This window comes from Saccostrea echinata, unplaced genomic scaffold (genome assembly GCF_033153115.1).
Source record: "Saccostrea echinata isolate AGI-Se365-2 ecotype Australia unplaced genomic scaffold, CSIRO_AGI_Sech_v1 ptg000002l, whole genome shotgun sequence".
NCBI classification, from domain to species: Eukaryota; Metazoa; Mollusca; class Bivalvia; order Ostreida; family Ostreidae; genus Saccostrea; species Saccostrea echinata.
The window spans coordinates 31,257,253-31,329,341 of record NW_026889751.1 but is presented as its reverse complement, the minus strand read 5'-3'; the positions used below and the strand labels follow the sequence as shown (position 1 = coordinate 31,329,341).

The following is a 72,089-nucleotide window of genomic DNA, read 5'->3' as shown; positions in this document are numbered from 1 at the left end:
GGGTACATACAAGTTTGAAAAGTTAACACCTAACAGCTTAAGGACCAGTATGTTATCGACATAATACTTTGATTTCAAACCCGTATCTTATCTTCATTTTACTCTGTAGGTGGTGTAAAGTAAAATAGTTGACTTGCAAACTCCATAGTCATGCTCTAAGATGTTCATGATCAGATACGTTTATTTTTACTTTCAGTTTAAAATAAACCGATCTTTCTGATTGTTTTAATTTCATTTAATTTACCAATGTAATAATGTTTGATTAAACTGGTGAAAAGAAACTGGAGCACGGAGTCCAAAGCACATTATATCAAGGAATCTGTGTCCCAATCCTCCACCGTCAGTGCAGTCATAGTACCACATGCTTATATATGTATCTGCCATTCTTTCTGGTTTGTTCGATATTACTTTCACTTTCAATGTAAACACACTTTATCACTGTTTAGGGTGAGTGGTTGATAAAAATAAATATCGTCATTTATTGATTCATACAAAATGAAAAGGACACTTTGCAGTGATTATTTTGTAAGGGTAAATACATCCACCCATCTAAAGATATATCATAGGAGGACAACCACCCATACAAATTTAATTGATCTAGCCCCCACTTCCGATAAAAGCATAGGTAATCAGAGAATACAGAGCTCACCTCAACGAATGTTGTCTTTAGGTAAGGCAAAGTCCCAAACTAATAATCTAGTAGTGTGCATTCCTAGATGTAACATTTATGCAATTTTGGTCCGATAAGACTTGCAGTTATTTGGGAATTGACTTATTTAAAAACTTTAAACTAGCCACTCAGCCAGAAAATGTAAGTCATATCCAACATCTAACGGGAAAATGTGGGTCAGATCAAGCATCCGAAGTGTGCATCCTTTGATGTATCATCCATGCAAGTTTCGTCAACATAGGGCTTATATTTAATGCAAATGAGACCTGCTCCAAAAACCTTAACCTGCTCCAAAAACCTTAATCTGCTCCAAAACATTAATCTGGTCATTCTTCAGCTAGAATTGCAGCATCTGAATCCTTGACTGCTACAAAGAAACATACTAGAAGCATCCTCCATGCATCTCTGATAAATATTACACATCATGGAGTATCTGAAATTTATTTCCCATAAGGATTTTTCGGTGATACAGAAAATATACAGGGTGTTATTATCCCCTAATAACCAAGTTAAAGGGGATAAAGTAACGCATGTGTGTGGGTGAGTGAATACTTGCTTATAACGGAGAATGATGTTTTTTTTTTTAATATCGGGATCAATGTGCTCTTTTGCAAGGGAATGCCCCGTTTTGCGCGAGGTGCTCTTCTTTGAGTTGGATCTCTCCTTTCTCTATGGAGCATCTGTGTAGTTTTTTATGTTTTAATGTTACAAGTGCTTTATGTATTTTATTAATTGAGCTAGAGTGTTAAATAAAAAAAGAATACCTTGTGTGTAATTGAACATGTATTATTTTCCGACTGAATATAAACCATTCCTAGATCCTGCGTAGAAACACCCCCTCTTTTTACGAAATTACTGGATCTGCTCTAAAATAGTATGAACTAAGGCGACTTTTCTTACGAATAATTACATACTAGTTGCTTGGAAGAAAAATCAAATATATTCTCAAATTTATATGTGTCAAAACGATTAAAACTATTTAAATAATTTTAAGAATGTTTGGAAACTGAATTTGACGCACGCAACGCCATTACAGTTCAGTGAGTAACGTCAACGTTGTTTTGAATCCCCCTACTAAAATGCTCATAAAATACTGATAAAGTGAGATATTTTTAATAGATATGTATATTTGCATTCAGAAAGAGTCAGGCTATCAAAATTTATCAAAAAGTAAATTTGTGAAAATCTGACCAATAATTTGTCATTGAAGTATTTCTACTCTAACAAGTTTCCTTGCAAAAATTACCAGTCTTTTGTGGAAGGTAAAGGAGGATGGTGTTTCCTATATAATCCTTTTGGAAATGAGTTGAATTGCTTATGTCACAATGTTTTAGTCTTTATTTTTAAAACATATTTTAAAAACAGTTTAGAAATAGCTAAATTACAAAGAGACAAAATGCAGATATTTGAGGAACATGTCGTCTGACCTTAAGGGTCCTTTTCCCATGTCGGCAGTCATTTGTTTAACTCTATAAAGCTTTATTGCAAGGTTGTATGTTGGTATTACATGTAATTTCTTACATTTTTTTTAGGTTGGCCAAATCCATTGGCGCTTGGAGCATCGTTCTAGGTATAATGTAGATAAACGGTACACGATATACCGGTGTACATGTGACAGTGAGCAGATATAGTCTGCAGATATTTAAATGCCCTAATCTTGCAGGTGAGGATAAATAAACACCAAACATATAACCAGGGTATGTGCGTCCCCTGATCAAAGTACAGACTGTCGCCATTACTGAAAACAGGTAAGAAATTGAATTATTTCAGAAATTTGATTCAATACAAATTTTTTATTCATATTTTTAGCCTGACATTTTCTAACAATAACTTTGAATTGTCTATTTGACAGAATATTTACTTCTTTTATTGTATGGCTATATCAGTATTCCTCTTCACCTTTCGGTTTGCAAAGTTAAGTCAAACAGGGTTTTCTAACGGTTCCAAATCCCCTTGTGATGGACATATTGTCGATCTTGTTGTTGTCGGCGGCAGTGTGTACCCTCACTTCATCATATTAATTGATACTGTCCATCAATGAATATTATCGCTGGCAACTCTTACTGCATATATTGTAACCCCCCCCCCCTTTAATGAAAGGTGTTTTTTTTTTTTGTTAAATAAAACATAATTGTCGCCCACAAAGGTGTTGGGGGTCATACCCCAAAGTTTCTTCGACTTGCATTAATTAAATATTTTTTCTATGACAAATTTACAAAAGTATTATGACTAAATTTCGAATGACCTAAACCAAACCTGTTATCAAAATTCACACTCACTGATACTAGTGTCTTTGGACGGATTCATATCTGCTATGCAGAACAATGTCTTTTTTGCAAAACAAAAAGAACAATTTTTTATTTGAAAAAGCCAGCTTTCAATCAATCGTAAACTGGTGTATTTCCTATACTTCAGGGCAATATTTCCTGAAAACATGGATCCCCATACAAGTGCCCAAGATTTGATGCGATGTGACCTGTGTGAGACCGCTGTGGTACAGATGCATTGTGATACATGTCTTGTCAACCTGTGTAAGGCATGTGTGGGAGAACACATGATATCTGATGAATCCAAGGACCACAAGGTCGTAAAATTTCAGGCCAGGAAATCAACTCCCCTCTACCCTAGATGTAAAATTCACGCCAATACCAGCTGTGAGTTGTATTGTAAAGATTGCAATATTCCGGTTTGTTCTGCTTGTATTGCCTCCAAAAAACACAAAGAACATGACATTCACTTGCTAAAAGACATTTTTGCCAGGAAGAAGGCAGTAATCCAGAAAGAAATCAATTCATTAGAGGAATCCATCCATCCAACCTACATGGACATAGCAGCAGATGTACAAAACACACTGAGTCAACTTGAAACGGAATATGAAGAACTCCCAACAGCCATAACGAAACATGGAGAAGACTTGCACAGAGAAATTGACAAACTTGTCCAGAAACTTAAGGCTGAAGTTAATGAGATGAAAAACAACCATAAGCAAACTCTGAAAAAACATTTATTAGATATAAATATTTGCATCTCTAACATAAATTATGATATTGAATATTTGCAGAAATTAATGGATTCTAGTGATTTTCTCAAACTGTTAAACTTCCAATTAGACTCTGCGAAGTATAGAATATTACCATCTAAACTTAATGCATGCACAGCACAATTCTCACCACTTGCTATACCAGAACAGATCTCCAAAATGTTTGGAAAAATAAAATCAACAACAATAACAGCTGATGAACATGGTTATAGTTTGAAAAATCGCCAGGAATCATTAGAAGCTGTATCCTCCCCCTTGAAAGAGAACTTACAAGAAACTGGATCCTATCCCCCCCTCAGTCAATGGCTTGGTAAACCAAAAAGTGTAAGAAAATTTACAACAGGGTATACAGGAGAGCAAATGGACACAGAGTATAAAGAGCAACGGGGCTTAGAGTATAAAGAGCAATGGGATACCGAGTATAAAGAGCAATGGGATACCGAGTATAAAGAGCAATGGGACATGGTGTACATGTATAAAGAGCAAAACAGCTCTGATCATAAAGAAAAAAAATTGGACACTAATTATAAAGGAAAAGAGTGTGACACTGATTATAAAGGAAAAGTGTGTGACACTGATTATAAAAGAAAGGAGTGTGGCACTGATTATAAAACAAAGGAGTGTGGCACTGATTATAAAAGAGAGAAGTGTGGCACTGATTATAAAAGAAAGGAGAGAGATAGTGATTATAAAACAAAGGAGTTTGGCACTGATTATAAAATAAAAGAGTGCGTCACTGATTATAAAACAAAGGAGTGTGGCACTGATTATAAAAGAAAGGAGAGCGACAGTGATTGTAAAACAAAGGAGTGTGGCACTGATTATAAAACAAAGAAGTGTGGCACTGATTATAAAACAAAGGAGTGCGGCACTGATTATAAAACAAATGAGTGTGGCACTGATTATAAAACAAATGAGTGCGGCACTGATTATAAAACAAAGGAGTGCGGCACTGATTATAAAACAAAGGAGTGCGGCACTGATTATAAAACAAAGGAGTGTGGCACTGATTATAAAACAAAGGAGTGTGGCACTGATTATAAAACAAAGAAGTGTGGCACTGATTATAAAACAAAGGAGTGCGGCACTGATTATAAAACAAAGGAGTGTGGCACTGATTATAAAACAAATGAGTGTGGCACTGATTATAAAATAAATGAGTGCGGCACTGATTATAAAACGTCAAATGAGTGCGGCACTGATTATAAAAGAAAGGAGTGTGACACTGATTATAAAAGAAAGGAGAGAGACAGTGACTGTAAAACAAAGGAGTGTGGCACTGAGTATAAAAGAAAGGAGTGCGGCACTGATTATAAAAGAAAGGAGAGAGACAGTGACTGTAAAACAAAGGAGTGTGGCACTGAGTATAAAAGAAAGGAGTGTGGCACTGATTATAAAAGAAAGGAGAGAGACAGTGACTGTAAAACAAAAGAGTGTGGCACTGAGTATAAAAGAAAGGAGTGCGGCACTGATTATAAAAGAAAGGAGAGAGACAGTGACTGTAAAACAAAGGAGTGTGACACTGATTATAAAATAAAGGAGTGTGACACTGATTATAAAACAAAGGAGAGATACACTGATTATAAAAGAAAGGAGTGTGGCACTGTTTATAAAAGAGTGGAGAGAGACAGTGATTGTAAAACAAAGGAGTGTGACACTGATTATAAAACAAAGGAGTGTGACACTGATTATAAAACAAAGGAGACATACAGTGATTATAAAAGAAAGGAGTGTGGCACTGATTATAAAAGAAAGGAGTGTGGCACTGATTATAAAAGAAAGGAGTGTGGCACTGATTATAGAACAAAGGGGTGTGACACTGATTATAAAACAAAGAAGTGTGACACTGATTATAAAAGAAAGGAGAGATACAGTGATTATAAAATAAAGGAGTGTGGCACTGATTATAAAAGAGTGGAGAGAGACAGTGATTGTAAAACAAAGGAGTGTGACACTGATTATAAAACAAAGGAGTGTGACACTGATTATAAAACAAAGGAGTGTGACACTGATTATAAAAGAAAGGAGTGTGGCACTGATTATAGAACAAAGGAGTGTGACACTGATTATAAAACAAAGGAGTGTGACACTGATTATAAAACAAAGGAGTGTGACACTGATTATAAAAGAAAGGAGTGTGGGACTGATTATAGAACAAAGGAGTGTGACACTGATTATAAAACAAAGGAGTGTGACACTGATTATAAAACAAAGGAGTCTGACACTGATTATAAAACAAAGGAGTCTGACACTGATTATAAAAGGTTATAATTGTTTTCCTATCAATTTCATTTTCAGATTAAAGACTAAAAGGTATATCACATGTAAGTTTATGTATTTTTGCAAGTTAACATGTCTAAAAAAAACAAGCTAATTTAGAGAATCTGTGTCCCACGCTTAAGGAAAAAAGAAGAGCATGCGCGGATTTAGAGGGGGTCAAAGGGGGGATTGGGGGGAACCACTTTGAGAAGGGTGGGCAGGGCCATAGTAAGTTATGGTATAAAATTTCAAAGCAAAAACTCGAAAGCTTCTCAAGATCCTGGAAATGAAAGTTTTACACACTGAAAGGAAAGTTTTATCCCTCGGATAATCCTCAGGGATATTAAACATATGTCATATATACAGTCTTCAGATTCCAAGATTTGGTTTAAAACAAATAACTCATACAGAAAATTGAAAGAATATAAGGTTTCTATTAGAGATGTATTTGAAGATTCCTTTTCCGATCCCATGTCTTCTATTTCAAAATGTTCTGCGAAAAACTGTAAAACCTGTGACATTTTGATAACTAACACTTCTTTCACCAGTAATCTTACTGGACAGAGCTTCTGTATCTCCGGTAACCGTGCCCGCCTTTGCCGAGATTTCCCCCTGCCGGCCGACATGACAAGTACTCTGAAGTTGACATTAAAAAGATGCTTGAGTTTCTGATTGACAATATCTATGTAGTTTTTGGAGACCAGGTCTTCCAACAATCTATTGGAATTCCCATGGGTACCAATTACGCCCCGTTATTAGCATACCTTTTTTTTATTCATATAAAGCAGAATGTGTTCAAAATCTTGTACGTGCAACGTGAAAAGAAGAAAACACTTGCTTTGGCCTTCAACTCGACATTTAGATAAATCGACGACGTATTGTCAATAAACAATGGCTATTTCCATTCTTATGTCGATATGATATATCCCGGTGAGCTTGAGATAAAAGATACCACAGATACCACAGAGTCTGACGCATCTGTTTCATATTTGGATATACATCACCTGCATACGGGGTATATATCTCTTAGTTGATTCGATACGCAAGAGCATGCTCTACGTATGTACAATTTCTAAAACGAGGTAAATAATTGACAAACAAGTTGATGAAACAAAAATATCAGCTGTCTCGTTTAAAGTCATCATTTCGTAAGTTCTCTGGTCGATACAATGACCTTGTCAGCAAATACAATTTATCATTGAGTCAAATGCTGACTGACGATTTTCATACTAATTGTTAGGCCATTATTTACACACTGAATTGTCGACGGATTTTTCCGTTATTTCCCGATCATGACAAGGAGCACACGGCGGGTGTGGACGGTCGGCAGGGGATGCTCACTCCTCCATGGCACCTGATCCCACCTCTGATGTTTTGGATGTCCGTGTTTGCTCTGCTCCTATTTTGTATTGTTTAATGGACTTTTGAGCTTGAATACTGTTTGTTATCTCCATATATTTTACACAGACAGAATGTATGAATTGTCAACCTTGACCTTTGACCTTTTGACTTCAAAATCAAAAGGGGTCTTCTTTAGGCCATAGAAAATTTTTATGTAAAATTTCATTGTAAAAGCTCCATGGGTTCTCAAGATATCGCGCGGAAACGAAAGTGTTACAGACAGACAGAAATACAAACGGACGGACAGACAGACCAAAAAAATATCCCCCACTTTAATGAAAATGGGGACAAAAAATCCTCAGAAAAGGGGTGGGAGGATGTTACACCATCAATACATCAAGTACCTGCTAATAACTTGAAAGATCTTAATAGGAATTTATATTTGTAAAGTGAAAAACGTGGAGACCGGTCCTTCGGATGAGACTGTATAAACCGAGGTCGCGTGTCGCAGTAGGTGCTGGCAAGAAAAAGATCCCTCACTGCTTAATGGCCATGAGTGCCGAGTATAGGTCAAAATTTGCAGCTCTCCACCGGCAAGTGGTGGCGTCTCCATATGAGTAAAAAATTCTCGAGAGGGACGTTAAACAACAATAAACAAACAATCTATTGGCTATTTTGCTTTCCGAAGGCAATCTGTGTATAAAACTTAAGAGTATCAAAGGGTTCTCAAAATATTGGAAGGTAACTATTGCTTCAGTGACCTTTATGTATCAACCATTTAAGTGACCAAAGCAAAAAACCTTACTCTAACATTTACTGTAACATTTATCTACTTAACATGACCAAACTGTGTATACTAATGATTTAAAAATGAAAGGTTTCAACATGTTGGTCAGAAATCATTTTCTTACTATTACATGCAACTTATCAGCCTAAACATATTGTATTTTTGTCCAGGAATGTGATCACTCACAACAAGCAGTATATGAAAAAAAATTATGAAACAGCCTCCATTTTTAACGGGACAATTTTTAGTTCATCTCAATGAAGTCAGGATGAGTTTATGCTATATCTGGTGATAGCTTCCCAGTTTAAAATTTAAGAGCAAGTCCATGTAATTTTAAACCCTACCTGGACCAAACTTGCATGGATGATGCATCTACGGATGGATACTACCAGACTTGCTTTCAATGCTAAATCTGACCTATATTTTCTGGATGAGTGAACAGGATAAAGGTTTTGGAGTTGGTCAATTCCCAAGTATACTCAGTAACAACAAGTTCTACTTAAACCAAACTTCCCCGGATATTGATCTCAGGATGATCACTAACTAGAAAAATAAATTGATTAACTATGTTTTTAATCTCTTTGAATACACATTCAATTACTATCATTCCAAAAACAGTATGTTACTTTGTTTGATGGAGCATGCTAAAGTTTCAAGTGTTGATCACCATATTTCTCATCGATTGGATGTTTGATTTCAATTAAATGAATACTACTTTGCCTATAAAACGGAGAACACAGCAATACATGGATAATACTGATCAATCACATCGAATGACTGTTTACGAGTTGTACACCTATAGGGTTTAAAAAGGACATTTTATTTGAACATTTAAAACTTGGAATGTATTCATATCATGATCAATTTTGATATTTATAGTGAATTTATTAGTGAGTAAAACAAAACTAGATGCTGTCATAAGACAGTAATACCCGCACTATGTTGTTTGCCTCTCAATGCGCTCTCCTTCAAATTCTGTTAACCAGGGAAGAAGCACACATTTAAATCAAGCATAAATTGCTCTGGTGAACATGCAGCCCATATGGGCCTCTTATGTAAATTTTTCATTATCACTCAGATATTACATAATTTAATAATGTAAATTTTGTTAAAGAGAGAATTTTTTTTAAAGATCTGTGTTAAAAAAAGGGGGGGGGGGGATTTTGGCCCATAATTGGAACCTGTTGAATTTATTGTCAAAACAACTTAATATTATTTAATTTAGTGCATAGTTCTTTTGATGAACTTAAAAAAAATAGATGCCAAAATAACAACTTGTGCAAATTTTTATCAGTATTCTGGTAGGACTCGGAGAACCCCTTTCCAAACCTTGACTCGATCAACTTTTTCAAAATCAATCCCCACCCATGATTTATCTGTTTTCCTGTCATATTTGGAATAGAAAACACAAACTTATGTAAAAATAAAACATTGTATTTAAGGTATTCAATGTATAACGACCATATTTTGTATCTAATAAATGAACGGTCCTATATTTGTAATTATGGTATCATTTTGAAGGTGTTATGAAATAAAATACTCCACCAAAGAAAATTACAAAAAAATGATTATTGTCAAATTAATTGCACATTGAATTTTACATTGAAGTCTATGGACAATGCATGTGTTATTAAGATATTGTAAAAAGTAATTTGAATTTCATAAAAAGCTCTTGGTGAAAATATGCATACACTCTCTCTTTATTAAAATATGAAATAAAATTAATCAATTACCGCAGATATTTTGACGAAATTAAACTTTTCTTCTTTGCATCAAGGGCAGATAACTCTTCAAAAACTTTTAAAGTGCAAAATGACCAGTTTCTTTTATGTTATCAGTCATGTAAATTTGGTTTATTTCACTTTCATTGTTATCTAGCAGTGCATTTTTAATTAGTTTAAAATGATTCAAAATTGTTCAAAATCCCTTAATTATACATTGAATACCTTAATTATTATATAAATTTTACAAATGTACATTTTTTTGGAAAATTTGTAGACCTGCTCATTCCCTTGGAAGTACGTCACACTATGAGCACTACTTTTACCTTTTTGCATTATTGGAAAACACATGGTGTATGTATATCATTATTTCCAGTGGGGATATTAAAAGTTTGTTTTTTAAATGGATGTTTTACTCTATGAAGTTAACAGTAATTACAACAGACGGTTAGTCGCCCGCGTGGCGCAGTGGTTAGAGCGTCTGCTCTAGAGTCGCGGAGTAAGGAGTTGATCCTTAAATCGCGGATTTGAATCCCACTGTGGGACGTGGACACTGGTCCTTTGGATAAGACCGTATAAACCGTGGTCCCGTGTCGCAGTGGGTGCTGGCACGAAAAAGATCCCTCATTGCTCAATGGCCGTAAGTGCCGAGTATAGGACAAAATTTGCAGCTCTCCACCGGCAAGTGGTGGCGTCTCCATATGAGTGAAAACTTCTCGAGAGGGACGTTAAACAACATGCAAACAAACATACAAAACAACAGACGGTTAAGTACATTATGAATATATTATTTTAAAAATTTAGCATAGAACGGGGTAAAATAATCAGAAATTAAAATGATTAGGGGCCTTTAGTTTGAAGAGGGTCAAATATCATTGGAATGCCATATGCAAATTATACACTGAGACAAGTCCCTGGGGTCATTCCGACTCTTCGGAACTGGAAACAAAATGGCTTTCATTAAAGCAAAAGCCCCTTAGACATCTTTGTATTATGACACACTAAATAGGATATATGGGGTCATGACCCCCCGGAAGTCATTCCCAACCAAAAACTTCAAATGATCATATATCTTGAAAAATTAATATTGTCCCTTGAATCATTACGCATTTAATGGTATAAAGGTTATGACCCTCTTGAAGTCATCCTCACCCTAGAACTGGAAATTATCAAAATATGACCTGCTTCAAAAGTGTATCAGTGATAATCTGCTTGACATTCTATTCATGACCCCCTAGGATCAGTCCACCCTCCTAGAATCAAAAAATGATAATCATTCAGAGACCCGCCATTAAACTTTTTGTACATGTACATTTTTTGTATTATTCACAATTTGTTTTATATCAAAACACGTTATAAATAATTTGTATACCTAAATTACCGCGGGGGCTGGGAAAGGGGAAAAGGGGAAGGAGTTATGTTTGCATGGTCTTAGATGTTGAAAACTCCTAAAATTTGTGAATATTAACCTGGCTGTTTCTAACTTGTCATCATTATGTACTGATCTTCTCACAAAATACAAGTTTATTAAGTCAGTAGATCCTGGACTTTTTGGTCATATGCTTAGCTGTTCCTTGAATCAGGAATGGTGATACATGTAAATATTTTAAGAATGATTAAGAATTAAAACAGGTCTTGCACAATCTCTTAAAATTCCTTAAGCTCTGTAGGTGAATTAATTATATACTGTATGGGATAGCTTGAGTTTGCTATTCAAAACACTGATTTAGCTATTTAATCATACATTTTTTTTTATAAATGTATATTTTTATCAATATGGATAAAAGTTGCACTATGTTGACATGGGTATAAATTTTGAATTTTCAGCTTTGAGTTTTCTGAAAACAATGCATGAAAGAAAATTGCCTTTCAAATATTTTGTCTCCTGAGCATTTGCTATCACAAGCTTATAAAGTTTTGCATGGCGCTATATACCTGAGGTAATCTCTCTCTCTCTTTCTAACATCTACTTGCATGGGCGAAAAAATTAAAATGAAATTATAAGACAAGTTTATTCTAAATTGATGACTTTTTAAGATTTTACACTAATTCATCACTGTTCATACTGCAGCGAGAATGAAATGTAAAAAATAAGTTAACTCACTATCTTGTCTTTGATCTATATCTATTATTACAAAAGGACACAGCCAGAAGTCTTTTGTTGTGGTTTGTTTCAAATTTAACATGGAACTCCAGTATTTTCAGCAGGCAGAAATGAACTCGATCAATTATGCTTGAAAAGTACTCACTGTGAACAATCACCTGACTTGTTGAAGACAAGTAACCATACCCCTCAGGGTATAATTATCATACATAGGCCTGTACAAAATTGAACAGCCAGGATTAAATCATCATTATCTTAGTTAAAATAACAAGAAACACTCTAGAGGTGTGAATGAAATATTTAGAAACACAAAGAGTTTTATTTTTCATGTAAAATATTCTTTCCTGTGTAAAACAATTGTTCAAATGAAGGGTCAAACCTTCTTTTAAGGGGAAATTATAAGAATGAGTGAAAATTTAATGGTATTTCAAAAATCTTCTTCTCAAGAACCACTGGGCCAGAAAAGTTTAAACTTATGTGAAACTTCATTACTTATTAGTGTATATTCAACTTTGTCCAAATCGTGTCCTTCAGGGGTAGGGTGGGGTCACAATATGAGATCAAAGTTTTGTAAACATGGGAAGGTACAGTAAAACACGCTTATAATGCCTGGGACAGATGATTTTGCTTCGTTATAAGCATAATTGCTTATATCCATTAAGTTTACAATATACTTTAAAGTCATGGGGAATGTACCGGTAAAATCGCTTCGCTGTAAGCGTCAATTCATTATAAGCATGTTCGCTATATGCGTGCTTTACTTGGCAAGAAAAGTTAAATCTTATGTGAAAGTTTCATTACATAATGTAGCAACAAATTCGTTCTTTCAAAACTCTACTCCTCCTTCAAGTTTGATGCGACAAGTAGACTATACTAGTCTACATATTGATTTTGTTAGTTTTCTTTTTCAATCAAATTTTTCCTAAACCTTAACTTGACAACCCTTTGACATTAAGACTTCATACTTAGAACATGAAGAGGTGGTATAGAGGTGGGGTTGAGACCACCAAACTTTTTTAACCTTGACCTTTTGATAAGGTCAAGGTCAATCTTTACATCAAAATATAGTCCAGGCTATAACCTGAAAACCCTTTGACATTAGGATTTCAAACTTGTAATATAGAAAGCAGACATTTACACAAGACGCACTGCACCAAAATTTTGACCTTGACTCCTTTCTTCACTCTAGGCCATATTGAGAAAAACACTTCCAAACCATAACTTAAGAACCCTTTGACATTAAAACTTCAATCTTGAAAAATGGTGGTATGGAAAAAGGGTGCATGACAACAAAATTTTTTACCTTGACCCATTTATAAAGTCAAGGTCAGTCTTTTACATGAAAATATAATTCAAGGCATAATCTGAAAACACTTTGACATTATGAATTCAAACATGAAACATGGATAGAAGACATTGACACAAGATTTGCTGCATCATTTATTTTTACCTTGATCCTTTCTTCATTCAAGCTCAAATTAAAAAAAGACAACCAGACCATAACTCATGAAATCTTTGACATTAAGACATTAAACGTTATTGTTTGCCCCCATTTGACCCCCAGGGTGAAAATTCCGAAACCTTATTGCACATCAATAGGACACCACCAATCATCTTCCAAAAGAAGATTAGGTTACTGCATAAAATGTAAGACGAGTTCTGGGAACCAGGATCTTTTTGTATAAAAAAAAAAATCATTTTTCGACCCTCATTTGACCCCCAGGGTGAAAATAAAAATTGCAAAACTTATTGTACCTCTACAGGGCACCACCAATTATCTTCCAAAAGATGATTAGGCTAGCTACTGCATAAAATGTAAGACGAGTTCTGGGAAGCAGGGTCTTTTTGTAATTTCAATTCAATTTCAATTTAATGATTCACCAAAAATGTTGGCATACAACCATGTCACATACAGAATTATAATTATGTTATAGGATTCGATTTTACTGAGTAAAACAATAACAATAACTTGGATTGTTTATTATACTTTCGGAAACTTTCTAGTTTTACACAATGATTTGGGAAACGTCCTTGTCTTGGTTATACATAGAATGCAGTTTTTGATTGGATAAGAGAGACACAACTTCAGTATGCGGTGTATTTAAAGTCCAGCATTTCACGTGTAGATCGGTTGGTTTTGAACCTTCTCAAAGGTTCGTGCCAGCTCATTTTTTGATAATAGGGGTGGATTCCGGCCTCTGTCTATGTTTCGCTCAAAATTGTTGGTAATGCATTGTCTCGTTCAAGTTGCCCTATTGTTTCCTTCATTTACACGTCCACTTTAGTGTTAATTTCCAGTTCCTTATTTCTATTTTTGGTAAACCGGTTAGGTTAGGCCTAGCAGATTTTTCGTGTAGGTCTCTTCGGACTTAGCATTGCTTAGGACGGGTTCTGGAAATTTTAAGCTGTTAGGAAAGCACTATTTTTATTGAGACCCATTAGTAAGATATGTCGTTAGTACATCAGTTTTTGTTGTAAGTATATAAATGTAAATATTTTGTGCTGTAAATAAAATATAATTGTTGCATTAATAAATACTTGTTAATTTGCAAACTCTTTTTATTAAAATTCTTGGTTTGGTAAGTTACTTCCGTGACTAATTGAAATACAACAAGTTTATTGGTTAGTAAGAACTTGGAGTTAAACGCGAAGTACTATTATTGATAAAGATAATGTGTATCATTTAAGGAGTTAATTTTGAGAATAAAAGAGGTATTTTCATACGATCATTTTCGTTACACTGGTATCGTGTAATTTTCTAATTGCATAGGTACCGTGTAGCGAAATTCGGTTACATTGGTGCCGTGAGTGGTACCTTAGACCGAAGGTAAAATCAAATCCTGTTACTAGTACAATGTGTTATCATATTACTAAAACACATATATACTAAAGTACAAACATAAGTGTACAAATCAGTGAAGTTTATAAGTTTATACAATAATCATTTGGCAACCAGTATAATATGAACAGAGATGAATTGATTATATAATGTATTAAATAAGTTTAGAACGCAATTCAAAGCCTTCATGTAAAAATTCACATAGCCTTCTAGAATGAACTGCATTTTCAGTATTACAAAATACTTTACAATGATTTTCCTTCAACATGTTATCATTTAAATTACAGATGTTCAAAGGATAATACTTTTTTCGTAAAAATTCATATGTTGGACAGTCATATATGAAACGTATTATTTTCATTTTCTACTACAGTTTTACAATAATGACATAAATGTGATTCTTTTGGGATACAAGGCTTTAAATATCTGCCTATTTCAATCTCTAAAGGGTGTGCAGAAATCCTCAGTTTTGTTAATTTAGAACAGACAGGTTTATTAATTGGAAATTTCAAGTATAATTTTGTAATTCACAGTTCTTTCTAATTTGTATTAAAAAAAACCCATCATTTTTAAACCCCCATTTGACCCCCAGGGTGAAAATAAAAATTCCACAATCTTATTGCACATCTACAGGACACCATCAATCATCTTCTAAAAGATGATTAGGCTACTGCGTAAAATGTAGGAGGAGTTCTGGGAACCAGGCTTCTGTAGAAAAAACGTCATTTTTTTTACCCCCGCTTTGCCCCTAGGGTTAAATTGAAAATTCCAAAACCTTATTGCACATCTATAGGACACCACCAATCATCTTCCAAAAGATAAATAGAATTCTGCTTAAAATGTTGGAGTAGTTGCATTAAGAAAAAATGTGTGACGGACGGACGGTTGGACGGACCTGGGTAACAACAATATATCCGAACATTCATTAGAAAGTGCGGGTATAATAAAAGTCTATTAAACAAGGATGGACATTAATAGTGTACCACATGCAGTGACTTTATAATTGGAAAAGGGACTTTAATTCCATGCAATATAATTATCTTTTTAGAACAAATTGGATTTTGATGTTCGTACAATGAAGTCTAACTTTGTAAATTCTTTTGTAATGGAATTGATCAGAATAGACCAATCAAGCTCATCAATACTAAGTAATAAAATTTAAATGGAAATGCAAAGTTATTATTAAGATTCTTGACCAAGAGCAATAAAATTGGGAACTTTGAAGTAGATAAGTAAAAGAGCTTAGGGCTAGAACTCCTGTGGAGCAGAGTTGCCGACTGAGTCAATAAATAATACTAATGTAGGTATACCATTGATTGGAGGGTGGTGCCATGTTGGGGTTCATTGGTCAATGGACTGCATGACCTCAGGACCAAGCGTAGGTGGCAAGGCCATGGTAAGACACCCAATAACAAGCTAATTCAACGAAATAGTGTCCCCCGTTTAAGGAAAATAGATGAGCATGCGCAGATCGGGGGGGGGGGTGTCGCCCGCCCCCTGGATTTGAAGAATTATGAAATGTATACATGGTATACATGTATACTGAAACAAATAAAAAATGCCAGTATGGATATATAGATTTGCTTATTCTTTAATATGTGTACAGAAAATCCTTTTTATATAAAATATTTATATGAGAAGTTTGTACACGCCAGACGTCATGACTTCTTCATTTTATATGTTGAATACTATCATCTAGTAAATCGAAAAAAAAAAATTAAAAAAAAAAAATCACGGGATCATTCCGGGATTTGAACCCAGGACCTCTTATATCTAAGTAAGAATCAAGGCGCTTGATCATAAAGCAAATTAAATGCAAATATTAGGTCACATATACATGTTTATATTTACGATCGATATTGTCAGAATTTTACAAAACACATGGTGTCTAATTTAGCCTTTACAAAACAGTTCTAACAGATGTAATTGGAATATGAAGTAAACCGACAACCTGTATTATATGTAATAACTCTCCACATGCTCCTGTGCTGAAATAGTGCCACGCGACTTTTAATACAATAAAAAAAAAAGAGGGCGAGAAAGGCAATAGGGAGTTATGGTATAAAATTTCATTGCAAAAGCTCAACAGCTTCTTGAGATATCGCCCGTAAACGAATGTGTTACGCATAGACAGAATGTATTAATTTACGACTTTGACATTTGGACCTCAAAAACAATATGGGTCTTCCTAAGGCCACAGGAATTGTTATGTAAAATCTCAGTGCAAAAGCTCAAAGGCTTCTCGAGATATCACATGGAAACGAAAATGTTGTAAAACAGTCAGAATTTATGAATTTATAACCTTGACCTTTGGACCTCAAAATCGATAGGGATCTTCTTCAGGGGAGTTGTTATGTAAAATTTCATTGAGAAAGCTCAAAGACTTCTCGAGATATCGCACGGAAACGAGTTACAGACAGACAGTTTGACAGATAGACGGACTAACGGACGGACAGACAGACCAAAATCAATATCCCTACTTTCAGTGAAAGCGGGGAACAAAAAGTACTTTGATATCCGGGACCATGAATACCCTCTGAGCATAAAATACTCTGTTTGCCGGAAACAGAGTATTTTATGCTCAGAGTCTTTTAACTATTTTTTGGAATCACTTTTGGTCTCACTCCATGAAACAAAGTGACATGCTCAACCTCTTTGATCACTTTATAATCATTATCAGCTGTTATTCCAATCATTCAGATTTTCAAAAAGAAAAATCTCATTAATTTCATTTTTTCCTTTTCTTGGTCTGAAAAGTCTGTGTTTTAGATTTAACAGAATGAATAAGAGATGATATGCTCTGTGAATCTGGCTTCTCAGATTTACCTGAATGTCCAGTGTTTATATTGTCACTCTCCGTTTTCCGTTTTTGTCCGCTGATAGGTTTCTGTGTTTTTCCTGATGTCCTTCGCTTCAGTTTCTCTTCAATAATTGCCTCCATTGATTTAGTTGTTTTTTTTTTTTTTAATTCTGGCGACGATGGATCAGTGATGTACATATGGGAATCAAAAATGGTAGTAAATCTGTCATCCTTTACATTTATCTGAAATTGAGTAGGTATCTATGAACATTACCTCAAATTGATTACTGTGAAATCTGTGATTTTTTTTTTTTTTGGGGGGGGGGGGGGTATTTTCATTGTTCTCATGGTATGAAGAAAACCACATGTCCATCATGTAATTAATAATTTATATCAAGACACATTTCTTCTTCCATGAAATCAAATCCCTTCACGGGTACATTTTTCAATCAAACCATAAAAATTTGACCTTTTCTATATATATATATATATATATATATATATATATATATATATATATATATATATATATATATATATATATATATATGAAATTTGTCTGCAATATATTAATTATTCTGAATTAATTTAAAAGAAATATCAAATGAAGAATAATCTAGGACTATAAACAAAACACATTTAGAAAACTGAATGAACAAAAAAACAAAAACCATAATCATAAATAAACTTGAAAATCTCCCTATGTATTTTGGTTTCCAATTGATTTCTTCTTTTTGTTTGATTCTTTCATGATTGACTTCAGATTGAAATGCTTTCTCATACCTGATTTTTCATCCATCATCAGAAATTCCAGCTCACCCTAAAGTAAAAATTACAGTACATGCTGGAACATGTACAAAGTTAAGCTCTCTTAAAATTTAAGGCTGGTAATCATTGAAGGCTAGCTTCTGCACATTTACATTTAACTTGCTGTTGCATTCAACTCAACATTTCGATATATCGACGAAGTATTATCAATTAACAATAGTTACTTCCATTCATATGTCGACTCGATATATCCCTGTGAGCTTGAAATAAAAGACACCACATAGTCTGACACAACTGTTTCATATTTAGATATTTTACTAGAAAATGACGTTAATGGTAACAAAACAACAAAGCTTTATAATAAACGTGATGACTTCAACTTTTCAAACGTCATATGGGGTTTATGTCTCTCAGATGATTCGATTCGCAAGAGCATGTTCTACGCTTGAACAATTTCTAAAACGAGGCAAGCTATTGACAAACAAGTTAATGAAACAAGGATATCAACAGTCTCGTTTGAAGTCATCATTTCGTAAGTTTTAAGGTCGATACAATGACCTTGTCAGCACATACAACCTATCGACACAAGTGAGTAAAGGCTAAATATGGACGTTTCTATGCAAATGAACTAATTTAAACGCATAAAGGCTATACCTATCGTACAGAAAAACTTTAAAACTCGTTTTCTCATACAAACTTGGAACCCACGACATGTGATAACCAGTGCACATTATGACGTCATATTATGGCGTCATCGTTCTTACTACACAAGTTTATAAGGAACATCAACAAAATAGCTTCGGCGCAAGGGCATGTCTTATCTTGTTTTATAGAAACAAGACATAAGCAGAAGCAGGATATTATAAGGATTTATGAAAATGCTGCACAAATGTCGACAGTTCCGTTGTTTACTTACTATTTTGTTACTTATTATTCGCAAAGTTTTGAGTTGAAACAGGTAAAAATTCACAGTCTGGTGTAAGTTTCCTCATTTTTTTTTTATCAAATGATAAACTGCATACATAGGATTTGTGCAGCGATTGTATTAATTTTAAGAATATTCTTTTTAATAATTTAAATTATTTATTTAAGGAATGTTTTTAAATTTTGTGTGAGTCATATAAGGAATGTTTCATGAAGCGCGCTAGCGCTTTATGAAAAATATGCCTACGTACAATTCTGTGTGATTTACACACCAATAATTCATACTTAACTGAAAAACTTTCCTTATATTTACATTTTACATGTTCAAAATCACAAAAATATACTCAATATTTGAATTATTCGCTGCCCTATTTCGTTACATTTTTATTAACGTCTCTGTAGCTCATTGTGACGTCACTTTCGCGCGAGTTTCTCCGTGCATATTTCTACGCGTGAGTATACACGAAAATGGTATTCAAATCAATTTCACAGTTGGCTTAGTAGTAAAACATAGCAAATGTAAAATATTTAAAATTGAATAGGATGTGCCCTTGCTCCGATGCTGTGTTGAATTGAAAAGAACAATGACGTCATGATATATGACGTCACTAGCTTTAACATGTTGTGGGTACTAAGTATATATAAGAAAATAAAATTCATACTTTCTCTGTATAAAAGATACGCATTTTATGCATTTTTATTAGCTCATTTGCATAGAAACACATATACGTAGTCTTAATTCACTTCCGAGGAGCTGACTGACGTTTTTCATACTAATTGTTAGGCAATTATTAATACATGTACACTGAACTGTCACGGATTTTTCCGGTTTTTTTTATCATGACAAGGAGCACACGGCGGGTGTGACCGGTCGGCAGAAGATGCTTCCTCACACCACCATGGCACCTGAACCCACCTCTAACTTTTGAGGTCCGTGTTTGCTCCTCCAAATTTGTATCGTTTCATTGAATACTGTCCGTTATCTTTATATTTCATCTACAAACATAACAGTCAGTTTTAACAATTCCGTGTGATTTTTTTTTCTTTTCTAGTTAAAATGTAACTTCAAAAAGCAACATTTTGTTGTTCTTAAAAGAGAAAAGCCTCGTTGTGTTACTGCCCCCCCCCCTCCCTTTCCAAAAATATATCAACCTTGAATAAATATGCCCACGGAACAATTATTATCCTTATATTTTATCAATTCAGTACAATTTACTCTGCTACAATTATAAATTATATGTATTCGCTTTATCTAGAGCATTAAATGGATCGTTGGAACACTACCTCTGTATCCTTGTTCACTGACTTTGCTGATTCTTTTGGTCTTTTGTCTTTTCCTTGTGTTTCACAATCTTCTCTGTTGTCTCTTTTAATCCTATCAAAAATAATTAATTCAGAGGAATCAGTCTTCACTGAATGTACAACATTGCCTCGTGGCTATCCACTTCAATGTTGACATCTGGATAAAGGCTCAAAAGTAACTCACATGATATCCTTACTGAAAGAACTATTAAAGCAAATATTTGCTGAACAAACTTTTTTTCTTGAAGACAGACAATTCAGCATGCAACATACAGGATGAGTGACCAATACAGCAGTATAAAAATTCTGACTAAACTCTTCCAGTCTCCTTCCCCCTACAATTCATCAAATAATACCAAATTTTATTGTTTTGGTTGCTATGGATACCTGGCTCCCATGTGACCTCCATTTCGACCTCTTTCTTTTTCTTCTGGTCTTTGTCATCATCTAACGACTGAAGAAGACTGCGATATTTCTGTATCTGACTCTCCTCATTGTCATCTTCATAATCATTGTCATCATCAACTACAGGCTGGTCATCAGCTTGCAAATGTGGAGGGAAAAGATGATTTCAATGCACACTACATGAGAATAAAAAAAATAAATGTCCTTACAGAGAATCATACACAGTTTGGTAAACCGAAAATCTTAAATTGGTCTAATGCAGCATTTGAGCTGACCATTTTTTATAAACCATGTTATTTATTAATTCAATAAAGTACTAAAGCAAGTTGATCAATGAATTGTGAATTCTGATGAACACGAATGCGCTAGGGTAAACAGGTTGTAACCGTAGAGCAGTCTGCAGACAATTAAATGCCCTTAGCTTCAATGTGAGGATATAAATAAACACTATAGGTAGATAAGCAAGATATATGGCCGACATTACAGAAAATAAGGTAAATGGTTGAATTAATTTAGAAACTTAATATAATGTAGAATTTTTTTCAATTTTTCTTTAAAATTTTACAATTAATTAATGTAATTTATCTATCAAATAGAATACCTACCCCATATTTTTTGCATGGCTATGTGTATTTTTCTTCACCTTTCGGTTTGCAAAGTCAAATATGGTCTTCTGAGCTTCCCAACCCCCTGTGACGGTACATATCGTCAATCTAATTGTCGTTGGCTGCAACAGGTCCCTACCCTTACTTCAACATATTGTCGTCCATCAATACATTACATATTGTTGCTTGCGACTCTTATTGCACATATTGCCCCCCCCCCCTTCTCCGTTGCAATAGCCCAATGCAGCACAGAGGGCACTTTGCAAGAAAAGGTCATTTTTTTTATCTGAAAAAGCCAACTTTTAATCAACTGTAAGCTGATGTTTTTTTTCTTTAATTCAGGGCTCTATATTTTCTAACCATGGACCCCCGTACCAGTGCCCAGGACGTGATGCGATGTGACCTGTGTGAGACCGCTGTGGTACAGATGCATTGTGATACATGTCTTGTCAACCTGTGTACAGCTTGTGTTGGGAAACATATGATATCTGATGAATCCAAGGACCACAAAGTTGTCAAATTTCAGTCCAGAAAATCAGCTCTCCTCTTCCCTAGATGTACAACTCACACAGATAACAGTTGTGAGCTGCATTGTAAGGAATGCAATATTCCGGTTTGCTCCGCTTGTATTGACTCCAAAAAACACAAAGATCATGACGTCCACTTACTAAAAGACATTCTTGCCAGGAAGAAAGCAAAAATCCAGAAAGAAATCAATGAATTGAAGGAATCCATCTGTCCAACCTACTTGGACATAGCAAAAGATGTACAAAATACACTAAGTCAAATAGATGTGAAATATGAAGAACTCTCAACAGCCATGACAAAACATGGAGAGGCCTGGCACAGAGAAATTGACAAACTTGTCAAGAAACTTAAAGATGAAGTTGACGAGATGAAAAACAAAGATAATGAAACTCTAAAAGCACATTTATCAAATGTAGATACATGCACCTCTAAAATAAATGATGATATTAATTCTCTGCACAAATTAATAGATTCTACAGATATTTTGAAAGTGTTAAACTTCCAATTAGACTATAAGAAATACAGGATACTTCCCTCTAAATTTAACATAAGAATGGCACAATTTTCACCACCGTCTGTACAGGAACAGATCTTTGAAGTGTTTGGAAAAATAATACCAACAACAATAACCACAGATAATCATGGTTACAATTTAAAAACAGCACAGAGATTGTTAGGAACTACATTGTCTTCTTTACGAGAGGACACTGGATCCTCTACTCCAGTCAAATAGCTGCTTGATGAACCAGAGACTGTCAACACCATAGACACTGGGTATAAAGATTACCTTTACAATGTGGCCTGTCTGAGTGATGAAGAAATCTGGACAAGAGGAAATGACAGCACCATGAAACTCTACAGCATCAATCAGGGATCACTAATCAAGTCAATCACAACCAAGTCAGGGAAAATGCCATCTGACATAGCAGTGACAAAAGGTGGAGATCTAGTTTATACTGGTTACGATGATAGAACTGTGAACATTGTGAAGAATGAGAAGATAGAGGAGGTGATCAGGCTACAAAACTGGAGACCTTGGGGTGTCTGTAGTACCTCCCCTGGTGACCTCCTGGTTATCATAAACAGTGATAATTACACACAAACAAAAGTTGTCCGTTACTCTAGTTCCTGTAAGAAGCTGCTGCCGTGTGGCGTAATGGAAAAGTCAGTTTCTACTAGACTACATTTATTAGAACATGTGAACAAGCATGGCGTAAATTGTAAGCATAAATTGAACATCGAACCCGAACAATATCATCCCCTTTTCTTTAAATAGAATAGTATGGACAAAGAATAAATTTATATTATGCTTAAAAGTGACTAGAATCAAAACATCTGTACTGCTTTACTGAACTGACTAGCAAAAAATAACAATATGACTAGAAACTGGACTATGAGTATTATATGCAAACTTGTAAAATGCAACATCGATGAAATGAATAAAGCGTTCCTAGCTACACTAAACAAAATTATCTTGGCATCTACTCAAGTTAAATGTCTATCAACAAATCATGATCTGACATAGTCATTGTATTTAACCGGCGGTTTCACTTCACGTCCAGAACGGGTAACTGTGTTCTTAGGGTCAGTTACTGGCTTTGGAACATCGGGTGCCACTTCCTTGGCCTCATTTGTCTCACACGGAAGATCACACGGAATGTCTCTTGACACCGGCAATTCATTTGATTTACGGAAATGTTTTCTGTTTCTCGTATAGTTTGCTCCGGCCTCGGTCGTTACCTTGTATGATCTCCTTTCCGGTATTGCTTCCGTAACCGTTCCTTTCTCCCATGGTCTATTAGGGGTTTTGACTCGGACAGTCTCTCCAACTGATAGTTGCGATAATGGGTGTGCAGATCTGTTGTAATACTCTGCTTGTTTTTGTTTGGCATTGTCGATCTTCTCTTTCTCAAATGGTGCATCTTTCGGCTGTAATAACTTTCCTTTCGTGGGTAGTAGTGTTTTTGTTCTCCTTCCCATAAGTCTCATGACTGGACTGGTTCCCACATGCTGTGTAGGTGTGTTCCTGAAATCCAACAATGCAAGGTAAGGATCAGATTTTGCATGTTTTGCTTTCTTTAGAATTTGTTTGGCAACTTTCACTGCTTGTTCGGCTTTCCCATTGCTTTGTGGGTAGTGTGGTGAAGATGTTACGTGTTGGAATTCCCACAGTTGGGCAAACTTAGCAAATTCTTCGGAGACAAATTGAGGACCGTTGTCCGACACACACAGGTCTGGTATTCCATGTCTCGCGAATTGTGCTCGTAGTCGTTTGATGATCTCATGGGATGTCATTCTGTCCAAGGCATCAATCTCGAAGAAGTTTGAGAAGTAATCAGTTACTATCAAGTAGTTACGTTGGTCGAAAGTGAAGATGTCAAGTCCAAGCTTTGCCCAGGGACGTGGTGGTACCTCGTGATGTTGTAGAGGTTCTTTTCCTTGGTTGTTGTCAAAAGTGCGGCATGTTTCACACTTTTGTATGAAGTCCTTAACTTCAGCGTTCATTTGTGGCCAGTACACAGATTCTCTGGCTCATCGTAGGCATCCCTCGATTCCAAGGTGTGATGAATGTATCCTTGTCAGCATATCCTTGCGTAGTGCTTGTGGAATAACTGCTCTGTCTCCTTTAAAAATGACTCCATTTTGGATAGACAGCTCATCTCTGATCTCAAAGTAGGGAACTATGAGTTCTGGAACTAAGGTTTTGCAGTCTGGCCACCCATTTCTGATGGATGCGCCTAAATTTTGCAGGGTATTATCCTTTGCAGTTTCGTCCTGAATGTCTTTCAAACGGTTTGGTGCAATTGGCAGGAATTGTAGCATATTTATCGCTTCTACTACTGACTCCGCCTTTGATGGTTTCTCATTGGGCAGATACGCACGACTTAAGGTATCCGCTAGCTCCATGTTCTTTCCAGGACGGTACTTAAGATTTACTTCATACTTTTGCATCCTGAGCAGCATGCTCTGGAGACGCTTTGGCGCTTTGTAAAGAGGCTTATTCACAATCATCTCCAAAGGTTTGTGATCTGATTGGACAGATACTGGTCTCCAAAATGTGTAAACATTGAAACGTTCAAGCCCGAATATCACTGCTAGAAGCTCCTTTTCTATTTGTGCGTAGCGGGTTTCAGTTTCGGTCAGGGCACGGCTGGCAAAGGCAATTGGCTTGTCCTCTTGCAACAAAGCTGCTCCAAGTCCTTTCTCCGAGGCGTCGCATTGTAGTGTTAGTGCCTTTTCTGGATTGAAGTACTGTAACACAGGATCTGCTGTGACTAGATTTTTCACTTGTTTTACAGCTTCGTCATGTTGTGGGGTCCAGTGCCATTCAACATCTTTCTGTGTTAACTTGCGCAGCGGCTCGCAGATGTCACTAAGCTTTGGTAAGAATTTTGCTAAATATGTCACAAATCCAATAAATCGTCGGACTCCTGCTACGTCAGTTGGATTTGGCATATCCAGGACTGCTTTGACCTTTTCGGGGTCTGCCTTGAGTCCTTTATTAGTGATAGTTTGGCCTATGAATTTTACTTCTGTCTGTCGAAATTTCATCTTGTCCTTATTGAGTTTGAGCTGCTGTTCTCTACATCTCATCATGAGTCTGACAAAGTTTCTGTCATGATCCTCTTGCGCTTCTGCTTCTGTGTTTCCTTCTCCAAACACCAGTATGTCATCATGTATACTCTTGACTCCAGGTAGTCCTTCCAGTGCTTGATGCTGGCGACGCTGAAATTCCTCTGGCGCAGTGTTGATACCGAATGGCATGCGGAGCCAGCGGAATCTGCCAAACGGACTGTTAAAAGTAGTCATAAGAGAGCTTTCGTAGTCCAGACGAACATGCCAAAAGCCATCTTTGGCATCTAGGACGCTGAAGCATTTGGCATCTGACAAATCTGGCAAGATGTCCTCTATTGTAGGCATAGGGTAGTGCGCTCGCTGCAGTCCCTTGTTCAGGTCTTAGGGGTCTATGCAGACTCTGAGTTTTCCACTTGGCTTCCTTGCTACAACCAAGCTGGAGACCCAAGGTGTAGGCTCAGTAACTTTGGCTAGAATTTCCAGTTGTACGAGTCTCTCCAGTTCCTTTTCTAAGTCATTCTTGATTGCGAGTGGAACTTTCCGTGGAGCATGAACAACTGGTTTGACACTCGGATCAATCTGGAGGCTGTAATCTCCTTTCAGGTGTCCTAGGCCAGTAAACACATTATGGTATTCTCTGCAAATGTTCTCCTTTGTCAATGGTTGTTTTCTCACATTGATTTCAAGGATGTTTTCGTTCTCAACAGTGATCAATTTCAAGGCTTGTGAAGCTTTGGAACCAAGTATTGGTTGACACGAGCCATCCAGTATGACGAAATCCGCTTTGTATTTTCCTCCGTTCTTAGGATTTTTGAATTTTAGGTTGCACTTGCCCAGAGGTTTGATTGTCGTGTTGTTATACATGCTGAGTATTTGGTCTGTCTCTGTGATTGCATTGTTATCTGTCAAATACTTTCTTGGGAGCATGTTGCAGGTCGCCCCACTGTCCTTGAAATTTCACATACTGTCCGTTGACCGACAAGGTGGCAAATACCTTGTTTGCAGAAGCTTGGTTAATTGCATTTACTGACTCGCTGTTGTTTTTGAGATCTACACTATATATAGAGAAGTAATCATCAGAGTCTGATTCGGCACTCTCTTGGATTTGATGGACTGTTGACTTGGTGGAATTGCAGACATTTTCAAAGTGATGAAGTTTGCGACACTTCCTGCACTGATGGCCATAGGCTTTGCAATTTCGCTTTCCTTTGGCATGGCGACTTCCACAGTACTTGCATTGACTAGGTTCTTGTCTCGCTTGTACCTGTTGCTGTGGTTTCTGGGACTTTTGTGGCTGTTTCTTGAAGCTCTTCTTGTGCGAGTTGACTGCATGCACAGATATTCCTGCAGCCTGTGGTTGAATTTCCTTGTTCTGCTCCTTGGAAACTTCAGTGGCTCTACACACATGAATGCATTTCTCCAAGTCTAAATCGGCCACACGTAGAAGCCTTTCTCGCAACCCAGAATCACCTACGCCACAAACAATTCGGTCTCTTATCATTGAGTCTTTGAGAGTTCCAAAGTTACAAGTGTCAGCCAAAATTCTAACTTCTGCTAAGAATTTGTCAAATGTGTCACCTGTCTGCTGGTTTCGACTGTAGAATTTGTACCTCTCGACTGTTTCGTTTTTCTTGGGATTACAGTGTTTGTCAAATTCTGCGAGGATGAGTTTTACAGTAATATTTTTCTCTTCCATATTCACTTTGTTCCCATGCTCATCGGTAGTTTGAAACTGCATCGTGCTATGGATTTCTCTCCCCTTGCGTCCCAGAAGATACAGCAAGAGTTTCACCTTTTGTGGCTCTGGTTTTTTCTCCATGCTGATATCTATGTAGAGTAACACCTCTTCCTTCCATTTCTTCCAGGTCTGAGAAAGATTTTTAGCATCGAAATCCATTGTTTCGGGCGGATGAAGTACGTTTTCCATTGTTGTTGATTTTGGCGCGCTCTCGAACAATAACAAAGGAAAATGTCAATTTGTCTCTAATTGTGGCTGGTTACACAATATTTTCAATCCCCGTACTCACTAATAATGGTCCGACACTTCTGACACCATGTAAGAAGCTGCTGCCGTGTGGCGTAATGGAAAAGTCAGTTTCTACTAGACTACATTTATTAAGGTGTCGTAACAGTATTTCACTTGAGGTTCACGTCAAATCATGGCTGACGCAAAATAATTCCTGAATCTTCCCTTCCGATTCGGGCATTTTAACACGAGACTGGAGCTGAATTTTTTTATGAGATGAAAAACAATATGTAAACTTCCTATATTGACTAGATTCATTAAAATTTAGGGCGTGCTGAATTTTCTATGTACTGTATTTGAGTGGGGAGTGATTAGGTCCTGGACTTGATTTTCAAGCACCTGCTCGACTTCGAGCGAGACAAACTTGCGTGCCTTGCTGGATGGCTATGTATTTTTTGGTACTAAAATCTTTATAAAGAATTGTTTTACAAGATGTGAAAAGGAAACTTCTCAAAAGTTTGTTTTCAATTAATACCACCTACTCAAAGTTGCGCATTTTTGGTAAGAATATATAGCAAAATTTAATACTGTTGTGCAACCTGCAGTAAAAGCAGATTTTATACTTCGAAATATTGTAGTCTATAATTTAAGGTTTAATTTCGTGAGTTTAGACGGAAAATGAGAAATAATGGCATTTTTTGACCGTCATTGCTGTTCGTTCGCGTTTAATGGAGCATAGAAAATTAGTCCAGATTTCCTCTAAAATAATTTATCTTGACCACACAAGGGCCTGATTTTGATGTATCGGGTTGAGAGAAATGCATGAAAATTAGAGGACACTTTAACAAATACCTTGCCATCACACTCGTTAACATTATTTACTCATAAACAATTTCAAAATCTATCAATTTAAAGAATTTAGACTAAACCCGGAGCAAAATAAAAATTCTGAATATGTGTAAATATCCGTTAATTTGGAACACAGCGGTAACAGATAAAGAAATCTAGTTCGTTAAAAGAATTATTTAGGCAAAACAATCGTAATTAAGCAGAAAACGCCATGATATTTCAATAATATGTATTATTTCAATGCTCTTTTTAACCCCACCCCCCTTCCTTATGACAAAGACTACTTCTTTCGCCCTGTTATAAAAAGCAAACATATTTTAAATAATTTTTAATCCTTATGTGAATCAGTATGCATTAATTAAAAATCTGAGACGAAAAAACAACAAAAGTTCAACGCGCAAGATCATTACATACAGTTCAACTTTTGCCATATTTTTAGAAATCCGTGTTCACCGCGAACACCCCTGTCACCGAGTGTCGCCAATATTTTTCCTACCTTGAGACGGATTTTTATGAAACTTGCTTTATTACATTGAATATTCATTACAGATCGGGAAAATAGCATTATACTGGCAAGCAAAAATTTTCACTCTTATTGCAGGTGTCGTAACAGTATTTCACTTGAGGTTCACGTCAAATCATGGCTGACGCAAAATAATTCCTGAATCTTCCCTTCCGATTCGGGCATTTTAACACGAGACTGGAGCTGAATTTTTTTATGAGATGAAAAACAATATGTAAACTTCCTATATTGACTAGATTCATTAAAATTTAGGGCGTGCTGAATTTTCTATGTACTGTATTTGAGTGGGGAGTGATTAGGTCCTGGACTTGATTTTCAAGCACCTGCTCGACTTCGAGCGAGACAAACTTGCGTGCCTTGCTGGATGGCTATGTATTTTTTGGTACTAAAATCTTTATAAAGAATTGTTTTACAAGATGTGAAAAGGAAACTTCTCAAAAGTTTGTTTTCAATTAATACCACCTACTCAAAGTTGCGCATTTTTGGTAAGAATATATAGCAAAATTTAATACTGTTGTGCAACCTATTAGAACATGTGAACAAGCATGGCGTAAATTGTAAGCATAAATTGAACATCGAACCCGATCAAATATTGTTACAGTTCCATTGAAAAACAAACCATTCAGTTTGATGATGAAGGCAACTCTCTATATTCACAAAGTCTTTTATTCATGCACATAACAGAGAACAGGAACCTAGATATCTGTGTGGCTGACTTAGGAGCTAGAGCAGTAGTGGTGGTCAATCAGGCCGGGAAACTGAGATTCAAGTTCACTGGCCATACTCCTGCTCCAAAAAACCAACCATTCAGTCCATGAGGAATCACCACAGACAGTCAGAGTCACATCCTTACAGCTGATTCTAACAATGACTGTGTCCACATCATAGACCAGGATGGACTGTTCCTCCGTTACATAGAATGTGGACTGTGTCAACCCTGGGGACTGTGTACAGATAAAAATGACAATCTGTTTGTTGCTCAGTATGGAAACACACAAGTGAAGAAAATTAAATATCAAAAGTGAACTCACTTGAAACAAACTATACAAATATTATTGATACAATGAGTAAACAAATGGAGATATTTGCGTTTGCTTGCACTTTAAATTTGTCAATTAATACCATTTCATAATTCACAAATAATGTGAACAAGACTAAAAAAAAAAGATACCCCAAGAGATTTCTCTTCAGAAATTTTTTCACTTTGTGAGAAGAACACAATATATTTTTTGCAAATCAATACTTAACAAAACAGATATCTTTTTATTTAGTGATCATATTCCAGAATTTTTTCAAAGTGTACAATTGGTCATTTTCTGACAAGAATAATTCGATGGAAGTTGACAAATACAGGTCATATACATAATATAACCTACACAACACAAATGTAATTAAAAGGTGAAGTGAAGTACAGTCTCTACTTACCATCAAGCTTGAAATACTAAAAAGATTGACAACATATTAGGCAGAAACATTCCACTTGGTTTACTGACTTAGCTAAATATTTGTTGCCTTAGTCAAGGAATGTGACCACTCTAACATATCCGACTTTGTGATTCTGCGCAATCTTTCAATCTTTATAAATATATTTAGACAATTTAATAAAAAATACATTTAAAACCCTTTTTTTTTTTAAAAGTTTATTATTTTTTTATCAGTTGTTTAAAACATCAAATTCTTTAACAATATTTTTTAACTCATATTTTTTCGTTTTCTTGTTCTGAAAAGTCTGTGTTTTAGATTTAACAGAATGAATAAGAGATGATATGCTTTCTGAATCAAGCTTCTTAGCCAAGTGTCCAGTGTTAATATGGTCACTCTCTGATTTCCGTTTTTGTCCGCTGACAGTTTTCTGGGTTTTTCCTGATGTCCTTCGCTTCAGTTTCTCTTCAATAATTGCCTCCATTGATTTGGTCTTCTTAAACTCTGGTGCCGATGGATCAATGTTGTACAGATGGGAATCAAAAATGGCAGTAAATCTGTCATCCTTTACATTTATCTGAAAAAGATAAATTACCTATGAAATCTATATGAAACTGATTAATTTTCTTCGAAATTTATCTAAAATCCATCAATTATCTATGAAATTTATTTGAAATTTGTTAATTATCATGAAATTTATCTGAAACAAATGTATGAAATGAAGAATATCCCAGGACTACATACTAGAAAAAACTTGGAATCAACTTGGAAGGGGAGGGGGTGTTAAGGTTTTTTCTGATACCTGAAAATCTTCCTCTGGTTTTTGATCCCCAGATAATTTCTTCTTTTTCTTTGAGTCTTTCATGATTGACTTCAGATTGAAATGTTTCCTGTTGTCAGTTTCTTCATCCATCATTAGAAGTTCCAGTTCACCCTAAAAAATAGAGAATACAAGTATTTACAAACTTAGGTCTGTTTCTTGTATTTTTTTTCCCCCATTTTCTTTGAAAAGCAACTTTTTGTAGTTGTTACAGAGGATCATGTATATTGTGGTGACATGGATCCAAGGGAGTGAAAGACAAAATATGCCCGCCACCCCAATGCAAGATACATAAATTAACAAAATTATGTTCAAGAATAAATTTTTCCCCTGTTTCTACACTGCTCTAAGGTTATCCACATTCTTTTTATGAAATTATGTACATAAGTCATTTATGGATTCATCCCTCTACCAACCAACCCCCCCCCCCTCCTCAAATCAACAAATAGGTGCTCCCGAAATTTATTTTCCCTGGATTCAACACTGCTCTAAGGTTATCAACATTCCTTTTTATTACATATATGTACAGGTAGTTACAGCATCAATTGGATCATTGGAATACTACCTCTGTATCTTTGGTCATTGACTTCAATGTTTTCTCTTTCCTTTTTTTCTTCTTTGTCTTCTTAGACTCAGCTAGTAAAGTGAAAGGTTTAAAAAATGTTAATATTTTTTCACCATATATTCACACAGACATTAATCAGATAATCTAACATTTGCAAAAACACCTTTTAATACTAAATGCCAATCTCAAAATTAACAAGAGATTTTGTGAAACACTTATGCCCCCCCCCCCTCCTTTGGACATATACTCAAAAACAGAACTTGACCTAGATATTCTTATGATAAATCTGTATACCAAATTACATTTCAGTATGTGCAACCTCTGCAAAGAAAATGAACGGAAACTGCAAATAATTGGAATTTTTCTAAGTCCAAGGGGCATAATTCTGTCAAAAATTGCTCGATCGTACCCAAAACAGACCATGACCTTGATATTCTTATGATAAATCTGTATACTAAATTACATTTCAGTATGTGCAACCTCTGCAAAGAAAATGAACAGAAACTGCAAATAATTGGAATTTTTTTAAGTCCAAGGGGCATATCTCTGTCAAAAATTGCTCGATCGCACCCAAAATAGAACTTGACCTAGATATTCTTATCATTAATGTGCAACCTCTGCAAAGAAAATGAATGGAAACTGTTGGTTGACCAACAGATAGACAGGCCAATGGACCGACAGAAGCAGCAAAGCAATATGCCCTCCTTTCTTCGAAAGGGGGCACAAAAATTACATTTTCATATCATGTCTCAATTTTAGTTTAAAATATACATCTCTGGGACACGTTTTTCCTGTACATTTTATCATGATGTTTCTTTCAGATCTATGATATCAAACTATTCAGTAATTATTCCAACATGTCTACCTTTTGGTTTCCTGTCCTCTCCATCTTCACTGTCCAGACTCTGTTTGAAGAATGGATCCTCGTCTACACCTGCTGGTAGATCATCATCACTGAAAGCAGCCTGTTCCTCTGGTTCTTTATCACTCGTCATCTGTTCAACATCAATAAAAGGAGTTACATGTGTTATTGTTTGGGAGGCTATTACATGGATACATACTGACTATACTTAAATTTTAGTCAGCATAAACAGGGCAAAAGATTTACAAAACAGGCAAACAGAGTTCTTTTATATGGAATATTATTTCATAATGAACAATTTTCTTCTTTATCTCCATTTTTCTGTCTCTCTTCAAATTTTCTTTTCGTCTTTTCTCTTTCTCTGTCTCCCTACTATTTTTCCTCTCCTTTTCTGTTCATCCTTTCTTCTCTCTCTTACTTTTCTGTTTATTCTTTCTCTCTCTCTTACTTTTCTGTTCATCCTTTCTTCTCTCTTTCTTTTACTTTTCTGTTCATCTTTTCTTCTAACTCTCTCTTACTTTTCTGTTTATTGTTTCTCTCTCTCATACTTTTCTTTATTCTCTCATAATTTTCTTCATTCTTTCTTCTCTCTTTCTCTATCTTACTTTTTTGTTCATTCTTTCTTCTCTCTCTCTCACTTCTCTGTTCACCCATTCTTCTCTCTCTCTTACTTTTCCGCTCATTCTTTCTTCTCTCTTTCTTTGTCTCTTCTCTTTCTTCTTCATCAGATACTGATCCCACGGAGTCTGGTCTTTTGTCTTTTCTTTGTGTTTCACAATCTTCTCTGTTGTCTCTTTTAATCCTGTCAACAACCCATCATTAGGTCACAATACTCCTCGTTTAATAAGTGAAATTAATAATTAAACTTAATGATTAACTATTATGAATAATGTTGACATCTTGATAAAAACTTAAAACTGACACAAATTGTTCTGTTCTGAAGGGATAAAGAAAGCAAAAATGTTGCTGGAAACTCTGTTACCAGCTCAGCCATGCAACACACAAGATGATTGACCAGTACAACAGTTATATAATTCTGACTGAGTCACAACTAATGACTAAGTATTATCTTTTTTGGTTGCTATGGATACCTGGTTCCCATGTGACCTCCATTTCGACCTCTTTCTTTTTCTTCTGGTCTTTGTCGTTATCTAACGACTGGAGGAGACTGCGATATTTCTGTATCTGACTCTCCTCATTGTCATCTTCATTATCATTGTCATCTTCATCAACAACAGGATGATCATCATCTTGAATATAGACAGGAGAAAAGAATGTAAGGACATTTATTTTGGGGATGTTTAATTGTGGTGTTAGTATTACAACATGTACAATATGACACTAAAGTAAAAATAATCATTTGTGTGTCAATAAATTATGCATACAAAAATAGTAAATTCACTAAACATGTAGTTACATTTCTGATTTGTTTCCATAATAAAGAAAGTTGCAGCAGTAATTTTTTTTTAACATTTCTATATTTTTATTATTTTTTTGATAATTTTGCTAACTTTTATTCACATTCTTTAAAATCAGCTGTACCTTTGTCTTCCTCTTCCTCAGAGCTGGACGCCAGATAAGCCTGAAAGTCCTCCTCATTAACATCATCTGTCTTCTTCCTTTGTGACGAGTTCATCATAGTCACTTTGATTCGGTCCTGGTCTGTTTCATCCCAGGTTAAATTCACCTAATATATTATTATAATTATTATAAATTTATCACACCTGAACTCAGAAAAAATCTAGGCATATAAACAAGGATGATTTCATATTGTTTTTGCTATTGATCTGATACATTAAAGGTGTGGCCTTTGACCTGACACATTATATTAAGATCTGACCTTTGACTGAGCCAGGGCAGTTGACACAAACAATGAGGGATTGTAGGCAGCAGGCATCTCAGTACACACGGACTTAGGTTCCTCAGTAAACTCCATGTCATCTGGTATAAACCTGTCAAGTACATATACTTCATGTATAAACAACTAATATGAATGCAGTCGTAGACAAAAACATAATAAACATGTTCCCTGTACATGCACTATGTGAATAAGGACTCTATTATGCTACCATCTTGGAGAAACATGTTTTATTCTTTTCAGGAAGATCCTTCCGTTTTAAAAATTCATCTTACTCTCTTAGAAATTATTAAGTTCTTTACCCCCATATGTATCTGCAAAATCTTAACACTCTCTTATGGTTTCTTTCTTGTCCAAATAGGGTAGTTTCAACTACATTGTTGACACAGAGCAAGAAGGAAAGACAAACTGATAGACAAACATTGTAAATCCATAATATGATTTGTATTCCAGAGTGCAGACCAGACTGACCTGAGATCTAGTTTGGTCAAGCTGGACTCATCTTCCAGCATAGACTGACCTGAGATCTAGTTTGGTTGAGCTGGACCCATATTCCAGCACAGACTGACCTGAGATCTAGTTTGGTCGAGCTGGACTCATATTTCAGTAAAGACTGACCTGAGATCTAGTTTGGTCGAGCTGGACTCGTATTCCATTCCATCACACTCCTCATAAATCTTACTGGCTGTCCCTATAGAATCTGTGTCCACGACAGCATAGTAATACTTCAGTCGATTGAGCTGGTAACGACGTAATTTCTCTCTATGGTAACGGGTCCCTGCAAAGATACATATATGTACATGTTTACCATGGATTTGTCTAAGTGATTTGGAAGTCTCTCACTACTTATTCTTTAAACATTTAACCCTTGAGTTGACATCTTGAATCTTCTGATATCTCAAAGTTTATTCTCGGTCCCATTGAGTGCAAGATATCAAGGTTTGACTGTATCTTTGATTAACAAATTAAAATCAATCAGATATTTAATGAAAATTTATCAATTATAATTATTTATATATTACAATTTATTGCAGAACTATTGTACAGTAGAATTATTGTGTGGGACAAGTGTTTGTGGACTTTGTGGGTCTCTCACCATGAATTTGACATCTTGACTCCTAACATCATTTATTTCTTACTTACCCTAACTCTGAGCTTATCCTGATACTTGTTGTATCACTGGACTGTATCGTGACACATATCATATCGTTTGGTAGTTTACAATTCTCAGGACTGCTACTTGAGAAGACTTATTTATGACCTCACTGACTAAGTTGTATTGTGATAATCAGACTTGAGATGACTTATTTATGACTTGAGATGCCTTATTTATGACTTGAGATGACTTATGACTTGAGATGACTAATTTATGACTTGAGATGACTCATTTATGACTTGAGATGCCTTATTTATGACTTGAGATGACTTATTTATGACTTGAGATGACTTATTTATGACTTGAGATGACTTATCTATGACTTGAGATGACTTATTTATGACTTGAGATGACTTATTTATGACTTGAGATGACTAATTTATGACTTACCCTGATTCTCTTCATAATCCTCCTCCTCCCCCTCTGCCTCGGGAGGATTCTCTCGTTTGTCCTGGACCAGTTCTGTTGGTCCTGATAATGCTTCCTCCTTCATCCTTTGAAGACCAAACTCAGAAGGATAAACCTGCCAACACAAAAAAATAATATTTAAGAAACATTTAACTCAATAGAAGAAAGTTTAAAGTTTAATACATCATTAACATGCAAAACAGAAACTTTCAACCACATTTGAACATTACTGTGTTAAAATCTCAAGGAAAATTCTAAACCTGAAATTCACACCTTGACAGATTTGATGCTGCCTCCTGTTGGTACAAATGAATGAAGTAAAACAAAGATGTCCTGAGACTTGATTCTATCCCAGTCCATGTTACACACAGAGAGTCTGTGTCCCAGTTCCTCTGTAGTGTGAACATCTTTATCAAGCTCTCCCCAGCCATGGTCAAACTCTTCTGTTAAATAAAACACATCAATTGTCATTCTGTTTTATTGCACAGCATGGTATTTAACCAAGGTATAACTTGGCTCAGGATAAATAAAGGCAACATTTTCTTTTATCCTTACCATGATTTCTTAACATGTAACCTTAATGTGGAGGGTGGAAATCATAATAGTTAGGAACAGCTCTGACAACAATTTGAAAACAATGATTTTTTTTTCAAATACATTGAATTTCTTTTTGAATGCAGAAGGAACATCTTTCTAATTGCATGATTCATGCAAAACAATTCTACAATCAGGAAATAGTTATGACCTCAGTTCCCTGCTATTTTCTGAAACTTTAATATAAAACTTCATCAACCACTTCTTACCCTGATTTTCTTCCTCCTCCTCACTATCATCGTCTTCCTCAGATGAGGACGTCTCCACGTTGCCTTCTCCTCGAGCCAGATCAGGGCCTTCCCCTAAACCTGTCACAAATCAAAACAGTAAGTCTAGTTTAAGGTTCACTGATACTCTGATAAGAGAGATAACTCTTAATGACATAAATCTCTATTACCCTTTTATAGATTTCTCAAGTTGAAAGTCTCTTTTGTTTAATTTTGCCCCGCAAGCTATAGTATTATAAATGTTTGTATTTTACTTATAAAATACATTATTTCGGAAAATCATAAATTTAGAGCAACATTTATATGATTGAGCACAGGGTTTATGAATCTTAAAACTGGGCTAAAGTTTTCTCTTGATGGATTTTCTACATTTCACTGTATGCAGTATATAAATTCATTAAGCATGACCAATGAAACACAGCAATAAATAGAGTAAGATGAAGAAATCAAGCAACCCCTCAACCCCCTTCCCCCATACATCTGTCATTTTGCTCCTCTAGATTCTCACCTGAGTCTTCATCATCCGAGTTTTCCTCAAACCTGAACTCCTCCTCTTTCTTGTCCTCCTCATCATCAGAAGAAGAATCTTCCTCTGTCACCTGAGAAACACAAATTTAAATCAAAATTATAATGCGGTTAAAGTAATGAGTTAAAGATGTTCACATACCCAGTCATCACAATAATACTTTAAATTCTAGACCTTAATTTCTGTCTTCTTCTTCCTGCTCTTCATGGCTTTTTTCTTTGAAGCCTTTCCCAGGTTTTGCTCTAAAACCTCCTCTTCTGAATCACTTCTGACTTTCATTGTTTTCTTTCTCTCTTTCACTGAATCTTTCATTTTGCACTGTTTCTTTTTCTTTTTATCTGGCACACTACTTTCTTTTTTCACTGAATCACTATTCAAGCCTTCCTTAACATTGTCCATTTTTAATTTTGTTGTTTCTTTGTTTTTCGTCTTTGTTTGATTTCCTGATTTCTTTGCTGCCTCCTCATCATCATCACTTTCATCTTTGTCATCTTCACTGTCTTTGCCATCATCTACATTATCTTCTTCCATGCTGTCTGACAACTCGTAATACTTCTTCAGGTTCTCGTTAGTTGTCATATTCATTGGTTTTCCTCTCTTATCCACGGAATACTTCAGCTTAAAGCGTTTGTCTGTAAACATGTCTTTAAAGCGTTTATCAATTTTAACTTTCTGTGTGTTTTTAGACATTCTACGAAATCGTAGATCTTTAGTGATGTGTGAAAAGCGGGCATCTTTGCTAACTCTCTCCATGGCCAAATCACTGAAATAAGAAGACAGCTCTAAAATGGACGTTAAAAACGGAAAAGTAGACTAGCAAAGTGTGTATATCATAAATAATTAGTAAGACATTGTGATTCTTTAATGTTCACTCATGGTCCTAGGTCCCTTGTTCAGTCTTCAGTTTTGTTTGTTAATTTTACCTCAGGTTAACAAACTAATTTTACTTACAAAAATTGTTACAGACTGTGTTTATGTTCTAGATGTATCGAACCACAAAATGATGGCTAAATACCTGTTCAATATTTAAGAATTCTCAAAAAATCAGAACTACAAACTACACAGTAACACATGTATTGATTTCTATGATATCTCGTACTTCTGATATTCGAGCAGGAGATAAACAATTGTTTAAATGATTAAGCACCCGGTGTTTCCTGTTAGCTGCGTTGTTTTTTCATGGTCTCGATTTTTATTGTTTGTAGAATTTATAAAATTGACTACTGATTGTTATATTCACCTTTTTTTCATATTAATACGAAGCAATTTTGTGCTACTTAATAATACCTGCATGTGCCACCTCTTCACTTCCGGTAGAAAATGTCATCTGTAAACATAAAAAAAGCTTGATGGACATGTAACGAATGAACGTTGAACCGTTCTTTTTTATGGTAAAAGATTTTTTTGTATTATGTGATGTTCTGTAATATTTCCATGTTTTCTTTTTTGTAAGTTAACAAAGTTTCAAAGAAATTCATACATTTGAGTTTAGTGTTGTCACAGTGATCAAACAAACCAGTTATTTTTTTGTGTATTCACAAGGTCCTGAATAACAAGTTCAAATACAAAAGTTGCATGTTTTAGGGGAGCACGGTCCCAATCAATTGATAGCACCTGTAATTTTTTTTTTTTTTTTTTTTTTAGAATTTACCAATAGAATCATTATAAAACTGAATGTCAGACAATTTGAAAAATGACAGATGAACCCATTTTAAGTTCCTGTCAGTCCACAAAACCAAATCTGAAAAAAAAAACCTGAAAGATTGTCTTATTTTATTGATCCCTTTCTTTATGATATTCATTGATATGTCATAAATGTCAATGTAATGACCTGATTCAGAAATTTAACAGCTAAAAAAAATTCTGTCTTAGATTGTCATATCTTTATAAATTAAACAGAAATTTCATTGAACAAGTAGACTTCCACACCATAGAGTGTTGTGATATACAGCCTACAGTTTTAATACATATGTTGCCATCTCAGCAATTTTGGTAATATTATAATGTAAAAGGATTTGAAATTGATTACAATTATTCGCAAAAGTAAAAATTCTGAACACTTGCCATAGTGAACACTGAACTATTGGTGGTATTTTTTGCTACTCTTTTGTCTGGTGACTCTGTATTTCAATGAGCCTTATTTCAGCCATCATTATTGGAGGATTTCATTTAAGATTTCACTTAGGATTTGTAATATTGATTACTGAATGTTTATTGCAGTTAACAGCTGACAGTACAATACAATACCATTGTTATCATTTTCCTCAAGGTTCTAAACTAGTTTTTGGACATGGACAAAGCATCTCGCCATGAGCTTCTAAGGATAGTTGAAGCACAGAGAGAGAAAATTACAAAATATGAGGCAAAGCTTAAAGGTTTGAAACCATCTTTACATTTAAAATTAAATTTTCAAATTGACAAGTTACCAAAAAAAAAGATTTTTTTTTCTTCTGCATTTCCAATAAAGCAGAATTTTAATCAGATTTGAAGAAGTATAATTATGACTTTTACAAGCCAGAGCAGAAAGAAGAGATTTAAAAAAAAAAAAAAAAAAAAAAAAAAAAAAAAAAACCTTTTCAGCCTTGAGTCAACATTAAAATAAATGATTCTCTTTTAGATTTGGTTGTGGCTTATAAAGGACTGGCAAAGGAAAAGGAAGCATTAGATGCCAGCTTAAAAATTCTCTCTCAGAAGAAAACTGAGAGTGATTCACCATCATCTGAACATAAACAGGAGGGGGAACACCAGTCAACAACAGATAAGAAAGAGAACCAGTTTACAGATCCTCTCCAGGCCACTCATAAGGTGGAATTTTTTTTTTTCGGGGGGGGGGGGGGGGGGGGGGGTTGTCTTCTTGGTTGTAATGTTTGAATGCCTAGATGTACATGACTTTATTAAGCCTTAAAGATTAAAACATTTTCATGGTCAAAATTAGATATATTAAACACATATCATTGCAGTTTGAATACAAATTCTTAATCCTACATTTTAATTTTAGGGGGACGGCAAGGAAGAAGAGAAATCTGAGGCAGGATCTTCGGAGTCAGACCAAATAAAGACCCTGACAGAATCTTTGTTGACTCTGACACAGGAGAAATCAAAGTTAGAGAGTGTGTACCTGGCAGACAAAAAAAGATTACTGGTAAGCAAAGGATTAAAAAATTCCAAGATGATATTCACTTAAGGCATCAGGCCTGATTTACACAGGATTGGCTACAAAGTATGGATAAATACAGTAAATAATTTGGTTTAACTAACCTACCATCTACTCTATATTTACTTTAGTTTTATATTTTCCTTTTTTTGCAGTAGGATGAGTAAATTGCAAAAAAAAAAAAAAAGATGAAACGTAAAATAGCAATCAAAAGTTTAATTTTCTTAAAAACTATACCATATGATGTGCTTTATATTTAATTTGATATATGTATCTTACTTGTAATTCTGATCTAATATTGGCATTTTTTCAGCAAGAGAATGAGGATTTAAATGAAAAAATTAATGAGGAGAAAGAAAAATCGGAAAATGACAAGAAAAAACTAGAAAAGCAAATACAAGAGGTATGTAGAAAGACGATTGTTCATGATTGAAAAAGGCAACTCCATCCTGCCTGGGGACAAAATAAGGTATTAAAACTTTTAATGTGTAAATGATAACATTTCCTTTCACAATTGTATTTTCACTTTTGCAGAATAATTATCTACAGGTACATGTATATTGGCATTGAATGCAAAATCAATAGACTTCTACTGTAGCCATTTGTTCTGACCTTTTCTTATGTTTCATAAAGTAAGAGTGACCTCCCTTTTGTGTCATTTTTGTGCAGTTGAAGCTGCGTATTCGGGAGCAGCAGACAGAGAGAGAGAAGGAACAGAATGACCACGCCCTCATGTTACGAGAACTTCAGAAGTTACTGGCTCAGGAACGTACCTCTAAAGACCAGCTGGAAAATCAGGTTAGGAAATAAAAAATCACTTCCCACATTCTCTGTTTAAGAACTTATTGTCAATTTTCATAATGTCTTTAAATTCAAGAAAAAACACATTACTAGGTATACAAGAACATAACAAATGAGTGCTGAAAAAACAGTAAATACATGTCACATTTTGAGATTGCTTAGAGAGTTTGTGACTGGGTACATGTAGCATCTAGAGTGTACTCCAGCTTCTGCTTTGTTCTTTCCTTTCAGCCTCAGTTGTTTTTTGAAGAAGATTTTGGGTCTCCCTCTTTTCAGTATTCCCGATTTCTTTTTTTTTTTTTTTTTTTTTACTTTGACTTGGGATAAATGAATGTACTGAATTATGATGCTCTGTATTGTAGGTGGATGATCTGAAGTTTACTCTCTCAGAGAAAAGTCAACTTTTACCCAGTATGTCCCAAGCCTACGAGAAAAAAATAACGGATCTGACTGCAGAACTAAAAGAGGTCCGAGGAAAGTTAGAGGCAGAGAAAATCAAAGCCGAAATGCCTCCAGAAGGTCTCATACAACTGCAGAATGATATGTCCAAAATGAAGGTACTTTTTGCAAAACTTTGATGATGCTTCAAAAAACAAAGAGGAAAAAAATTTTACTTGAAGATATTATTTTTTTATTGAAATAATGTGTTAGTGAAGGGATAAAATGTACATTGTTGTATTATTATGAAAAAGTGTCATTATAATATATAATACTTTAGTTATCAGAAATAGAAACTTTTTTCCCATTTTATTCTGAAGAATATTAAGTTTTTTTTTTTTTTTTTTGTTTTGTTTTATTTATAAATAGAAGGAGTACCAGTTACAGCTATTGGAGGAACAGAAGAGAAGCTCCGAGTCCCAAGCTAAACTCGAGCGTTACAGACAGGAGAGTGAAAACCGTGTGTCTGCCCTTGAGTCTAAAATCTCTGAGTTGTCGGACCTTGTGGGAAATTACGAGAGGTACAAGGTCCAGGATCAACAGACCATACAGAAACTGAAGGATCGCATGTCGCAGCTTGATCTGGAGAATACTGCGCTGTCACGGTCCGCTAGTCAGATCGGGAACTATGATGAAGAGTGGAGGAATTTAGAGGCATCACAGCTGGGTGATCTCATTGTCAAACTACAGGGGTTTCTACGAGAAGCCAATAAAAGAACTGCTACTCCTGTTTTACTGGAAGGTAACTTAGTTTTACCATTTATGGTGCTATTTTAGTAAACTTTCTTTTGAAATAATTTGGCCTGTGTATTTTTCTGAATTTCCTGCATCAATGAACATAATTGATCATGACAATCATTGCATTGTTTTTTGTTGTGTTTTTTATTTTGATAGTGAATGTGAACTCAGTAGTATATAATTTTTAGACTTGTACTGGTATAATTTCTTTGCGGCTTTTTGACATTGTGATGAACAACTTTTTATGCCCCCGTTTAAATAAGGGAGGACATATTGCTTTCCTGCTGTCTGTCGGTAGGTCGGTCTGTCTGTTGGTCCACCAACAGTTTCCGTTCATTTTCTGCACATACTAAAATAAAATTTGGTATACAGATTTATCATAAGAATATCTAGGTCAAATTCTTTTGGGTACGATCGAGCAATTTTTGACAGTTATGCCCCTTGGACTTAGAAAAATTCCAAATATTTGCAGTTTCCGTTCATTTTCTTCGCAGAGGTGCACATACGGAAATGAAATTTGGTATACAGATTTATCATAAGAATATTTAGGTCAAGTTCTGTTTTGGGTACAATTGAGCAATTTTTGACAGAGTTATGCCCCTTGGACTTAGAAAAATTCAAATTTTTGGGGGGTGGGGGGGCATACACATGTAATTGTTTCAACAAACATCTTTTGTTTGAGTTAAAATTAAGGCTAAGTAATAATATCCAAATTCTGTTACTTTGTGGTTTGTTGACAAAATATAAATTGTAGTGCGATATGTTTTTCTAGTATCTATTGACTGGCAAAATGCTTTGACTCAGGATTTCTGTAATAAAATATAAAGTTTAAGATGTTTGTGTGCATTCCAATGCATAACTGTAATTATATCAACAATTTTTTTTGGCTTTTTATCATAGATATGTACATCTACTAAATGGAAGTTAAAAAATTAATATTGCAAAATATATTGCAAAAAAATTAAAAAATATCACAGTTTATCACAATATGAAATTTCCAGCTAATACCCATTCCTAGTTAACATTAAATTCATTTGATTGTGTGGAATTTTTACTCAGATTTACTGCGAGATGAGGATGGACAGTGTCCCAAGTGTAGAAAGAACCGAGAGGAATGGGAGAACCTGAAGGAGGAATATGAGAGATACAAACTCAGGGCTCAGAGTGTGCTCAAAAATAAAACCTCAAAGGTACTCAAAATTATACAAACTCAGGGCTCAGAGTGTGCTCAAAAATAAAACCTCAAAGGTACTCAAATTATACAAACTCAGGGATCAGAGTGTGCTCAAAAATAAAACCTTAAAGGTACTCAAATTATACAAACTCAGGGATCAGAGTGTGCTCAAAAATAAAACCTCAAAGGTACTCAAAATTATACAAATTCAGGGCTCAGAGTGTGCTCAAAAATAAAACCTCAAAGGTATACTCAAATTATACAAACTCAGGGCTCAGAGTGTGCTCATAAATAAATCTCAAAAGTACTCAAAATTATACAAACTCAGTAAATCTCACTGGTATTGATATTTTTAGATATCTCAGTATTATTATGCTATGTAAATTGAATCAAAGGAAAAATAAATCTCTGTTACAGGACACAGGGAATAGTAAGGAAATGGACACACTGAAATCTCAGCTGAATGAACTCAGGGAGAGAAATAAATCTCTACATATACAACATGAGGCAGAGTTAGGGAAAGAGAAAGCAAAACTAGAGACAGCCCACAAAACACTGGTGTCTGTACAGGAAAAACACAAGGCAGAAATTCTCCACTTAGAGGCCGAATATCAACATCAGAAAAGTGAGTTAGAAGTAGAGATTCGGAAACAGCGTGAACGGACGGTGTCTTTACTGGCCGAGAAAGATCGTGACATTGAGATGTTAAAGGCTTCCATGCCTATTTATGATGAACGTTATTTTCTTCAAAATCCTCCTGACTCAGGGGCTTCGGCAGAATTCCCTGGGGGTAAGTCTGAGGAGGAAAGAGCAGTGTCAAGGTTACTGAACATGTCTTCCCTGAATCAAGGGGATTCCAATCTGTTCTACCGACAAGAACTCTCCAGAAAGGAGGTAGAAATAAATGCATTACGTAAACAAAAGCATGAACTTGAGTCTGCTCTTAGAGAATTACAATTAAACAGTCATTCTAAGGAGGAATCACTAACTGAACGAATTGAGATGTTGACGGAAGAAATCCGACGAAATGATAGGAGTAAGGCCAGAGAAGGTGCTAATCTTGAGTATCTTAAGAATGTGACATATAAATTCCTGACGAGCTTCGATCCCAAGGCTAAACAGCAGATGCTGAACGCCATCACCACTATCCTACAGTTCAGCCCTCAAGAGAAATCAGTAGTCCACACACAGCTAAAGAGCTGGTGGGCGGGCACTATATCATGAGGACCAACCACTGGGGGGGGGGGGGGGGTACCAGTCCACACACTGCTAAAGAGCTGGTGGGTGGGCATTATACATGTATCATCCAGAACAAACCACTGGGGATTGGCGGGGGAAGTTACTGGTCCATACACAGCTAAACAGCTAGTGGGCAGGTACTATATCAAGAGGAACAAAACACTTGAAAGGGTTGGGGGAAGTTACTGATCCATACACACTAAACAGCAAGTGGATGGGCACTTTATCATGAGGACAGAACCACTGTGAAGGGGAGAGGGGGGCAGGGGTAATAGTCCACACACAGCTAAAGAGCTGATGGGTTGGGCACTATATCATGAGGTCCAAATCACTGGGGAGGGTTGGGGGTTGGGGGGGTTGGGTTACTGGTCCATACACAGCTGAAGAGATGGTGGGATAGTGGGCAGGTACTCAGGTACTATATCATGAGAAACAAACCACTGGGGAAGGAGGGGTTGTTACTTGGTGGGTAGTGACCATGTTCTAAAGATCAAACAATTTGGAGGGGAAAGGGAGGTCACTCTGTGATCAGGCCTTATTTGTGCTTGTTGCACTTTATTTTATTATTTGGGTTGGTTCAATCTATGTTTGTGAATGTGATCCTTTGTTAATTTGTTATGTGTTTGATACATGTATCTATGGCAACTGAACTAAAATGATATCTTTTAATCTATGGCAATAATAAACTTTTATTGATATGTAATTTTTTTTTCAATTTGTCACATTTTCACTGAAGTTTCTCTAGAATGTGCTGAGCATGTTAAACAGTCATTTTATTGACTTGACAGTGCTGTTTTTAATGTTTTTCAAGATGAAAGTTTATTTTTCTGATTTTAGATGTTTACATTTAGTATATGGGTCAATTTACAATTCAGTTATTATATATAATTGATGCTGCCAGTCATCCTATGAAGTACATGTAATTAGCTTGCTTTATCAGTTTATGATTAAAGTTTCTGTTTTGTCCTCTTGACAAGAATAGGGAAGTGGCAAAATATTTAATCTGAAGTTTAATAAAATTATAAACATCAATAAAGCTTTTACACTCATGACATGAGGAAGATTTGCTTTTTCTGTCTTTTTTTCAGCAGTGCTTGAATAGGAAGTGATCTGTGAAGGTACAGGTCAATGAATGTACTCCTAGGCCTGTGTAAGCCCTAAAAATAAGTCATACATAGGGCATCAAATAACCAACAAATAGGTAGTAAATGCAACTAACTTCAAGGAAACCCAGAATTTTATTTTTAAATACCATATACACATGATAAAGTGGGAAGGATCGACGTCTTTCACGCGTGTGTGTAATGATGGGGTGTGAGGGGAGAGGGGTATATTTATAATTTTTTATGTTTAAAAAACCCGACTTGAAACTTTTTTTTAACCTCCTGGAAGAATTTTTTATATGTATTCCCAAAAATGGATTTTGAAAAGTAAGCATTGGTTTTGAAATTTTCTGGGGGGAAAAATTCTCACCTGTTACCGACTCAATTTCTTCATCCTGGGTCGGAAGAGGACAACGAACCTTTCGTGGACCTTAGTGACGCCGGAATTGTAAGTTCACCACACACAAATCTGTGACTAATAGAGTTTGTAATTTTTTTTTTATCTCGGTCTATGTAACCCCCCCCCCCCCCCCACACACACACACACACAACCAATTAGGATTAATTTGAAATTGGAGGAGAACGAAACCATATACAAATTTAAATTCATTTATTCCAGTTATTCAACCAATCTACACAACTCAGGACCCCCCCCCCCCCGAAAAAAGGTCACACCTATATTTAAACACGTTGGTCAATACGGAAGCCGATAGGTTCATTATTAAATATCACCCAAATATTATTGATCATTCCACTTTGAGTCATAAAGAGATAAAAAAGAAACTTAAGTCATAATGTGGCGTAAATTGCGTTGAGGAAGTGCGTATTTATTTATTTTTGTTCCCTATTGTCCAATTACACGTTAACAATATTCATTGAGGAATAGATGCTAAAGAATATTATAATATATCTGGCTTCATTTCTAAATCGACAGCATCTTTCAAATTAAGGATTAATACCTTTCAAAGCTAGATTTTTGAATTATATCTTGATTTTTCTTGGTTTAGCATATTTTATTTGTATTTTTATCAGCTGTACATGTATTAATCCCAGAGGTAGAATATGAATTGGCTTCCAAAATTCTACTATTTAATGTATAACATATAAGTACTTTCATTTTTCGTATAGGTTGAGTAAGGAATACAGTACTGTCGTATGAAAGCGAAGTTGGTGATTTTCAAAAAAGGAATAGGAGCTAGTGCCCTATTTCTGAAAATTTTGAAAATGTTTGACGAAATATCTGCATATATATGTATCTAAATTATACCTCTCTATATATATTTCTCATAGAGATAAAATAATAATGATATACATTGCCCAAAATATGCCGGATTAAAATTTTTATATTTATTAAAATTCAAGGAGTCAGGGCTTCTTTTTCAGGAAGAGGAAGACAGATTAACTAAGTAAACTTCCTGGTTAGCGGTGTATCATCTATTAATTAGTTCAAATATTCAGGTTCTCCTTATATAGCAGATAAAAATTAATGGAAGACGTACATTTCAATAATTAAATAAAATCATTATGATTTTTTCCCCCAGCTTAATACATGTTCAGGAAAATTATATATTGTACAAAAGTAAAAATACTGAAAATTGATTGAATGGCACGCAGGTTTTGTGCAAAAGAGAGAAAAATCAATCGTCATATACATGTACTTTTAAAAATAAATTTCAGTTTTATTTATACCTTGCTTATGAAATTGTATATATATATATATATATATTAAAAAAAGGGGGACCTTACTTTAATTACGTTGAAATAAGAAGGAAAAGGGGACTTTTATAGCGTTAAATAAAATAAAATTTAATAACGTTAAATAAATTGATTCCATACTTGAGGTAGGTATTTTTCGACACAAATTTCGAACCCTAAATAAGTGCAAATGCTTGTTCTAAATTGAAACATCAAGTAAAAAATTAAGGACATTTTAAACATACGCAAATTATATGCAATTTTTATTTCTTATTGATTGTATATAGGGTCGATCATTAATTTTTAATCATTTTTTAATTATTTGAAAACACCAAACGACAAGGAAATATTCATCTAAGTATATTTTTCATATAAAAAATAGTATATGTTCACTTAGTCAGTCATAGAAGGTGTGTGTATCCGACTTTTTCGCGGAAACTGGAAATATTCAGTCACATGCTAGGTTAGCTGAAAAGGCCTGTCATCTATCTTAAAATAGCAAAGGGAAATTCTTATTTTGCGATTCGCATGAAAACTAAACTAAACTGAGCTGAACTGTTTTGGTTATATCAATGTTTGCAAATTTAGGTTATTCTGAGGTTAACGTACTGGTATATATTTTTATAAACAGGGTTGTAATTTTAGGGAAATTTTACATATATCATATATCTTTTATAGACTGTTGATCAATTGCTATACTGGTACTCGGGAACCAGTCTATAGAGATCATGTCACATATTTGTACGTCATAGCTAAATATAGATTTGGATCAACGCCCGCGCAGGGCATTTATAAATATTGTAACGAGATTGCACAACGGTTTAAAATATCCAGCAACGTGGAGGAGAACGGACACTAAAATAGTATGTGTGAAATAATGCTGATTCACCTATGTTACTCTATGTATAATTCGGGATATATGTGTTGTTTTTAATATGTATTTAGCAATTTACTTCATAAAAGTGTTGAAAAATTATACATGTTTATCCTTGGATAATACTGTATATTGTACAAATATATTCTTGCTAAAATAAGATTGACAAATAAGAAGAAAAAAAAAACTTGTCAGAAAATTAAAATATTTTTGTTAAGTATATCAATTGTGCAGATATAGAATTATCTGATTCAGTTTTACATTCATTATAAAAAAAAATACTTTAATTTCAATCCTTTAAAAGAGATCGATTAAAATAGATTTCAAAATTAAAAACTTAGACAAATTAAACGTACAAATTACGTTTACACATGGTTTAGGTATCATTTATCATTAAAAATTCAGAATTATGTTACGGACCTTGTACATGTTGTTATGTTTAGTGAATTAAATTTCTAGTCGGCACCGCTTAAAATTTCAGTATGTTTTACATATACATGTTATACATTTATCGCTATTTTACCGTATTTTGAATTTTTAGTTACAGATAAGTTGAGACATGCTAGACAAAGGCCTTTTTTACCCAACAGAAAACATGGCGAAAACGGATTATTATCCGAATTCTTCCCAGGATAGTCTAATGGACGCCGCTCTCGTAGCCTTGGATACAGGAGAGATGACACCACTGGTCAAGGAAGAGCTTAAACTGACCATACAGTCGCGCCGTCTAGCGGCCGGTATGGGGGAATTAACAGTCAATTTCGAACCTCCAACACAATCAGAGGTAAAGAAACTATATTATTGTACAGAAGAATTACCGACTTCTGTTCCTTCTTGTAATACTTAATTACTTAGATTGTTTTTATCTGACATACTCTGAATTAAGTCAGGGTCATAATGAAATAAATATTCTCATGTTATTGTAAAAATATTGGAAATAGAAAATGTTTAAATTATTAATTAATACAAGACCTAGTATATATTGTACTAAATTTTAAGATGGTGTTCGTTTGAACTCTCGTGTAGTTAACAGAGGAGGAAAAAGAAAAGGTAGACCGGAGACGTGAACAAAACAGACTGGCGGCACAGCGGTTCCGGCTAAAGCAGAAAACGACCGGAGAACGAATCCAAAAGGTAAGGCGTCCTTAGACATGTCAAGTCCATGTAACAGTTGACTTAACCCTTCCCCCTTCATTATACAAATTTTATGGGTTTTGAAGTCTAAATCACCTTACAAAATTTCAGGGGAAATAATTAAATCATTTAATTTCCATGTAATGTAAGAACTTAAAACTATTAAAAATCGTTATTTGCAGAATGATGTAATATTTTGATATCGTTTTGAAATCTATATATATTGGAAATCGGTTGAAACATGTGATATGTATAATTGCTTTATGTTTTACAGAAGGTACGAGGTTTGGAGTCGGACAATACACGCCTGAGGGCGGAAATGAGGATTCTACAGACGGAGAGAGACGAACTCAGAAAGAGGCTAGAGGACCACATGAAGATCTGCCCCGGGAATGTCCTCTATGTGCTCAATAGGTGACCAATCAACGCTGCCCCATCATTATTTTCATACCCCAAATATGAAGAAAACAAAACAAACGAAAAAAAGTGTGACTGAGATGTTACTCTTCTTGGAGGTTGTGCATTGCCTATATATAGGTCCAAAAAATCAACATTTTATATTAGTGTTGTGAGGTCGACTTATTCATAGTGCATAATAAATCCATATGAGGAATTATAACAACTTTTGTAAACCTCCGAATAACACTGCAGTTGAGCGTAGCTCGCGTAGAGGTCCTATCTATAGATATAGGTACTTTTCATTGATATATGTTTTACCGCATCCGGATATACGTTCAGTCATGGTCATCGCTGTATGAAGTTGGGAGACATTTTCATGAGATCATATTGTAGAAGTTGTGATTTTACAAACACGTGCATTTGACTGTGTTCCACAGGTGGATATAACTATACTATGTATCTAAGTGAAAATTACAGTACAACATTTGTAGTGATACAGGATAAAAAAATTGGTTGAAACTTATGAATATTGTGTGTTGTGTTTTAATAAAACGATTTCGTTTATACCATTTTACCATATGAGTTTTATATGTGTATTCACATACTGCATGTAATTCAATCGTTTTATTTCGTATGACAACTATTCTAAACATGAAGCCATCTTGTTACTATTTATAGTTATGATATTGTTACTTTGTTACAAATAAAGATTTTTTTTTTTTTTGGTACAATATTCTTGGTCATTCCACACGTACAATGAATTATTATTACAAACTCTTTGTAATTTTTTTTCAGTTTAGAAAATAAAAATGATTTTGCCGCAATATTTTCGGATATACTAATTATAGACAGAAATTTCCACGCGTAGTCTTCTCACAATCGCATACTTACATGAACAAAATGCTTTATGAAATATACCTTGCAATATGCATAAAAACTGAAAGTATAAGCTCGGTCGTATGCATTGAAGAAATTCTGAAAACATCAAAGGGAGATTAAGATGAAATAACTGTGTGATAATAGCGTTATAACTTTGTGAGTCAGAAATAGAAGGAATTCCTTGCAACATGTAGAAATTTTATTTGCCCCAATTCAACCATCTTGATTCATATGACAACTTGGGTGCGTTCAGGAGTGATTCGGCTTCGTAGCATATACGTAAAGCTACGATCTAGAACGTTAAGCTAGACTTAGCCGATATCATAAAAGGAAGATGAAATAACCGGACGTCCTGTATGATATTGGAAGATTATAACTTTGAGAGTCGTTAAAATTGTGTATATTTAAAACTGTACGTTAAAGACAGGATTGTCTCCAACTTGTTACTATTTATAGTCATGATATTGAGCTTAAGTAACTCTATATTAAACAAAATGGTAAACTTTGATTAATCATAATTATTCCATATGAATTATCACTGGATGTCTAAAACTACTTTATGATTCATTCTTTCAAATCTTTGCTTAAAAAATATTTATGACGTAATATTTCGAATTTACTATTTATAGACAGAAATTTCCGAAATTATTTACTTACTAAATATAGATTATCGTGTAAATACGAATTGCTGATTTCGAAGATGATGATTTTTTTTTTGGGGGGGGGGGGGGGGGGAGGGTGGTTTTTAAATCTTAATTACAGTACAAATGTGTCATGTAAAACCATACCTTCCATGAGTCTGCCACCTGCTGAATTAGAACTCTTTCACGCTTATATTTTCACAAAACGCAGTCCCTCATGAACGAATGACGTATAATTCATGAAATATATACCTGCTTAAGTATGTCCATACCCTTATGAACTGTTCAAAAATTGCAGAAAAAAATTGCTAAAATATTTTTTTTTTACAATCAAATACAAGTGTTTGGAAGAACAGATTATTAAGATCTGATCTGGTAGTATTCTAGTATTCTAAAAGTGTTCAACAGATCAAGCATCATTATATACTGCATGTTGATCTCCATTTTATGTCCCAAATTATGAAAAAAACAAGAAACAAAAAAGTGTAACATTAACATTACTTTACTCTTTGCATGGATGTGGTAAAGGAACAGTGTCGTTCGATCGACCTATAGGATATTAAATATACAAAGAAAAAAACCCTATTGTGAGCCTCTTTAAAACGATCAGTTGCAAATTGTAGTGTGTTGCTTGTGTAGATCACCTGTGTATGTATGTAAACAGGTTCTTTTCATTGAACATTTTTTTTTACAGCACCAAGATACATAAAATCATATGGTTATCATTATGATATTGTGAGATATTTTTACGGGTTTATATTCTCGCAGTTAAAAATATGTGATTACTCAAACAGCGTGCATCGGACGCCATTTTGAAACCATTTAGACTTATCGTAGATGTTACCATGACGACATGCATTGAAAAACTGGTCAACCAATCTATTGACGACAAACTGCAATATCATGCAAGCTTGAAATTAAAGCAACATGAGCTGCATTTTTGAGAATTTTATATTTGCTGTTAAACTGTGTTATGATAAGTTTGTATTTAAGACTAAGACTAATTAAGCTAAGACTTGCCAATTTTTTATCAATTAGATAGAAATAAAGTATCAAATTGCTTCAGAATAGATTCTGTACAATCAAATATATAGCGATATAAGAAATCAATATTGTACCGGATGACAATAATGTAATTTTGTTCATATAATCAAAGCTTATAAACAGTTCTTCCATCGCAAATATGAACAAAAGAAGTTTATAATCATTCTTTTTTTTCTGTCATTGAAATAGTTAACAACAATATTGCAACAAAAATTTCTGACATCAAAATTGCAGCACATACGAGTATTGCTTTAAATACAATCCCAAGAGAAGGTCAATCCCTCTCTCATTGGGTTTATCCTACCCCACTTTTTAATCCAATCAGCAACTAATAGAAGTCTTTTACGCGGCTCATATAATTGCTTAGAATTTAACTTTCATTCATAATAGCAATTGAAAATAGATAACTTAGATCACAATGAAGTAAACTTTAATGGTTCAGAAAAAGACGGATGAAGGGGGTTCGATTGACTTACTTCTTACATTGTAATAATTTAACTTTTCAAAAATAAATATATGATGATTACGTATGCACTGACTCTACAATCTTGAAGAGTCAAAAATGAACAAAATGTTTTGATGACACAATATTTTTTGTGTTACTATTTATGGACAAAGATTTCCAAAAACAGTGTGGTTACTATTTATAAATCCTATTTTTGGGAAAACATTTCAAAAATCAAACTGTTTTTATGGCGGCATAGTTCTACCACAAATTATCAGATGTTTGTATCGACCCGTCATATATTTATGTCAGCTCGTCAGTTCTTTTTCTTGACTTGTTACTTATACACATGTTTAGAAATTCAACATGAAAACGTGTACATGTCCATTGTGTCATACAGTTGACAACATATTTTTCTGACAAGTGGACAGAAGGATCTGAGAAGTCATAATTATTTGACAAGTCGACATAAAATCTGACTATTCAACCTAACTTCCTGACAAGTCGACTTATCTGACAAGGTGACATCATTATCTGTCAGGTATGGTGGCATGTTTCCACCATCATTTGTTATATAATCATAGATTTGTCAGATGTTTATGTTAACTCTACAGATATATATGTCAATTTGTCAGAACTTAATGTAGACTTGTCAGATAATATTACGAGGGACTCGGTATCTTGATATTAATGCGTGTTACTGCCACTTGCTTACATCTACTCGTCAACATAACATATGATAAGTCAGTATACATGTCCGACATATAAACATAATTATCTGACAAGTCGACATAAATATCAGACAAGTTTACATGATAATCTGAAAAGTAGCTTTGTCATGAGTTATTTCGACTTGTCAGATAATAATGTTGATAATCGATTATGATGTTGATTTGTTATATCTTTATTTATGTCGACTTGTCAGATAATGATGTTGATAATCGATTATGACGTCAATTTGTTATATCTATATTTATGTCGACTTGTCAGATAATTATGTTGATAATCGGATATGATGTCGATTTGTTATATCTATATTTATGTCGACTTGTCAGATGATGATGTTGACATGTCAAATAATTTTTTCCCACGATTGAAATGTCGCACATTCATTGGTTAAACGCGACACGTGCGTTGCGGTAAAAATGTTCAATGAAAAGAACCTGTTGACATACACACACAGATGATCTACACATGCAAGCAATTTACTTCAATTTGCAACTGATCATTTTAAGAGGCTCACAATAGGGGTTATTTCTTTGTATATTTAACATCCTATAGGTCGATCGAACAACACTTCCTTTACCAAATCCATGAGTAAAATAACGTTAATGTTACACTTTTTTGTTTGTTTTTTTCTCTCATAATTTGGGATATAAAAATGGAGATCAACATGCAGTTTATAATGATGCTTGATCTGTTGAACACTTTTAGAATACTAGAATACTACCAGATCAGATCTTAATAAACTGTTCTTCCAAACACTTGTATTTAAATGTAAAATATTAATGTTTAAGTATATTTTTGCAGTTTTTGAACAGTTCATAAGGGTAGACACATACTTAAGCAGACATATATTTCATGATTTACTTAATTCGCTCATGAGGGACTGCATTTTATGAAAATATAAGTGTGAAAGAGTTCTAATTCAACAGGTGGTAGACTCATGGAAGGTATGGTTTTAATTGACACTTTTGTACTGTAATTAAGATTTATAAATTGTTTGTAACCCCTCCCTCCCCCCCCCCAAAGGAGAAAAAATCATCATCTTCGAAATCAGCAATTCGTTTTAGGAATGTACAATAATCTATATTTAGTAAGTAAATAATTTCGGAAATTTCTGTCTATAAATAGTAAATTCGAAATTTTACGTCATACATATTTTTAAGCAAAGATTTGAAAGAATGACTCATGATTATAAAATAGTTTTCGATATTCAGTGATAGTTCATATGGAATAATTATGATTAATCAAAGTTTACGATTTTGTTTAATGTAGAGTAACTTTAGCTTAATATCATGACTATAAATAGTAACAAGATGAAGACAATAATGTCTTTATATGTACAGTTTAAATATACACATTTTATCAACTCCCGTCCAGTTATTCCATCTACCTTTCATTACAGGCACTTGGGGCTGGACGCCCCCCCCCCCCTTCTTCAATTTTTCCTTTTTAAATTTTGAGTTGACATACCTTTATCCTATTTTAATATTCTTTTCCTTAGGATGCAATGACAATGTCGATAGTGTTGGAAATCTTTCCAGCCCACATTGTAACAAAGTAAATGTGATAAAACTAAAGTTTTTAACCATACACAGAGACGTAAGCGTAGTCATGGGGATAAGTCTTACAATAAGCCTTTAATACACGATATCTCAATTGATTCATTACTACCTTATGTAAATCAACTCTTAGGTTTCCATCACAATCGCACCAAACTTTACTCAGTCCCTTTGAAACTTTTAAATAATCTACTTGAAAAAGTCAAGGAGAGTCTATTTGATTCCTCGACACCAGAATACAGGCTCGGATATGTGGTTATGGATATTGCAAATCATAGGGTTTTTTTTAAAACCGTCACGTTTCACAGAAGAAAATGCAGCTAAGACAATCTGTTTCTTCCCTAAACTCCAATATGCCAACAAAGGAAAGGACGCGGTTAATTTAAGTAATATGCTCAATCACAAAAGGGACCAGTCTTGTATTCCACCATATTTCAAGTTCAAGACTACACCTTGTATTTCCTACAAAAATACATCGACCATTCTTCTAAACTTTTTAATTATAAAAAAAACTTACTGGGCCTAGATATCGAATATCTGAAACATAATCCTCCTTCCTCTCCATGTTCTTCTTCACCCTACAACTCTTGTCCTGCTGGACACGTTATCACTGCTGACGTAAATATAGTTAATAATGAAAACCTTAAATCATTAATTTTAAAAGGGCCAAAATTTAGGGAACCCCGATCTTTTAACTGGCGTCATAATTTCATAAATATTATGGATTCTGTGGAAAATTATGCCAGGCGATGAGCAAAACATGAGAAGAAGACCTAGACACGTTGTCAGAATGGATTAAGTGTATCAGATGTATGTTGAAATCTCTCATTAAGCAATTCATGGGCAAAATGTAAACCAAATATCCTTCTGTGTTCAATAATTGTGAAGTGAAAAAAGAATTAGATAGATTACACGATCAGTATGGACTGATCCCAGCTGACAAAGCAGGTAACAACATTGTCTTTATTTGTAAGGCTCATTATTTAAATTGTATTTTAGAGGAACTGGGATTTAATTCTACAAGTGGTAATCCTACTTATATCCATAGTTCCTTTTCTGAGGATTTCCTTCAAAATCATAATTCAGATTTAAATATTTTAATATTCCCAACAACCAAAAAGAATTTGATTTACAATATCTATATTGGATTCCAAAACTTTATAAAAATCCTTAAAAACAAAGATACTTAGCGGGTTCTACCAAGCCTCTTTCTTTACTCCTCACTAAAATATTAACAGAAGTGAAGGAGAAACTTCAAGAGTACTGTCCAACAATATATTCGAGAAGTTGCATAAATCAGATTTGGATACTTAAAAATTCCAAGGAACTTTTGGAAAATTGAAATCACAAATTTTTACCAAATTCAACAACATAAGAACTTACGACTTTTCAACCTTTATACACAACCATTCCCCACGATAAATTAAAGTCCAGACTTTCTGACATTGTTGACAGCTGCTTTTTCAATAGAAATGGAACTCTTAAATTTACGTACCTTGTCATTGGTCATTTGCAAAAGTATTTTGTTAAAAAACATTCTAATTGTACACACAATTACACTAAAGTTGATATTAAAAAGATGCTTGAGTTTCTGATTGACAATATCTATCTGGTGTTTGGAGACCAGGTCCTCCAAAAATCTATTGGAATTGCCATGGGTACCAATTGCGCCCCTTTATAAGCAGATCTATTTTTGTATTCATATGAAGTAGAGTTTTTTTAAAATCTTATAGGTGAAAAGAAAAAAAAAAACACTTGCCGTGGCCTTCAACTCGACAATTAAATATATCGATGACGTAATGTCAATTAACAGTGGCTTTTTTCATTCTTACGTTGATACGATATATCCCGGTGAGCTTGAAATAAAAGATACCACAGAGTCTGACGCACCTGTTTCATATTTGAATATTTTAGAAGAAAAAAACGTTAATGGTAATCTAACAACCAAGCTTTATGATAAACCTGATGACTTTAACTTTTCAATCGTCAAAATCCCTTACTTATGCAGCAATTTACCTTTATCACCTCATACGGGGTTTATATCTCTCAGTTGATTCGATACGTTAGAGCATGCTCCACGTATGAGCTATTTGTAAAACGAGGTAAGTTATTGACAAACAGGTTGATGAAACAAGAATATCAGCAGTCTCGTTTAAGGTCATCATTTCGTAAGTTCTATGGTCGATATAATGACCTTGTCAGCAAATATAATTTATCATTGAGTCAAATGCTGACTGACATTTTTCATACTTATTGTAAGTCCAGTATTTACACACTGAATTGTCGACGGATTTTTCCGTTATTTCCTGATCATGACAAGGAGTACACGACGGGTGTGACCGGTCTACAGGGCATGCTCACTCCTCCATGGCACCTGATCCTTACCTCTGATGTTTTAGAGGTCCGTGTTTGCTCTGCTCCGAATTTTATATTGATTAATGAACTTTTGAGCTTGAATACTGTTCGTTATCTCCGTATATTTCTCAAACTCCATGCAGGTTTGTTTCGGTATAAAATTGGCCATTCGTTCTAGCACGACAAACCTGTCCTCGCCATTTCCGGTAGATATGTATATTTTCTAGTGCATAAACAAAAAGGGTTTACATGTATTATGTAAGTTTAAGTAATGTATGTAACACTAAATTCATAACACCAATAAATTCTATTTTAACTCATTTCTTAAAAGGTACATGAGATAAAAGAATAATATCACTATATTGTCAATAATCTACGATCTTTGTAAGAAAAATAATAAGATGTTTAAGCTCTCTTGGGAGCCTACCCTTTAGAATGTATTAATGCTGTCTTAATGCGAAATTATAGTCTGTTATTAAATGCAGTGTAACTTTTGATCCACCAAAAGTAGATGGCTGATGCTTGAACATATATATAAGGAGTCTCCGTTCTCTATGTACAATAAAGTTCAAGGTCATATTAAGAGGTCAAAGATCAAATACTGTGACGTCATCTACTGAATCTTTGAGTTTTTTGCCATTGATTTTTTTTAATCGCCAAAATATCTTAACCCAACGGTTTAATTTTCCGTATTTTGACACATTTTAATCTGTGATTCATATCAATCATTCTGTTGAAATTTTGTAAAAATTGAATGATACGTTTTCTTTGAAGAGAACTTAAAGTGTAGCATATTTACATGTGACTTTTTAATTCCCGGGCTATGCATGTTCTATTTTTTCATCATATTTTACTCAAAATTACCAGTATCAAAAATGTTTACTGAATTTTAGTAACAAGAAGGCTGTCTTTAAGGACATTGGCAAGTCAATGTTTTCCGGAGAATAAAGGTTTAATACATGGGTTTTTTCACTTATGAAATAGTGATTGAGAGTGATCTCCCGTATAGAATTCTCTAAGCGGTGAAAACCAATAAAGCGTATGTTTACAGAGGTAAACAAAAGCACGTGTACTTCCTTCAACAGGTAGAATCTACTATACAGCAAGAAAGAAAAGTAGTAATGGCTTCGTTGTAAATTGTATTCAGGGGACAAAGTAGCCAACAGGTCGTCATTTACCATAGTTATGCTCAGTATGCTGGGAAGGGCAAAGATGTGACATATGCTGAAAGGTAGACCGACTGAGATCAGTTCTTAGGTTGTATGAAGGAAGCAGCATTTAGTAACTACAATAAAATTTGAAATAAATCCATGCAAATATTTTTATGACAATGTGTTTCAATCAATTCAGTCAATTACATGAAAGAATCAATCAACCAGTCTGACTCTCTTGACCATTATGAATAATATGTAATTATAGCTGTGAAGGGAAGTAACTCAAAAATAAAGATTGGTGCCGGTATGTCCATGTCTTGTTTCTATATATACATTTTCAGCCAAAATATCTAGAAGTCATAGGAAATGAAGATACAATAATGTATGTAATGCAAAAACTATGTAAAATAAGTGGGTTTTGGAGAAATATTATGGTGAAAAATTATGTAGGTCCCTTTTATCAACATTTTACATAGGAAATGCATTGATAATTGCAAAAACACTGATTTGACAGAATCTAAAAAGAAGACTGGCTTGGTAGGTAAAACAATCCAGAATATAGCCTGTTTAGTAGAATTAAACCTACTCTTGAAAGAGTTCTTGAAAAATTCTATACTATAACCAGGAACCTTGCCAATGTCCTTAAAAACAGCATCATACAGTTTGCAATATATCAATTGATAAATTTTAAATAAGGCACATTCTCAACTCGAATGTCTGATTCCAAAATCTTCTTAGAGGGGTTTGATAGGCCATATTTCAAACTATGTGGGTAAATAAAACGTGCGGTTGAATTCCTTTGGTATTGCATATATAGAGAGATTTTGTATCCTTGAACAATATGTCAGCTACAAAAAAATTCAATTTGAGGAAAATTTTTGTACCACATTAATTTTTCATTATTAATATTATTCTCAAATTCAGTAGCCTTTACAGGATCCCAAATAAATAAGTTTGATTCCACCTTTTCACATAATTGACTGATTGGTTGGGTATCTAATGGTGTGGGGATTGAAAGTTCAAATAACAAATAAATAGCAAGGTTGAAAAGTTCTCTGGGAAATGCTCCAACCGGAGGGTGTGCTTCGTCACGCACACTCTCTCTGACTAAAGACACGGTCTCGATCTATATATAAACTACATTGTTTAAGACGTAGATTGTTCCAAGTGGAAATTTGTACTGTTTTATATGAAACTACGAAAATATTTCAGTGCTTCTTTTTATATAATAGAAGATGAGAATTTTTTTTTATATGAAGAGCACATTTAACACTTGATATATATACCCCTCAATCGATGTTCCAAGGCACAGAGTTGTGTGTATTCCTCTGGATGCCTGATCCAAGACATCAGTACCTTGCATAAGACATGTACGGATCGGAATTCACAGTGAAGTAGCATCGTTTTTGAAAGGGGGGGTCAGGCAGAGCAAAAAGGATACTTGTCCAATCTAAAAAAAAAAATCCTATTTTCTTTTCGGTTGTCCATGCAATAGTCTACCAAGAATAAATTTACTCTCCACAATATCTCTGAGATCTCATCTTTTTAATAGTATGTCTAAAAATAATTATTTTTTATGGTTAATGAACTGTTAAGATGTCCATGTGCTCTGTAAATTGTGTGAATTTATAAGTCATATATAGTTATAAATTCACACAATTTACACAGCACATCAACATCAAGTCAAGTCATATATAGTTATAAATTCACACAATTTACACAGCACATCAACATCAAGTCATACATAGTTATAAATTCACACAATTTACACAGCACATCAACATCAAATCATATATAGTTATAAATTCACACAATTTACACAGCACATCAACATCAAGTCATATATAGTTATAAATTCACACAATTTACACAGCACATCAACATCAAATCATATATAGTTATAAATTCACACATTTACACAGCACATCAACATCAAATCATATATAGTTATAAATTCACACAATTTACACAGCACATCAACATCAAGTCATATATAGTTATAAATTCACACAATTTACACAGCGCATCAACATCAAGTCATATATACATGTAGTTAGACAAATTCTAAGTCCCCTGTTGATATTGTCTTTCATTTACATGTACTTTAATTCATTATTTATGTTTCAGTATATTATGATTTTGATATGCATGTGTTGATATGCATCTGCAACAAAAAGTGGGGTCCACAAGATGAAACACTTCCTTTAAGCTTGGTTTAATAGCAGCTTATAGGTCTTTAATGATGCTTTAATGGTTGCTTTAAGTCACCATTAAGCACCTTTAAGCTATCTTTAAGTAATTTAATATTTCACCATTAAGTTATCATTAAGCCATTTCAAAGTCCTTTTTCGGTGCTTAAAGGTACCTTTATGGTGCTTTATAGGTGCTTAATGTTAGCTTCTAGACAATCTTTAGGTCGCCATTAAGCCACCATTATGGACATACGCAGCGTTCCTTACCTACTGATAATTTTTCAAGATATTCTTAATATAAAGTTATAGTACCATTAGATGTTCTTACTCAAAAAATCAGCAATCATTACCAGGGGTTTTGAATAGATATCAAATGATGAAAATTATTGTATTATTTAAAGAAAAATAAACAAAAATTACTAAACATATATTCTAGATGTTTTTATACCCAAATTTGTTTTAGAAGAGGTAGACAGCACCATATACAGACATTAAAAGAGTAGCACACAGGTCCTTCAAGTATTGAAACTCTTCAAATCCAGGGAAAAAGACAAAAAAATTCAAACTACGTTGCGTATGTCCTTAAGGAAATACGCAACGTACCTTACCTACTGATAATTTTTCAAGATATTCTTAATTTAAGGCAATACTGTCATCAGATGTTCGTAGACAAAAAATCAGATGAAAATTCTTCTATAATTCAAAGAAAAATATACAAAAATTACTAAACATATATTTTAGATGTTTTGTTTATCCAAACTTGTTTCAGAAGAAGTGTACAACAGCATATATAGAAATTAAAATGTAGCACACAGTTCCTTTAAGTATTGGAACTCTTCAACTCCAGGGAAAAAGACAATAAAGTTCAAACTACGTTGCGTATGTCCTTAAGCCAAACTCCATTGAGCCTCCATTAAACTACCTTTAAGCCACCATTAATTCACCATTACGCAGTCGATAAAATCGTTTTTAAAGGTAAAATATTATTTTTATTATAATTTATTCTCACCAATTATAAATGCCGAGTTTACAAATTTGTTAATTTGGAAAAAATAATGTAAAAGAAGAAAAGTTAAAAAAAAAAAAAAAAAGGTTCAGGGTAGGATTCGATCCCATGACCTTTGGTTTAGAGGTCGAACACGCCCTTTTTTTTGGTTTGAACATATTTTATTTTAGTTTTTAATTACAAAGGGATTGGGCACAAGTTCTGAAAACTTATTAAGCCCTCTCCCTACATGTAAATGACAAAAATTAAATTAAATTAAATTATAGGTCACAGTTAAATATGTACATTCAAAATATTCAATATTAGTGAAATTTACAAATCAATGCATTTTAAAAAATCATACATATGATTTTGTATATACATGTATATATAAATAAATATATTTATACTAAAACTAATACTAACATGTAAATCTGTCAGAATGTTTAATAAAAGTTTGAACAATACAGAAAAGACGTTCATTCTCCACAGCACTCAATGAATCTATCCCCCATAACAAAATATGTGTATCTAAAATGTGAATTTTATCAAATAATAAAAATTTATCAAGAAATTCCTTTCTGGCTTCTTTATACTTTGGACATATAAAAAAATAATGATACGAATCTTCTTCTTTGCCACATGAGAATAAAGGACTTGAGATTAAATTACATCTGTAGAGGTCAATATTTAATGCACAATTATGTCGAAGTATGGTCTGGAGAACATTCAGTCGCCTGTTACCATATTCAAAGTATGACGGTGGGGCAGATTTTTTAATACTTATTTTAGATTTAAAATTTGACAACAGTTGTAAGTTTCTATTTTCAAGTGGTAATGAGTTCCATTCATTAACTACGGTAGGAATAAACGATGACTTATAAGTCTGTAATCTACATTTTGGAATATCATAATTTTCAGAATTTCTAGTAGAATAGCTAGATGTATTGCATCGCATATTGGGAAGTATGTCCATTAGATAATCTGGTACTAAATTATTATGCATTTTAAAAAATGTCTTTAATCTTGCTGTCTGTCTTCTACAACTAAGTGGTTCCCATCCCGTTTCGAAGTAAAGTGAATCTTTAGAGGCTATATTTGTTAAACCTGTGACAATTCGTGCAGCATAAAGTTGCAATTTTTCTAGTTTATCGTTATCATTGTTTTGACAGCAGCCCCATACCACAGAAGCATATTCAAGTTGTGGTCTTATAAATGACGTATACATAAGGGAGAGAGATTTTCGATTCATTTTAAATTGTAATTTTTTTAATAGAGCCAATTTTCTGTAGGCACTAGCCAGTAAATTTTCTTCAATATGTGATGACCAACTAGCATCATGAGAAAATAATACTCCAAGGTGTTTGTGCTCAGTGACAAAGTCCAATTGACATTGTTGAAAGAGAAGCTTAGGATATTCGATGTTTTTCTTTGTGCTGAAAATTATTGCTTTAGTTTTAGAGGGATTGAATTTCATTAACCATTTTTTTGACCAAAGTTCCAGTGCAGTAAGATCGTTATTAAGATTTCTTTCAATAATTTTCATATTTTGAGATGAATGCTGCAAAGAATTGTCATCTGCAAATAGGCTACATAAAGTGATCATATTGTCAGCAACATCATTCACATAGATTAAAAACAAAAGTGGCCCTAATACTGAGCCCTGAGGAACACCAGCATACAAAGGTTTAGGTGATGATAACAAATTACGATACAAAATTCTTTGATACCTACATTCTAAATAGCTTTCTATCCATTTATACAAATTTCCATTTATCCCATATGTTTTAAGTTTGAACAAGATACCTTTATGCCAGACACGATCAAATGCTTTTGATAGGTCACAAAATATCAAACAACAAAATTTACCATCATCCATAGATTTAACAATATTATCATATGTTTCAATTAACTGATATACAGTAGAGTGACCAGGTAAGAAACCAGCCTGATATTTATAAAAAAGATTATTATCATGAAAATAATTGTAAATATACTTAAAAACAACTCGTTCCATGATTTTCCCTACACAGCTCAGGAAAGAAACTGGTCTATAGTTTGACATTAAAGAAGGATCTTCTTTTTTGAAAAGAGGAAGTACATTAGCTAGTTTCCATTCTGAGGGGAAAATACATTCATTTAACGATCGATTAAACAACAAACAAAGCGGTTTGGCAATAGAAAACTTTGCAGATTTTAACATCTTGTGACTAATGTTGTCAGGACCAATGGCCTTGTTTGTAGGAAGTATTGATATAATATCAATTATTTCTTGTTTACTAATGCATACATTACTAATTTCATTATTACAAACATAATATGTATCAGGTAATTCTGACCCACTGTCATCAACACATGATACAGAAGTAAAATAGTTATTAAGTACATCTATTTTCTCTTCATTGGAATAGGCAATATTTGTGTCACCAGTATCTGTTGTATATTGTAATGGTGGAATATCAGAGGAAACTTTAGTTTTAAAAACATCCTTCAATAATTTCCAGTTAAGTTTCGAGTTGTTTTTACTAGCGTCTGTAAGATGTAATTCTAGATTATTATGGTAGTTTTCAATTGCATGTTTTCTCATATTGTTGAATTTATTTCTTATATGTTTAAAATTTGCCCAATCAGAGTCTTTTTTACTTTTAAGAGCTTTTTGTCTAAGTCTATTTTTAATACGAAGAGTTTTACGTAATGCAGAATCAAACCAGGGTTTATCTTTTGGCCTTATAATAACAGACTTTTCAGGTACACATTGTCTAACTATGTTCATAGATGTCAAAGAAAAATTTTCCGTAGCCTGGTTAACATTTTGTGCATTACAAATGAGGTTTTCCCAATCAGTATTTTCAATAAGGGAGTTAAGTTGATCCATATAAGCATTTTTATATACCCACACTTTTCGTTCATAAGATTTGTGTTGGTTGATACTTGATTTCAGAAAAATATATGTCCCTCTGTGATCACTTATATCACTGTCTATGTCTAACACGCCTGAGTGAAGAACTAAAACATCCGAATTGACTAGAATTGGGTCAATGAGTGTATTCGAGGTGTTCGTGACACGAGTGGCTTCATGGATAGTGTTTGTAAGACTGTATCGTAGGAGGATTTCATTAACAGTGTGTGCTCTAGGAATATTAAAGAAGTCTACATTAAGGTCTCCAACTACAACAATTTTAGTGGAAATGTCAGAAGCCTTTTCTAAAGACCACATAAGGTTATTCCAAAAGGATTTATCACTGTTTGGTGGGCGATATACACAACACAGTAGAAAGTTACACGTAGGTTCGCACACTTCTAACCAGATACATTCTATTGTAGTGGGTTCAAGGTCATCGCGTCTGGTAACTCGAAGAGATTCAGAAATATAAACAAGAATTCCTCCTCCATAAGAATTCCTGTCTCTTCGAAAAATTGTATTAAAGCCCTCAATTGAGATATCGCTATTATTTATACTACCGTCTAAATGTGTTTCTGTGAAGCATAAAATATCGAAGTCAGTGACAAACGTTGTCAAACTTTCAATTTTGTTTCTAATGCTCCTAATGTTAAGGTGAAAAATATCTAAACTATGAATAGGAACACCATTTGGACCGGGATTAGTTTCGATGTCGCCAGATAATAAAAGTAGTAAATGAATAACTTGTAAGCAAAAATGTACATGACCAAAGTTTTTCATACCCTTTTTAGTTATACATTTAAACATTTGCGAATAATTTTTGTACACATGGAATAAAAGCGAAAGTAAGATCCGAAGATCAAAAATACAGAATAGCATTGATTTGATAATACAACTATTTTTGAGATAATAGATTCCTATTGCGGCTCGATATTGCAATAGTGTATTACCTCTCATTAGCTTTTGTAAGTTTCACACAATCAACAGACTTAAATTGAAGGAGCCGCTTGTAATGACAACTGTCAGTATGCTTATAATACATGTGAAATAAACTGTGACCAATATAAGTAGGAAAAAATGAGTAATAAAACAAAAACAAAGAACAAAAACCCTTCATATATGTCAAAATAATAAATTTGAACCTTAGTGAAGGAAACAAAATAAAAATTGTGAACAAGTATAAGGAAAATGACACCTCTGTGTCGCTAGGCAAAACAGGGCGCATAGAGAGAGAAGCATAAAACAATGTAAATAAATGTACTATATACACGATTTTCCAAAAAACAGTAATCATACTGTTATTGTAAAGGGAGAGTTTAAAGGTAAATCAGAAATATCTTAAATATAACTTATAGTGATATAAATTAGTAGTTTGCTAAGAGTATACTTTAGTTTGCTTAATTCATTTATAATTTTAAGTCTGCTGATGGATTGAGAAGACACCATTTTAAAGTTAGTGCATGGGTACTGGACTTACATATCCTCAGATATAACTTCTGATAAATATACTTCTGCTGTGGACTGCGGTGGGGCCAGATCATGCAACTCCCTGATAGAATGGATCATATATTTGCGACCCTTTTCGTCCAGTTTAATAAATATTCTTCCATCGCTTGTCCAAAAGGAATGTACTTTGTGAGCACGTTTTGCGTTTGCAAGTTCTTTTACAATTGACTGTCTGTATTTAGTGAGATCTTCAGTTATGAATATCTGAGAGTCTTTAAGGTTTCTTTTCGCTGTATAGATTTTGTTTTTAACTTTCCAGTTTTTAAAGCGACATATAATTTGTATATTGCCATCTTTGTTGGTTTTTCCAATGGGATGTGACCTAAAAATGTCATCCTCTTTGAGCTCTATTGATAGGTACTGATTACATATGGAAATGATTCTGGCATCCGTGTCTGTGCCTTGGTCGGGAACCGGGCAATTGTGGAATCTTAAGGATTTTTTTTTTATCTTTTATTGGTGAACATCAAATATGAATAAATTTACAAACATCTTTTCCACTTCTATAAAATCAAAAGAAAAATTTTATAAGCATAATCAAAAAAATAAATAGTAAAACATCATCAGTCGGATTAACTAAAGGATATCTTTGAAGATGTCTTCCTTTTCTTTCAACAATACATAATTGATAATGTTGATATGAGACGTAATGCTTTAACATGTACTTACAAAGTCTTATCAGGTCCATTTTATTAGAACTTTGTAAAAATATTTGTCGTCTTCTATAAATACAAAATCTACAAATGGATATAAAAAAAGTTCACAAAAAATATATTAACATTCTTAGCCTCACGTGGAAAAGTTAACATAAATATACTTTCAAAGTTTAATGAGGGCGAACACGTTAACCATTAGGCTATCGGGTCTGTTGAGATCGAATGGAAATATAAAACCTTTACTTTTAACAAAATTTGTGTGGACTGATACATGTATTTTTTTAATGTTTATATTTAATAATAAATAATATAAATAATTACATTTATAAAATTTGTCTTAAAAAAAACTTTTATATTAAGTTAATATTTCTTCACCGTGGATTTCGGTGTGAAACAACTTTTTGATGTAATGATTTCCTCGCTCTGTTATTCGCAGTTTTATAAACATAAAAAGATAGAAATTCAACAGATATAACACAATTTTGTTATCAAAAAGGAATATATCCTCAAAAGAGAAAGATGAAAAAACAGATTATAGTTTTTTTAAATATGCTGCGGATAATTACGGTTTTTTGTGTCTAAATAATTGCCGATCTTTTCGTAACAATTACGTTAATAATTGTCTTTTTTTCCCTAAAATCATCCTTTTTCATTTGTTATATGCTTGCATTAAATTCTAAGTTTTGTAAAAATAATTGATCATCAATATCTGTCACAGTACATTGTGACTGTATAGTTTCCTGTTGGTGTGGACACCTATTATTTAACCAGTCGATATACTGTACACTGTTTATTTTACCCCGATTTCCAATGTGTATAAATCTGGTCGGATGTCATGTTTAATCTGTTCGGCTGTTCTTAATAACAATCAGTGAAGACCGACTATATTTTGCATTATCTAAAAAAATAAAAATGGCACTTAACCACGAATTAATTCAAACAAGCTAATTCAGAGAATTTGTGCCACCCGCTTAGGGAAAAAAAGAAGAGCATGCGCAGTTCTGAGGGGGGGGGGTTCGGACCTTCACCCCCCCCCCCCTTGAATTTGTAGAATTATTAAATGTATACTGTATATTGAAGCAAATAAGAAATACCAATATGGATATAAAGATTTGATTGCTTAGTCTTTAATATGTGTATAGAAGAGTCTTTTTATATAGAAAATGTATTACACTGTAATAATAATTTTAAGAGTTTGTACACGGCAGACGTCATATCTTTTACATTTTACATGTTGAATACTATCATTTAGTAAATCCAAACAAAAAAAATCTATAAAAAAAAATAAATAAAAAAGATCAACCGGGCTTTGAATCCGGACCTCTCACTTGTTGAGCAAGAATCATAACCCTAGACCACGAAGGCACTTGATTATACAGCAAATGAAATGCAAACATAAGGTCCCATATACTGTTTATATTCAAGTTCGATATTGTCAAAATTTTGAGAGGCCATAGGGATTTATGGTATAAAATTTAATTGCAAAAGCTCAATAGGTTTCTTCTTTAGGCCATAGGGAGTTGCTATGCAAAATTTCATTGCAAAAGCTCAAAGGGTTCTCATGATATTGAGCGGAAACGAAAGTGTTACAGACAGACAGAAATACAGACAGACGAAGAGCTAGATGGACGGACAGACAGACCCAAATTAATATCCCCCATTTTCAGTGAAAGCGGGGGACAATTATTCATGATGAAAATTCAATGATTGGCAAAATAATATATATATATATATATATATATATATATATATATATATATATATATATATATATATATATATATATATATTTCTATATCTTAAACGTTTCTCTACCCAAAGAAAAATAAAGAGCTAGAGAGATATTTTTTTTTCAGAAGAAAATGCCTTTATATTACAATATATTGTCTCTCCTCACAAGGAAGAAAAATACGTGATTTTTTTTTAAATTAATATACATTATGTGTTTATGGACAAAAATAATTTTAAAACAAGTATTTTAACAAAATGATTTTTGGAAGCGCAAATTTTAATGCAGCTTTTCTCAGTGCCCGAGTTTATACGCATTGACAAAATTGTTTGAATTAGCGAGACAGAATTGTGAATTGAATAAGATTTTGCGTAAATGATATTAAAACAACTTTAAACTTAACAAGTTAGTTTAAAGACTTGATAAATGATGCATTAAGGTGCTTTATAATTAAGTTTTAAGCTGAAGCTTAAAGGTGGCTTAATGGTAGCCTAATGAAGTTAATTTGGACATTACGCACCTAGAAGCAGCAGCCATTAAACGAATGCTTAAAGATGGTCTTTCGTCCTGTGGTCCAACCAGCCTTCCAATGTACATTTTCAATAGCAAAAGGTTATGTGTGGGAAAAAACTGCCCCTCCCCTCGATACTATGTGCCTAATTTACACAATAATCCACTTGCCATAATTAAAGGTCCCAAAACAGTAAAAAAAAAAAAAAGAATCGCTTTTATTCATTTAAATGATGGAAGTTATGAAAACATCAAAAGACCACTATAAGTCAGTAAATTCTTATAATTTACATGATGTTAGACGCGTACATGTAAGTGCCGCTTGTGCACGTTAACCAAACCCACAAGTTAGAAATGACAACAATAGAACTGCGATAGTTGAAAGATTCACATGTGAAAAACTGCGCAGATTTATAGATAGGCTCCCCATGAGAGAGAGAGAGAGAGAGAGAGAGAGAGAGAGAGAGAGAGAGATCCGGTTTATAAATCCAGTGTTTTACTTTGATGGAAGACACCATCAGTTAAATTATATATATTTATATACGTACTCCATGTATAATTTTTTTTTTCAAATTTTCAGTTTTTAAAAACTGTTTTCCATGGCCATCATCTTCCATTATTTACTTTATTTTGGATGCAATTCTTTTCTTTCTTAATAGCATTAAAATGGATCCTTTAAACTTAGAAATTGATTTAAATATGCATGCAGTACGCACATCACTCCCAATCATGCATTTCCTCGAACCTGCACAATTAAAAATTTTCATTTAGTAATAATTAAAAAAAATCAAAATTATAATCTACCCTCATTTTATGCATCATAATCTATCATTGATAGAATATTTAACAGTAAAAATGAAAATGTAGACAATGATTGGGATCATAAAGTGACTTTGTTCATTTTTGGAGACAACTTTCCCTGATGTCCGCGCCAAAGAAAAATTAATTGCAGGTCATCATAATCTGAAAATGATCACGATGCAGTCCTGTTTACGCCTTACCATTTCCTCATCTCTGGTTAGTAGCACAATCAAATCCCGCGACGGTGTAACGCGGAGGGGATGCGGTCTAAATCGGGATCCTGTCCTGTACGTAACTGTAGACCATTGATCAGGATGTTGTTTGCTTCCTCACAGGTATAAATACCCGTTCCCGTGAAACACCCGACACTCCAGCGCTACTGAAAGGAACCTTCACGCTTCCATTGAAAAGGTATTTCATTTGAATTCAATATTTATTACTCATATTGATATTTGATAGGTTTTACAATTTAAAACTGAAATCGTGCGGCTTTATTTTGAACATCACATCATAAGAGAAATTACATAAGCTTTTCTACTAAAGAAATCAATTGTTTGTTTTTGAAAATATTTCATATATTCTTCTATCAAATAGTCCTGATAAACCTGATACGTTTTGTTGGGTTGTTTATGTAAAAAATATTTCATTTTTTTTTAAATTTAGGATCCAAGTATCGAAATAAGAAGATGGCTTTACAATTAAAAGGTATGTTTTCCAGTGTACATGTACATCTCTCTCTCTCTCTCTCTCTCTCTCTCATTGAGCTCAAGAATAGTGATAATGCAAAACAAAGCAAAAAAAAAAAAAAAAAAAAAAATCATGCATGGATTTATATACTTTTTTTGACTGATTTTAAATAGAAACGACATTGAAAATAAATTTCTAGAATTTAAAGAAATAATATTTTTTCTTAAGTCTTCAATCATGCGACTATATGTGCCGTTTTCTATGCAAAATTTTGCACACAGATTATGACATTATTATCAAATCTTAGAAAATCTTACATTTACTTCGTTTAACATTTTCCAAATTATATATATGAACATATATTGATGATTTTTGTTATTTATCCTTAAGATCAAACAATGAAATTTTTTTTCATTTTTTATGCAAGGGATACGCTGTTTATGTGTTTAAGATATTAGAAAAGCACTAGGAAATTTGATTTGATTTAAAAAAAAACAACAAAAATTCATAAATATAAATGTATGTCTTTGGACGGTATTGAAAGGCGCCTCTAGGTCAACAATAAGCTTTTACTTCTTATCTATTTTAAGTGAGGGGAGAATCAAATAAAATACTTGAATAAAGAGATAAAAAGAAAACTGTGTTGCCTCTTTGTAGCAAACGTGGACGATGTGATGAAAACTGCCAAAGATATTTTTGAAATGTTCGACCCTTCTTGGAAAGAATTGTCAAAGGAACAGATTAATGAAATTGATTCGATTATGAGAAAAGACATCTCAGATGCACTCCAGTTGACGAATTCTCTGGATGATTCCCCCAAACTGTCCGATACAGCACTGGTAGCGAAGATGAAACAACTTCTCTCGGAAGCAGATTATAAGAAAATATCTGGGTATGTTGATCAAGAGACATATACAATGGAGATTAAGAACGAGGAAGCAACTGTCCACCGTGGAGGCGAACAATTTCGTCCCGCATTCCAGCTGAACACGGTAGAGGGCATCTCAGACTCACGTGTATTCCAAATTGTCAGTCTTGTTGTTGAATGCGTATTTTTTGTCCTGGGTGTTATCGGATTTAAAGTACACGTTAGCAAAACTCTGATGAACAGGATCATTGAAGAT

The 72,089-nt window shown here is 34.1% G+C and overlaps 6 protein-coding genes across 6 annotated transcripts; 4 read left to right on the top strand and 2 right to left on the bottom strand.

Annotated features, from left to right (window-relative positions):
* The first annotated feature begins 3,104 nt into the window (after nt 1–3,104).
* Nucleotides 3,105–5,981, top strand: LOC133178267 (zinc finger protein 91-like). Its single transcript, XM_061313008.1, has one exon. The coding sequence runs from the start codon at nt 3,105–3,107 to the stop codon at nt 5,979–5,981; it is 2,877 nt and encodes a 958-aa protein (XP_061168992.1).
* Nucleotides 5,982–21,926: 15,945 nt separating this feature from the next.
* Nucleotides 21,927–22,826, top strand: LOC133178266 (E3 ubiquitin-protein ligase TRIM45-like). Its single transcript, XM_061313007.1, has one exon. It carries the CDS (start codon nt 21,927–21,929, stop codon nt 22,824–22,826), a length of 900 nt encoding a protein of 299 aa, XP_061168991.1.
* A 776-nt stretch (nt 22,827–23,602) lies between these two features.
* LOC133178264 (uncharacterized protein K02A2.6-like) lies at nt 23,603–24,598 on the bottom strand. Its single transcript, XM_061313006.1, has one exon. It carries the CDS (start codon nt 24,596–24,598, stop codon nt 23,603–23,605), a length of 996 nt encoding a protein of 331 aa, XP_061168990.1.
* Nucleotides 24,599–29,723: 5,125 nt separating this feature from the next.
* LOC133178263 (ESF1 homolog) lies at nt 29,724–38,204 on the bottom strand. Its single transcript, XM_061313005.1, has 16 exons — nt 37,620–38,204; nt 37,428–37,518; nt 36,902–37,000; nt 36,372–36,541; nt 36,081–36,213; nt 35,153–35,312; nt 34,517–34,628; nt 34,219–34,363; nt 33,768–33,926; nt 33,348–33,478; nt 32,680–32,809; nt 31,815–31,885; nt 31,232–31,363; nt 30,705–31,006; nt 30,433–30,448; nt 29,724–29,951 (listed from the first exon to the last, which is right to left on the bottom strand). The coding sequence occupies exons 1-16, from the start codon at nt 38,196–38,198 to the stop codon at nt 29,724–29,726; spliced, it is 2,658 nt and encodes an 885-aa protein (XP_061168989.1). The 5' UTR covers nt 38,199–38,204.
* Nucleotides 38,205–38,750: 546 nt separating this feature from the next.
* LOC133177555 (GRIP and coiled-coil domain-containing protein 1-like) lies at nt 38,751–44,996 on the top strand. Its single transcript, XM_061312528.1, has 10 exons — nt 38,751–38,836; nt 39,715–39,820; nt 40,063–40,250; nt 40,444–40,587; nt 40,913–41,002; nt 41,269–41,397; nt 41,763–41,957; nt 42,208–42,580; nt 43,636–43,766; nt 44,168–44,996. Exons 2-10 carry the CDS (start codon nt 39,736–39,738, stop codon nt 44,972–44,974), a joined length of 2,142 nt encoding a protein of 713 aa, XP_061168512.1. The 5' UTR covers nt 38,751–38,836; nt 39,715–39,735; the 3' UTR covers nt 44,975–44,996.
* Nucleotides 44,997–49,229: 4,233 nt separating this feature from the next.
* On the top strand, nt 49,230–50,416 carry LOC133202705 (basic leucine zipper transcriptional factor ATF-like 3). Its single transcript, XM_061338567.1, has 3 exons — nt 49,230–49,445; nt 49,688–49,795; nt 50,070–50,416. The coding sequence occupies exons 1-3, from the start codon at nt 49,257–49,259 to the stop codon at nt 50,211–50,213; spliced, it is 441 nt and encodes a 146-aa protein (XP_061194551.1). The 5' UTR covers nt 49,230–49,256; the 3' UTR covers nt 50,214–50,416.
* Nucleotides 50,417–72,089: the final 21,673 nt, after the last annotated feature.

Excerpts from the sequence above, each read along its gene's own strand:
- LOC133178263 (XM_061313005.1), bottom strand. The coding sequence starts at position 38,198 with ATGGAGAGAGTTAGCAAAGATGCCCGCTTTTCACACATCACTAAAGAT. Across the intron at positions 31,886-32,679 it reads AGAGGACAGGAAACCAAAAG|CTGAGTCTAAGAAGACAAAG; the intron begins GTAGACATGTTG and ends TCACTTTACTAG. Across the intron at positions 31,007-31,231 it reads AACCAGAGGAAGATTTTCAG|ATAAATGTAAAGGATGACAG; the intron begins GTATCAGAAAAA and ends TATCTTTTTCAG.
- LOC133178266 (XM_061313007.1), top strand. The coding sequence starts at position 21,927 with ATGGACCCCCGTACCAGTGCCCAGGACGTGATGCGATGTGACCTGTGT.
- LOC133178264 (XM_061313006.1), bottom strand. The coding sequence starts at position 24,598 with ATGAACGCTGAAGTTAAGGACTTCATACAAAAGTGTGAAACATGCCGC.
- LOC133177555 (XM_061312528.1), top strand. The coding sequence starts at position 39,736 with ATGGACAAAGCATCTCGCCATGAGCTTCTAAGGATAGTTGAAGCACAG. Across the intron at positions 41,958-42,207 it reads ATGATATGTCCAAAATGAAG|AAGGAGTACCAGTTACAGCT; the intron begins GTACTTTTTGCA and ends ATTTATAAATAG. Across the intron at positions 42,581-43,635 it reads TACTCCTGTTTTACTGGAAG|ATTTACTGCGAGATGAGGAT; the intron begins GTAACTTAGTTT and ends ATTTTTACTCAG.
- LOC133202705 (XM_061338567.1), top strand. The coding sequence starts at position 49,257 with ATGGCGAAAACGGATTATTATCCGAATTCTTCCCAGGATAGTCTAATG. Across the intron at positions 49,446-49,687 it reads AACCTCCAACACAATCAGAG|TTAACAGAGGAGGAAAAAGA; the intron begins GTAAAGAAACTA and ends ACTCTCGTGTAG. Across the intron at positions 49,796-50,069 it reads CCGGAGAACGAATCCAAAAG|AAGGTACGAGGTTTGGAGTC; the intron begins GTAAGGCGTCCT and ends TATGTTTTACAG.
- LOC133178267 (XM_061313008.1), top strand. The coding sequence starts at position 3,105 with ATGGATCCCCATACAAGTGCCCAAGATTTGATGCGATGTGACCTGTGT.